This window comes from Vigna unguiculata, chromosome 7 (genome assembly GCF_004118075.2).
Source record: "Vigna unguiculata cultivar IT97K-499-35 chromosome 7, ASM411807v1, whole genome shotgun sequence".
Taxonomy (NCBI): Eukaryota; Viridiplantae; Streptophyta; class Magnoliopsida; order Fabales; family Fabaceae; genus Vigna; species Vigna unguiculata.
Window position 1 is genome coordinate 37,734,593 of NC_040285.1, and position 70,490 is coordinate 37,805,082.

At 31.6% G+C, this 70,490-nt stretch overlaps 9 protein-coding genes across 19 annotated transcripts; 7 read left to right on the forward strand and 2 right to left on the reverse strand.

Annotated features, from left to right (window-relative positions):
* The first annotated feature begins 7,580 nt into the window (after positions 1 to 7,580).
* LOC114191472 (probable ribose-5-phosphate isomerase 2) lies at positions 7,581 to 9,815 on the forward strand. The gene has a single exon (XM_028080652.1). The coding sequence runs from the start codon at positions 7,820 to 7,822 to the stop codon at positions 8,630 to 8,632; it is 813 nt and encodes a 270-aa protein (XP_027936453.1). The 5' UTR covers positions 7,581 to 7,819; the 3' UTR covers positions 8,633 to 9,815.
* A 5,435-nt stretch (positions 9,816 to 15,250) lies between these two features.
* On the forward strand, positions 15,251 to 28,040 carry LOC114191035. Of its 2 annotated transcripts, XM_028080182.1 has the most exons (10): positions 15,251 to 15,678; positions 15,971 to 16,152; positions 16,963 to 17,141; positions 17,486 to 17,770; positions 17,846 to 17,904; positions 17,997 to 18,033; positions 18,142 to 18,213; positions 18,324 to 18,523; positions 27,802 to 27,891; positions 28,009 to 28,040. In XM_028080182.1, exons 1-10 carry the CDS (start codon positions 15,567 to 15,569, stop codon positions 28,023 to 28,025), a joined length of 1,233 nt encoding a protein of 410 aa, XP_027935983.1. In that variant the 5' UTR covers positions 15,251 to 15,566; the 3' UTR covers positions 28,026 to 28,040. The 2 variants fall into 2 exon arrangements, with proteins under 2 accessions (XP_027935983.1, XP_027935982.1); XM_028080181.1 differs by lacking the exons at positions 27,802 to 27,891; positions 28,009 to 28,040 and adding an exon at positions 18,763 to 19,317 and having other exon boundaries at positions 15,252 to 15,678; positions 18,324 to 18,645.
* On the forward strand, positions 19,629 to 20,944 carry LOC114191036 (putative fasciclin-like arabinogalactan protein 20). The gene has a single exon (XM_028080183.1). The coding sequence runs from the start codon at positions 19,803 to 19,805 to the stop codon at positions 20,787 to 20,789; it is 987 nt and encodes a 328-aa protein (XP_027935984.1). The 5' UTR covers positions 19,629 to 19,802; the 3' UTR covers positions 20,790 to 20,944.
* Positions 23,146 to 26,318, forward strand: LOC114191034 (transmembrane 9 superfamily member 12-like). Of its 2 annotated transcripts, none has more exons than XM_028080180.1 (4): positions 23,146 to 23,454; positions 23,543 to 23,654; positions 23,745 to 23,863; positions 23,973 to 26,318. In XM_028080180.1, the coding sequence occupies exon 4, from the start codon at positions 24,049 to 24,051 to the stop codon at positions 26,020 to 26,022; it is 1,974 nt and encodes a 657-aa protein (XP_027935981.1). In that variant the 5' UTR covers positions 23,146 to 23,454; positions 23,543 to 23,654; positions 23,745 to 23,863; positions 23,973 to 24,048; the 3' UTR covers positions 26,023 to 26,318. The 2 variants fall into 2 exon arrangements, with proteins under 2 accessions (XP_027935981.1, XP_027935980.1); XM_028080179.1 differs by having other exon boundaries at positions 23,146 to 23,288.
* Positions 28,041 to 28,497: 457 nt separating the features above from the next.
* On the forward strand, positions 28,498 to 29,691 carry LOC114192699 (putative fasciclin-like arabinogalactan protein 20). Its single transcript, XM_028082484.1, has one exon. It carries the CDS (start codon positions 28,596 to 28,598, stop codon positions 29,580 to 29,582), a length of 987 nt encoding a protein of 328 aa, XP_027938285.1. The 5' UTR covers positions 28,498 to 28,595; the 3' UTR covers positions 29,583 to 29,691.
* Positions 29,692 to 39,830: 10,139 nt separating this feature from the next.
* LOC114190540 lies at positions 39,831 to 43,074 on the forward strand. 5 transcript variants are annotated; one of them, XM_028079469.1, is made up of 9 exons: positions 39,831 to 40,243; positions 40,880 to 41,227; positions 41,507 to 41,578; positions 41,801 to 41,868; positions 41,975 to 42,125; positions 42,218 to 42,298; positions 42,392 to 42,484; positions 42,573 to 42,659; positions 42,768 to 43,074. In XM_028079469.1, exons 2-9 carry the CDS (start codon positions 40,973 to 40,975, stop codon positions 42,834 to 42,836), a joined length of 876 nt encoding a protein of 291 aa, XP_027935270.1. In that variant the 5' UTR covers positions 39,831 to 40,243; positions 40,880 to 40,972; the 3' UTR covers positions 42,837 to 43,074. The 5 variants fall into 5 exon arrangements, with proteins under 5 accessions (XP_027935270.1, XP_027935274.1, XP_027935273.1 ...); XM_028079470.1 differs by lacking the exon at positions 39,831 to 40,243 and adding an exon at positions 40,261 to 40,368; XM_028079471.1 differs by lacking the exon at positions 39,831 to 40,243 and adding an exon at positions 40,263 to 40,405.
* Positions 43,075 to 43,751: 677 nt separating this feature from the next.
* LOC114190539 (sulfhydryl oxidase 2) lies at positions 43,752 to 50,519 on the reverse strand. Of its 4 annotated transcripts, none has more exons than XM_028079468.1 (12): positions 49,941 to 50,519; positions 48,871 to 48,895; positions 48,689 to 48,781; positions 48,394 to 48,575; positions 48,024 to 48,093; positions 47,867 to 47,935; positions 47,714 to 47,787; positions 47,485 to 47,626; positions 46,312 to 46,352; positions 44,868 to 45,014; positions 44,354 to 44,788; positions 43,752 to 44,155 (listed from the first exon to the last, which is right to left on the reverse strand). In XM_028079468.1, the coding sequence occupies exons 1-12, from the start codon at positions 50,162 to 50,164 to the stop codon at positions 44,134 to 44,136; spliced, it is 1,524 nt and encodes a 507-aa protein (XP_027935269.1). In that variant the 5' UTR covers positions 50,165 to 50,519; the 3' UTR covers positions 43,752 to 44,133. The 4 variants fall into 4 exon arrangements, 3 of the variants coding, with proteins under 3 accessions (XP_027935269.1, XP_027935268.1, XP_027935267.1); XR_003605821.1 differs by having other exon boundaries at positions 43,759 to 44,155; positions 44,250 to 44,788; XM_028079467.1 differs by having other exon boundaries at positions 43,759 to 44,155; positions 44,306 to 44,788.
* Positions 50,520 to 52,993: 2,474 nt separating this feature from the next.
* Positions 52,994 to 57,760, forward strand: LOC114191673 (repressor of RNA polymerase III transcription MAF1 homolog). Of its 2 annotated transcripts, none has more exons than XM_028081007.1 (11): positions 52,994 to 53,184; positions 53,354 to 53,496; positions 53,587 to 53,657; positions 53,736 to 53,785; positions 54,225 to 54,298; positions 54,390 to 54,452; positions 54,781 to 54,868; positions 56,857 to 56,919; positions 56,990 to 57,069; positions 57,185 to 57,256; positions 57,344 to 57,760. In XM_028081007.1, the coding sequence occupies exons 1-11, from the start codon at positions 53,092 to 53,094 to the stop codon at positions 57,423 to 57,425; spliced, it is 879 nt and encodes a 292-aa protein (XP_027936808.1). In that variant the 5' UTR covers positions 52,994 to 53,091; the 3' UTR covers positions 57,426 to 57,760. The 2 variants fall into 2 exon arrangements, with proteins under 2 accessions (XP_027936808.1, XP_027936810.1); XM_028081009.1 differs by having other exon boundaries at positions 53,000 to 53,184; positions 53,388 to 53,496.
* Positions 57,761 to 66,197: 8,437 nt separating this feature from the next.
* Positions 66,198 to 67,053, reverse strand: LOC114189945. Its single transcript, XM_028078674.1, has one exon. It carries the CDS (start codon positions 66,913 to 66,915, stop codon positions 66,394 to 66,396), a length of 522 nt encoding a protein of 173 aa, XP_027934475.1. The 5' UTR covers positions 66,916 to 67,053; the 3' UTR covers positions 66,198 to 66,393.
* Between the last annotated feature and the right edge of the window lie 3,437 nt (positions 67,054 to 70,490).

Genomic DNA, 70,490 nt, shown 5'->3' on the forward strand with positions numbered 1-70,490 from the left:
TATATATATATATATATATATTTACACATATACATGTAATATAATATAATATAATATAATATAATATACATATAATATATATACATAATAATATAATATAATATATATAATATATACGTATAAAACAAATTAATCATTTAACTAGTGAGATCTTTTATAAACAAATTTATAACATTACAAATTTATAAAAATTTAAAAGAAATATATATATATATATATATATATATAAAAGCATAAAATATCTACGCATATACATATAATATATATACATAATAATATAATATATATTATTATATTTGTATTATTATATAATATAATATAATATATACTTAAAATAAATATATATCTATAAAAAAAAATGTATATATATATATATATATAAACATAAGATATCCACACATATAATATATATACATAGTAATAATAATATAATATATAATATAATATAATATATATAAATAATTATATATATATATATATATATATAAACATAAGATATCCACACATATAATATATATACATAGTAATATAATATATAATATAATATAATATAATATAATATATATATATATATATATATATATATATATATATATATATATAACATATTTCTCATTCTCTTTGTTTTTTGTTATACACTTTGTTTACTCTCTCAGTTGTCTGGTTTGTTTTTCAAGATTTAATTTTTGAAGGTAATTTTTCTTCTTCTTATTACATAATTTTTACTCTCTGTACATGATTATGTTCAAATAGGTGTTCCTCAATTTCATTCTATGAAATAATTTTTAGGTTACACATTTGATTATCTTTATTTATTTATTTATTTTCATGAAAATGTTTGACTCTTATTTTGTAGCTCTTCTTTTTGTTACTTTGGTTATACACTTTTTTACTCTCTTTTAATTGTTTGGCTTGTTCTTTAAGGTTTAAGCAGATCTTCAAGGTACTTTTCCTTTTATCATAATCTTAATTATACATTTTTTTTCCGTTATGTTATGTTCAAATGGATATTCTCAAATTTGGGTCACACATTTAATTATCTTTACTCCTTTATGATAATTTTATTTATTATTTATTTTTTGTTTCATGATAATGTTTAATTCTCAATTTTAAGTGCTCAATTGCATAAATCCTTAATTTAATTCAAGATCAAAAGATGAAGAATCTATGTTTAAATTTGAATTATTATTAATTTAATTTTGTTATTTGTGCTATTTCGTTTAAGTGGTATAATATAAATTTTTAATAGTATAAAAAATATTTGAAATATTTTTAAACTTGATTATTGGTTTTCCTTTTATATTTTTTTAAAAAAGAAATTAACCTTTTTACTTTGTTTGATTTTTTTTTGTTACGTATGTTAGTTTCTAGAGAAAATGAGCACAGGAGATCAAGATTTGCAGGTACCAAGTCCACCACAGTGTTCACAACAACCAACTCCCTTTCAAAGTTCCAATAATGACAGTCAATCTCCATTGAATCCATCTACGCAAACACCTTCAGAAGTTCATGATGAAATACATTCAACAACACAAGTAGAGCCTGAGAAAGGGAAATTGAAAAGTGTTGTGTGGGAACACTTTGAAAAGATAAAAGTTGATGGAAAATACAAAGCTAAATGTAACTATTGCAAGAAACTGCTTGGTGGAGAAACAAAGAATGGAACAAAGCACTTGCACCATCATACAAACATATGTATTCAAAAGAAGGCTTTAGCAAAAGGAAAAGGGGGACAAAAAACACTTTTTTCTAAGATTTCAAGTGGCAAAAAGGAATTGGCTTGTGGAGCTTATAATGAAGAAAATGCCAAGAGGGAACTTGCAACAATGATTATATTGCATGAATATCCATTGTCAATAGTGGACCATATTGGTTTTATTAGATTCGTGACAACAATTCAACCATTATTTCAACTTCCTTCACGAAATACGATAAAGAAAGAGATACTCGGCATCTATGAACATGAAAAACAAGTTGTTATGAAGTTGATAGATACAAATAAAGGAAGAATAGCAATTACATCGGATATGTGGACTGCAAGCAATCAAAAGAAAGGGTATATGTCTATCACAGCTCACTATATTGATGACAATTGGACATTGCAAAATATAATTTTGAGGTACACCTTTTTTAATTTATAAATTTTCCAATAATTTTTTTTATGCACCTCTAGAAAGATTATATGTCTTACAAAATATTGCTTAATTTATAGGTTCATTTATGTTCCCGCACCTCACACAGCTGATCAACTTTGCAATGTATTAGTTGATTGTTTGTTCGATTGGAATATTGATACAAAATTGTCTACTATCACTTTAGACAACTGCAGCACAAATGATAGCATGATTGAAAAAATTAAGGATGAGTTGAAGTTGGACACACTCATTAAGAAAGGGTCTTTGCTTCATATGCGTTGTTCAGCACATATCCTTAATTTGATTGTGAAAGAAGGGTTAGTCGTCCTAAAAGAAGGGGTGGAAAAAATTCGAGAAAGTGTAGCATATTGGACAGCAACTCCTAAAAGAATGGAAAAATTTGAGGAAACAGCTAGACAATTGCGAATTTCTTTCACTAAAAAGTTAAGTTTGGATTGCCCAACTAGATGGAATTCTACTTACAAGATGCTTGATATTGCCATATGTTATAAGGATGTGTTTTTTAGGTTAAAGCAACGTGAAGCTCAATACACTTCTTTGCCAACTGATATGCAGTGGGAATTTGCAAAGGATGTTTGTCGAAGGCTAAAATTATTTAATGACATCACATAAATCATTTCTGGTTCCAAATACCCAACTGCCAACATCTTTTTCCCAAAGATTTGTGAGATCAAGATTGCAATAAATGATTGGGTTAAATCTCCTGAGATAACCATTCAAAATATGGCAATACAAATGTTAAAGAAATTTGAAAGTTACTGGAGTGTTATTCATGATATATTGGCAATTGCTTCAGTTTTAGATCCAAGGTACAAGATGGACATGTTAGAATATTATTTTTATAAATTGTATGGTAATGATTTTGATCTGAAACTTAGTAGGATTCGTCAAATGTGCTATGATTTGGTTTTGGAATATCAATCAAAAAAGAATGAAACTTCTTCTTATAGAGCTACATCATTGGAGTTGGGAAAGGATGTTGATAATGATGCGAATGAATTTTTAGAGTTTATGGCAAAAAAGAAAAAATCTAGAACTACAGTTATGAAAACAGAGTTGGATTATTACTTGGAAGAAGATAATTTGCCGGTTACACAAGAATTTGATATCCTATCATGGTAGAAAACAAATGGGTTAAAGTTTCTGAATAACAACTGTAGCTTCTGAATCTGCTTTTAGTACTGGTGGTCAGATATTAACTTCTCACCGTAGTCGACTTCATCATATTACTATAGAGGCTTTGATGTGTACAAGAAGTTGGATATGGAACTCAAACCATCTAGGTAAGTTACTCAAATTTATTAATATTTTTTGTTAGTATTTTTTGTGAATTCTCATCTAATATTCTACATTTGGTGTTTGTAGGTGTTAAAAAATTAAAAGGAAAAGATGTTCTCATGAGTGAAAATGAATCTGATGAAGAAGGTACATTATATTCTAGTAATTAAAATTTTCAATTTCAATTATTATATCATATCTAATTTTTCATTTTTTTTCTATGTGTAGGTGGATCGAATGCAAATGAAACCACTGATCATTTGTAAAATTAATAAATATTTTGGTTATTATAAAATTTTAGTAATGTGTAATTTTTTAGCTTTTATATAATTATTTGAATTTTATTTAGTTGTTATTTGATACTTTAATTTGAGATTTATACTATTATAATATTTTTCTTAATATTTGACATCATGAAAATAAAAAAGAGTATGTTATTTTAATATTGAATATTTTGATAGTATCATGATTCCGTTGGTGTGATTTTTAAATTTTTTTTATAAAAAATATTTAATTGATATATGGAACAATAAAAAAATGGGTATGGGTATGGGTATAAGAAAATACCCGTTACCCGATGGGGATGAGGATGGGTCAAAAGTTGTATACCCGTTGGGTTTGGGGATGGGGATGGGGATGAATTTTTATTATGGGGATGGGGATGGGATCATGATACCCGTACCCGCCCCGCCCCGTTGCCATCCCTAAACCTTACATTATGAAATTTAAAGGTTGTTGTGTTTTCTGCTGAAATGGTCAAATTTATGGATATATCTTAGGTTGGTTGGATAACCTTGATTTGGAATAAAAATTAGAATACCTTTGTTGCGTGAATTCAATGATTTAGAAATATTAGAATTTGAAAAGTGCATATATAAATCACTCTATGAAAATTCTTTAAGTAAAGAAAATGAAGAATTTTTTATTTAACTAAAAAATTAATTTATATATAAAAAAAATTAAATTTGACACCCCTCAAATTTTTATTCATGTTTCGTCACTGTTCCTATCTTGAAAATTGATAAAATTGAATTTTGAAAGCCGGTAACACCGGATTCTGAATTCCGGTAACACCGAATTCTGAAATCTGAAATTATTAAAAAGTTGGAGTGTAGGAAGAAAAATTGGGGGTGCTGGAAGAAAAGCCCTTTATTGTGGTATTTTGTTTGAAGCTGAGTTGGCTTGGCTTGTTTCACAGATCTTCAATTTGTTTCCTCAACCAAAGCCCGTGTTTTATATTTGAACTGGGCTTCAATTCAAAATCGAGGCCCAACATAAAAGTGACTGTGCCTTGATATAATAGAGAATTTTACCCCTCATCTCACAAGTGTTTAATTAGGATATTCAAAAAGTTATTCACAACTTTTGCATGTGACTTATTTTTTCTGAAATATATTTTTCATCAAACAATTTTATCTACAAATATTTTTTTTATTTATTCTTTTAATATGGCAAACTTTCATTTAAATCCTCCCACATGACACCGTGTATGAAAACCCTTGTCACCACTGATTTAAAGTTTAATAAATTAATGTCCAAAAGTCACTTATTAAGTTCTATTTAATTTTTTATTTTCAATTGATTTTCTTTGGATTCATTTTTTTCTTCTCACCTTCATCAAATATTAAAACTTTGAATATTACCGTAGAAAATACACAGATAAATCTTTTGTTTGCTTGTTTTTGGTAAAATAGAAATTGCAGAAAAATCAACATTTCGGATTGTCTTATCCCACCAGTGGAGTGGAGAAGATGAGATCAAAGGTGCGGACCAAAATCATTGACCAATCCGAAGAAGATGCCCTGCAAAATAAAAGAAAGAAAAAAACATTATTAAAACATGTAACTTTTAAAACACAAACCAAATTGCACACTTCAAGTTGTTATCAACCAAACATAGTGCTTTTGGTCCTCTCATAGCCACCATAGCCTAAGAATACAAAGAATCTATTCCAACCAAAAGAGAAACAGAATAATAAACCTTTTACCATGATACAATTATAACACTAACACGTCAAAACAAAATAACTCTATGCTGAAAATTTGTTAAGATTTAATTATTTTTTAGTTATTATTTTTGTTAAAAATAATTAAATTGGTCTTCTAATTTTTTTAAGTTATAATTTGATCTTGATTTTTATAAAATTGATGTAATTTGATCATTTTTATTAAATTTTTTAAAACAGATCAAATTTTTTTTATTAAAATTAAAACTTTTAATAATTATAATTTGCTTTATCGATATAATTAGTATAATTATAGTGTCTTGATAAAAAAATCATTAATTCGTTTTACAAATTTTAACAAAAAAATTAAATTGCTGTCAATTTTTTTAAAATCAGAACAATATTATAATTTAAAAAAACTAAAAGACTAATTTAATATTTATAAACACAGACCAAAAACAAAAGAATAATTTAATATTTTTAAAAATATTTATTTTAGAAGAATAGAAACAAACTACTTAGGGCGTGCATTAATAACATTGTTTGACTGGGATATGCGAAGATTCGTAAGAAAAACAATATTGACGCCTTGTTCATCACTACTAAAAGTGTAGTTTTTGGTTTCACATTGTTAAACACGGATAAGGTCAAAATTAAAAAATTAAAATTAAATAGCTTTATACGATCCCATTTAGCTAAATCTTTTTCGTGTCGCGTCAGTTTTTATTCCCAAGTTGTGGGCCATTGAAGTGCAGAAAATAGGAGAATTTAAAATTTAAGACTTGGAACATTGAACATTGAACATTGAAAATAATGGATTCCAAATAAATGACACCCTCTCACCTCTTACCCATTTTCTGTGATTGCACAGATTACAAGTCCTATTTTTTCTGTGTTTAATTACTGCTTTTAAAACACACATTAGGTAGAAGAGAACAATTGTTTATTTATTTGTTTTCTTCAGACAAACATATTTCCTATCATATGTTTAAATTTCTTAATTTCTTTTATAACTTTCGATCTTTTACTTGTTTTTTTTTAAGTTTCATTTTAAATATTCCAAAATTCTCGTCAATCACATTAATTTTATGTGGACTCTTCTGCTACACAACTATTGATATTGATTATATTATTATAAAAGAAACTAATTATGCATATTTTTATACTGAATAAACAAATTAAATAAAAATATTGAGTTAGTAAGTACCGATTTCATTAAGGAGCTTTGAGTTTCACCTATTATTAAAATTATAAGAGAGGTTTTGGGTTAAATCTCATTCCATTATCATGTTTAAAATATAAGGTGATTCGGATGGTGGTGGTAGGAGAAGTTGCAAAATAAATGTGTAAGATTTTGTAAGATCTGTTTTTAATTCTGTTTTCACAACTATTTTTATCATTTCAATAATAAAATTATTAGAAACAATCAATTATTACTAGATTATTTGCTTGTCGCTCTGTCACAAATTTTTTTTATGGATAAAATTATTCAAAATTGAAGAAAAATAAAGAAATGTTTTTATTATAAGTTAACATTTATTCACACAACCCCACGTTACTTACTCTTATTTGAAATATGTGAATATATTACAGTTTCTTTTATTATTAATATGGGTGACTTAACGTTGGTAAATCATATGATTCTCCTTTAATCTGAGAATTATGTGAATCTAATTAAATTAAAAATATATTTTATGTTCAAATGCAAAATAAGTTTTACAGTGTTATTACCTTATATTTTAAAATACCTAGTTTACTCATTATATTTTCAGGCCTTTAAAATATCTGTCCTAAATACTCTGAAGTATATTTCGGGTTAAAATATATACTTATGATTTATGAATAATTGAAACAGTTACACGTCTAATTAAAATACATACATTCAAACAGTTACACGTCTAATTAAAAATTATAAGAAACAACTCTTGAGTGTGTCCGAAAGACTCACAAATATTTTTAATTTGTATATTTATACATATAAATATAAATAAATATAGAATTTGAATTTAAAGTAATAGAAAAGAATATAGAAAATAGATAAAAGAAAAAAAAGTTTTGATTAGGTTGGTGTTGAGAAGGAAATTGAATTAGTTGTTTGGTTGGGAAGGTAAGTTGTAAATAGAGAGATGTAATAGTTAAAATTTAGGTTTTAGGTTTGTCTGATGAAAAAACCTCGGAAGCTGCATGCCTGCGTTCCTTGGTCGAATCTCTTTCTTTCTGTGTCTCTTTCCCCTAACCGCGCGAAACACGTCAATTTCTCTTCAAACCACAAAAACGCAGTGTTTGAACAAAACTGCTTTCTCTATATATACCCAAACAATCTCAACCCTCTCTAACCCTCTAACCCTATCTCTTTCTCTCTATATATATCTCATTTCTCTTCCCACCACACGTTTAAACCTCTGGGCTTGGCAAAGTTTAGGCCTTTTCACCCATTCAGATGGCCATTCCCTACCCCCATTTCATCGCCACCGAGAAGGCCGCCATGGACGCCGGCCTTCTCCTCCCCTCCTCCTCCTCCTCCTCCCGCTCCCCCTCCGTCATATTCACCCAAGATGACCTCAAGAAGATCGCCGCCTACAAGGCCGTCGAGTACGTCGAATCCGGCATGGTTCTCGGCCTTGGCACTGGCTCCACCGCCAAGCACGCCGTCGACCGAATCGGCGAGCTTCTCCGCCAGGGCAAGCTCAAAGACATCGTTGGAATACCCACCTCCAAGATAACCCACGAACAGGCACTCTCCCTCGGGATCCCCCTGTCCGATCTCGATTCCCACCCTGTTGTCGATCTGGCCATCGACGGCGCCGACGAGGTTGACCCATTTCTCAACCTCGTTAAGGGTCGCGGTGGCTCCCTCCTGAGGGAGAAGATGGTGGAGAGCGCGTGCAAGAAGTTTATTGTCATTGTTGATGAGTCCAAGCTTGTGAACTATGTTGGGGGGAGTGGATTGGCCATGCCCGTTGAGGTTATTCGGTTTTGTTGGAAGTTCACTGCGGAGAGGTTGCGCAAGCTGTTTGAGGAGGCTGGGTGTGTTGCCAAGCTTAGGACTTTTGGGGAGAACGAGGAGCCCTATGTCACCGACAATGGGAACTTCATTGTGGATTTGTATTTCGAGAGGAGTATTGGGGATTTGAAGGCTGCCAGTGAGGCAATTCTGCAGCTTGCTGGGGTGGTGGAGCATGGCATGTTTCTAGATATGGCTACCACGGTTATTGTGGCAGGGGAGCTGGGCTTGACGGTGAAGAATAAATAGTTTTTGAGGCTTTGGAAAAGAGGTGGTTAGGAGAATGAAGGTAGGTTAATTGGTCAAGGTTGAGCTTTGACATGGGGTTCTAACTAATTGTATGGTGTAGTAGTGGAGTTTTCTATTCAGGGTAATGGGGGGTTTAATGAAATCCTTTTGTTATTGAATACAAATGTTAGAGAAAGTTTCTTAATACTCGGTAGTTTTGTTTGTTTTTTTTTTTTAGGGTGGGATTAGTTTGAACAAGCAGAGAGACCATGGAGACTTGTTGGACAGCTGATCATTAGGATATTAATCTCATGCAATGGCTGTTGTGTGGTATTGAATCAATTGTCCACACAATTTGTTATTGAATTGACATGTTTAACAAATTGAATCTATCTAATTTAATTTTTCTATTTTTTTCCCTTTGCCTAGATATTATTGAATTGTACAATTATAGTGTGGTGCCTATTTGTGATGTACCATGTTTGTGTTCATTAGTATGCAGTGCCTATTTGTTTTATGGCATGCTTCGGTCGATGTGTGTTTGGTTTCATGATTCAGATGAAATTTTCAGAGGCTTATAGTTCGGGCCTCCACATTTTGAACATAATTCAATTCTTAATGGATTTTCAATTCAAGCACACCAGTCATTTGGATTTGTGTCAACCTGTAATCAAATATTGGTTGCTTCAGTGTGTATTTTGGGGAATTGTGTCGCACACTGAACCAAACACAGGGTTATAATTGCGTAGAATTAACTTTCAACTAATCTACCTTGGATGTGTGTGCAAATTAATATTAACTGCAGATTTTTATTGAAAGTAATTGCTAGCTGAAAGCCGAGGGGAGTTTTGAAGGCCATTATACTCTGTTCAAGGGAATTTTTACACCTGAGACTGTCATGTAAAAGGAGAAGTGGATATGTGTTGGAACCCAGCAATAGACCTTTTACGCTTAGAAAGAGGATATGTGTTGGATTAGTGTTATGTTGGGCGGCTCGGAAACTTGACAAAAGTACAAACACACTTAATTATTGTATTGTTGCACAATTACTTTCTCTTCTATTGTTATTGTGTATCTCAAATTCTCATTTTAGAAATTGTTTTTAGCTAGTTGCATCCATTCATTTAATAACTCATTGGACTTGAATAACCTGATTTGTAATTGACGTCTGTATCTGCAATCTGACTGGAGGTACTCTTATTAACAGGGATTCATGTTATATTTGTAGCTTTTTACTTGTGTAGCAATCAATTGTAGGGGTTAAAGTGTTGAAGAGAAATGTAGTTATCTATTCGTCTACGTTCAAAAGGATTAGTTGTTCTTTCTATATTTTGGTTCACTACTTGTGATGATTTCACCCTCCCCACATGAACAAAGAGTTGAACTGTATTCGTAACTTCTTTTGTGTAAATAACTAGCAATACTTCTACTTACAGAACCTAATTCTTCAATGATTGATTTTAATCATCAGAGAAACATCATTAGATGGAAGCTAGTTGTTTTTTTCATAGAGTGATATTTTCCTAATTGGAATCAATGTCGCTTAATTGCTTTTTCCTTCTTTTGCCTTAGGTAGATGAAGTAAAACTTATGTTATTTTTCAGAAACACATTATTGGAAGAGGCTGGTACGCCAGCCATAAAGTAATGCAATGATGTCCAACGAAAATGGAATTTAGTTAGTGCTTTGGCTTTTGGTTGCTGACATACTGAGATAAACCAGGTATTGTTTGGAAGCATTGAAAGATCCAAGCAAGCTGCAAATACTTCTATCTAAGCTGCCGTGTGGTCCTTCGTTCTGTGATTTCTTGAATTTATACACATTCTGCACCCGAAGAGAAGTTATTTTTGTGCTTATACTGCATCTTATTGATTCATGTTTATTCAATTACTAGACTGATTGAATTTAATTTTGACCTAATGGTGTTAGACAAGATACTGGCAGTTGCCACAGTTAATGTTGTGACGATTTTCCTTGCACATTGCAATTGACGCTTGAAAGTGTTGTATGCTTGCCCTTGAGAGTTAACATTACAAATATTGGTTATCATGTTACATGTTCCTCAGGGTATCCTATTTTTGGCAGGGAAAAGAACTATACAGAAGAATGTTATTATGTTGTTAATACAAGAATGATTAACCCTCTAATGTTGTTTTTCATATGCTGCTGCCGGTAATTATGTTCAGTTTTATATCCTAAATATTCTTATTTGGATGTTAGAGGTAATTATATCTTTGTTTCAGCTCTGCTTTTAATTGGTACATTGAGAAACTAGTTAAAATACCCCCATAATCAGATATTTGTGTGTTCCTGTCTATTTAATTACATCTAAACTTATGTTCTATGAAAATTATAAATTTATAATATAATAGTATGTTTTTAAGGTTAGTTGAATTATATATCTTCATATGTTTCATTGTGGTTCAAGATTGTTCTCAATTCCTTTCAAGGTTCCTTCCCCACTGAGGAGCAAGGCAATGAGTTTTTGCTTTAAAGCTGATGTTAAAGTTGAATACTAAATTGATTTGGCAGTATTCTGGGTTATGTGGAAATTTATCAGCTTCCTGATTCCCTATGTGAACCTTGTTATATGGACCCTTAATAATTACATAGTCATGTATATGGTGATCTAGTATACTTTGATCCTTAATCTCATTATATTTATATCATAAAAATTGAATTGTTTTATACTTGTTTTTGTTAATGTAAAAACTATGAATTAACGAATGCGGTTGTTGTAAAATATTTAATATTTTTAAGGAAGATCATCCTTGTTAAAAGATAAATAAAATGATTTCAACGAGTTCTTGAATAACATCTGCCTGAGATCAAAATTTCTAGAAGAGAAACAGACAAGTTATACCTTATTAGGTAGAAGATAACTTTTATTGATTGAAGAGTGTTTTTGGGAGTTATTTAAGCTAGTTCATGACTTTTTTCTATGGAAGAATAGGGTATCTCTGAGAACTTGGTTCCATTGTTAGTATCTATGGTAAAATAATTCAGTTTTTTCCCTAAATAATAGATTAAACCACGTGTTTCTTCTACTTCGCCCCTAAAATAAATTTTCATATTTTATAGATTTTTTTTTGTAAATTTGTAACAAAATTTTGCAGAAAAGCTTTTCTTTTACTGTTTTCCCTATAAATTTTTATTGATAGTTAATTTTTGAGTGAATAATTATTTTTTATAAAATTTACTGTAAAAAGTGTTGTGTGGGAAATATTTTAGGTGATGGTAAAAAAATAACATATTTTAAATTTAGGAAAAGCTAATTTTGCAAGAATTGAGTTCAAAGATTTATTTGTTCTTAAAAAAGGCAGGTAAATGTTTAGAAGAATTTGTTTTCTTTGGACAAAATATGCTACTTGAGTTAAACATATCACTCCTTCAGCCTCTAAAGTTGAACACAAATGCCAAGCCAATTGACTCAATTTCAGTTAAAGCCCAGAGAAGTTTTCTGAGGACAATGGCAATTTTCTGAGGAAGAAGAAGTTTATAACAACACTCACCGATGACTGAATGGTGTGAAAGGAAAATGAAGTTTTCTCATTTCTGTGAAGAACCGAAAAACAAGGCAATGAATTTTGGGGGAGGAAGGAAGGACAATGAAGTCATGATGAAGGCTGGTAGAAATCATAATCTCCCGGTTGAGACAAGCTCGTGTCCAAGACACAGTTCCTTCAGAAGCACATAAAAAAAAAAAAAAAAACACGACAGGATTCAGTTAATGTGTTACAAGTGTTTGTGGGACAATTTAGTCGCACATGGTCATCATGATTTCCCATGCAAACAGTGTTGTACGATTATTTTATGGTATTCTAAGTAAAGATCTAAAAGCAGCATGTGACTGGGTTTTGGCTGGGACAGAGATAAGCCAGTTATGTGGCTGAGGATGAACAGCGAAAGTGTGGTTACTGTGATTTTTGTTCTGAGTGTGAAGAATACAATATGAGTACAGAATCTCTTGCGAGTGACTACTCAATAAGATTATGTTGTAGCAGAAAAAACGAAGAAAAAGACAAATGCATGTGGACCAGTCTAAAGTGAATACTGCACTTATTTTACCTTCTTGTATAATTAAGAGTGGTTACGTTGTGGTATATATGTATATCTTCTGTTAATAAAAAATTTCTGCAGTGATTTCATACAAATTTCTCATCAATCTCATCTTTTGTTTTTATCAGTAAATTTAACAATAAGATCTTAATATAATGTATGAGTTTCTATGATTTGCGAACCTTTTTTAACTCGTATCGTTCATCAAGTGTTGTCATTAACTATCTGACAAAACATCAAATGTACTTGAATATTACATCAGTTCTTGTATTAACATGGTAGAAGCCACTTACTTTAATAGATTTTATTTCTCTGAAACAACAAATATACCTTAATAAAAAATAAGACTTATAAAGATTATTAATTTATGAAGACGACTCTAGTGATTCGTCATATGCAGGCAAAAGCACATATATTTTGACTTTGCTAATATTAAACAAACATATAAAAATATATTTAGTAGTAAGAGTTATGGAGGTTTCTAAATCTGTAGTTTTGGTATGAAAAAATATCAACTCTTGTAAATGCAAGGTATTTACCTTAAAGATGCTGGAGGTGGACTTTAATCCTGATATAAATCTATAGTTATAGTTTTCAAAAGGTGACACTGAATCATGATAGATATAGATGTATAGTTTATAAGTGTACTTAGTAAACAAGTTTGTTTTTCAGAAATAGAGTCAAATACTTATATGATGTGAGTGAGTCATGAGGAGTGAACTGAAATAGTTATGTTGTGTTATATATATATTTCATTATTGATAAGAACTGGATTGTGATAATGGTGATGGTATTATGTATAGTATGTTTCGATTTTCATTGGTTTATCCTTTGTTCATAAAATTTAATTTTCAAAACATTTTTTTGAAATATATTTAAAAGTAATTTCAATTTATTTTATTTTAAAATTAATACCGTGATTTAAAAATTTCATGATAAAAAAATCTGAATATAATTTTTTTAAAGTACAGTCCGAGACAAAAATTATTAGAAGTTATGATTTCAATCAAGACTATTGTAGTCTTTTAAAGTAAAATTCTTCATTTCAATCAATACTTTCATTGTAAATTGTTTTTGAAAAAGTAGAAGTCATGATTTCAAGCGAGATATTTTTTTCAAAAAGTATATGTAATAACAAAAAATTCAATGTTTAATCTCTCCAAATCTTAAATCTCTGAAAAGCTAGGATTGTTTCTTTTAGAAAACGATTACGCTTTTAACAATTAAAAATCTAATTACTTGTCACATGTTGAGACGACTCTTTTGTGTCTTTAATAAGTCCAATCTATTTTTAGAGGCCGAAAATAGACACTAAAAATTAATAAGAGATTAAAACTATCGATTTCTAACAAGAAATATATATATATATATATATATATATATATATATATATATAAAACAATTGAGGGATGAAAATTTATTTAATCCTTATTTAAATTATATTATCTTATTAATATTTTAAAAAAATATACATCAGTCTGGTAAAAGAAACTAATATCGAAGTTGTACCATTCATGAAGCATGCATTGTGAGAAGAAAGATTATTTATATTGGATATGGTTATGATCCCTTTCTTCTTGTTGCAAAAGTCTTAAATTAAAGCCCAATTAGTGTGGCAGGGTATGGGCCCACCGAATCCCATGTGACAAAGCATAGCGGTCCCACATGCCCTTTGCCTTTGGTCACGTGCTTCCACTCACTCACTCGCACGCAAACCCAAGCCGAAAGCAACTGGGACCCACCCTTCAACTAATCTCTCACCAAATCTAACCCTAATTTCACATAATCATGCTAATCTATACATAATGTGAACTAATCATATTAACATTTTCCTATTTAATTAATAATTAATTCTCACCCTTTAGCGTGCTACAATCTCAATCATGGAATTAGGCAGTGTTTTATTTAGTTGGTCATCGTAAAAATTATTATAACCTTTTATTAAGTTTGATTAAATAATAATAATAATAACAATTAATACAAATAATATAGCTAAAAATAACAATGATTTCATAATGGTGAATGAGAAACAATTGGTTTGATCTGCAACCACTGGTTGGATCATTTGGTGCCAGATTGACAGCAACATTGTGGCACATGTCACTCTTTTGTTATTTCCACTTCAATACCTAAATTAAACCAAACCTAAATCAACTAACTATGTTTATTACCTCTAAGAAAAACTAACAACTTTTTATTTAATGAGATTACGAAAGGGACAGAAATTAAAAAGAAAAGTGTGTCCGCGTCAAACAGACCAATCAGTGTCTAGTGCGCGCCACCAGCACCGAAACAAGTGACTTTAGTTAGTGTCGGTTAAGGAGATTCACTCCTTTTTATTTTAGGAAAACTGGATTAATTGCTTTTTTTATATGCCAGTGAAAAAAAAAGGGACTGGATCCACGAATAAATATTATTATTAAAAATTTGCGATTGAATTATACTGGCAACAATAGTTTTTAAAATTTAGATTATTTTGGGAAAATTAAAAAAAATTAGGATAAAGTGCTTTTACGCGGATTACATGGAAGTAAGCATAATTTACGGTAAATAAAATGATAAAAAGCGAACCCGCGTTTTTTGTTTTTCTTACTCACGTCAGTAGTAGAATTCATTCACACCATTCCCATGTGACTCTCTGCCCCTTCTCTCATCATCACACTTTCCCTTCTCTTCTCTTCACTTCCTTTTCTCTCCAATCCAAGCACCGTTCTTTGATTCGATGTAACCTCAGCGCCAGGGTTAACAGATTCTGACCTTCCCCATGAAGGTTGTGGTTTGTGTTCACTACTTGTTTCGATTCCACGCCGAAACTTTTCTGCTTGGTTCCTGTCGGAATCAAAAATGGCGGCGTGAGTTGTGAAGTGTGAATTCTGAAGTTATTTTAGAAAACGAAATGAAGGTCTTTCCCTTCATTGGGTTCCTGTTCCTCGTGGCACTGTTTCTCAGCTCGGTTTCAGCTTTTTCTCCAACTGGGTCGATTCGGCATCGCGTCAAGTTTATCATAGGTTCGGTTTTTTTCTCTTTCGTTTTCGCTTTTGAATACGGTAATGGGTTGGGTGTGGATCGTGGAAAGATCGGGACTTGGAATGAAAGATAAAAATTGGTGTCAGCTTTTGCTTCGTGCTGGGTTTCCTAATTTTTGTCTGTGAGGATTGGGGAAATGGAAATTTGGGATGCCTTGGAATGTTTTCATTTTGGATTATTGGGGGTTTTGGTTTAATTTCATCTGTTTTTGCTTTGCTTGCACGTGTGATTTGGCTAATTTTTATATTTTTTTTGTCTGTTTCAATTTTTCAGGGGAGGGAGAAGAGAATTTGGGTGAATGGAAGAGTGAATTCACTCAGGTAGCTCCAGCACCGGGGCCTAAAGGTGTGGATGTTCTTATTCTGGCGGCAAACAGGACCAATAGACCTGACATTCTGCGAGGATTCCAACGCTATCGAGGTGGTTGGGATATTGCAGATCAGCATTATTGGGCTGTAAGTGCCGTTTTTTCTTCCTTGATCATTGTGTTTTAAAATGGATGGATGATTTGTTCTATGATCAGTGCCAATTCCGTGTTGAGAAGTGGAGTTCTTGCATGTTGCCTAACAGTTCTCATCGAACATCCTAGAATGCTATTGTTCTCCACTTTCCATCTGTTTGGTTGTTTACATGTCTTTCTATGTTGAATGTCATTGTCATTAGAAAATGAGGAGATGCAAAACTTAATTTTTCTTTAACAAAAGTCCTAGAGAGCATTTTGTAGAGTTTTTATGAAGCTTATTTGGATTTATGACTCCTATAAACTTTTTTAGCTTAATCCAAACAAGTTTTGTGGTTAAACTTGTGAAATTTATGGCAATCTCACTTAATAGGTTGTTTGTTCAAATACACTCTTACTGTTTTTAGAACACGCTCAAAAACAGTAGGAAAAAGAGAAAAGAGAAAGAACAAGAGATTCTGAACAGAAAATTTTATTTCTCACTTCTGTATATCACGTGTACAGCGTTGCAATGTATAGTATACAATTAAAATAGTTAGTTAACAGCTCACTGTCTAACTAACATATAACCACTGACTGATTGAACTAACTGAATTATCTACTACAACTACACCCCTACATACCACTGTATAATTAACAGCTGAAGATGTGCATCTATTCCTTAACTAGTTTATATCTAGAGCTTTAATTTTGACTTTGTTTCTTTTGTTTTGTTTTTTGTCAAATTTGATGTCTGGAGCCTATTGTTCAGTTACACGGTTTGTTCTACCTTTTAATAGATTCTATTCTCCTCACTTCACTGCAGTCTGTTGGATTCACTGGTGCAGCTGGTTTTATTCTTGCTGCCCTATGGCTTATCTTGTTTGGCCTGGCGCTTATGATTCATCTATGTTGTGGATGGCCAATTACCATAAAGGGCAAAGGATCAAATCATTCACAAAGGATTTGTCTTATACTGCTCATATCATTCACTTTTGCTGCTGCGTAAGTCTCTATTTCCATGCTCCCTTTGTTAATTTCTTCATGGGATGCTGTATTTCCTCAAATTCAACTTGTTCTTTCCCCCTTTATCAATAGATATGGAAAAAGATTCTTTAGTAAGCTATTTGCATAATTGATAATCAATAATTCAAAATTACATGCTATGGATGTTTTATTTTGGTTTTCACTTTTCAATGAACAAATACCAAATGGTGATGATTATTGAGTGATACTGTCATTTTGCTCAATACATGTGAAATTTCTATATACTGCCAGCTCTAGGTTTTATTCATCACAAATTCAAATGTGGATACTAACATACATACCCTGTTCTTTTAATTACACAGGACTGGATGTATCCTCCTCTCTGTTGGGCAGGATAAATTTCATGGTCAAGCCTTGGACACCCTTCATTATTTTGTCAATCAGTCAGATTATACAGTGCAGACTCTGAGAAATGTCACAGAGTATCTCTCCCTTGCAAAAACTATCAATGTCACTAGGATTGTTCTTCCATCTGATGTCATGGATGCTATTGACAAGTTGAATGTGGATCTAAATACTGCCGCAGACACACTTTCAGAGAAGACAAATGAAAATTCAGTAAAAATTCGAAGAGTTTTCAATGATGTGTATGTATTCATAAAACTGATTCTAGAGAGTTATACCTCATCCATGTATGATGCTAAACCACGTACGTTTTGCAGGCGTCTAGCTTTGTATGTTGTAGCAGCTGTGATGCTCCTGTTGGCTCTTGTTGGGCTAGGTATTGGCATAAAATCATGAATAAATTTAGCTAACTTTATATTTATGTTCCCGAGCTCTTGGTTATAGCTGACTCTTGTTTTTTTTTTGCAGTCCTTTCTGTCCTTGGATATCAGCACGCAATCCTCATGTAAGTTATGTTTGTCTATGTCTATTGGTGTTACGTTTGTTTATCATGCTGCCTCATATACCTTAGTCCTTGTTATGTTCTTCTGTCTGAATTCTTAATATTTTGCAGATTTGTTATCACTGGATGGTTACTTGTTGCTACCACATTCATTCTTTGTGGAGTATTCATGATCCTTAATAAGTAAGTCATTATATCCAATAGATCTCAGTTTAATTTATTAACAATTATCTGTATGTTCAAAAGCTAACATTAACAACCAAACCTGATATGAGTAAGCTTTTCTTTTACAGTGCAATTTCTGATACCTGCATGGCTATGGGAGAATGGGTGGCAAATCCACACACCGAATCTGCTCTTAGTAATGTCCTTCCGTGTGTTGATCAGAGTACCACAAACCAAACACTCTTCCAGAGTAAGCAAGTTGTCACCAACATTGCAAATGTTGTGAATGAATTCATCTATAATTCTGCAAACCTGAATATAACACAAGGAAGTCCTGGCTACTACAATCAGTCTGGGCCTACAATGCCAACTTTATGCTACCCTTTTGACTCTCAGCTTCAAGAGCGTCAATGTACAGATCAGGAAGTTTCTTCCGCCAATGCCTCAATGGTAATTTTTTTCAACACTTAGTGGCTTTTGCATGAAAAGTTGTATCGTCTTCTATTATCGATTTCTGGTGATGATATACATGGAATCTCAATTAGTTCGTTGATTAAAATTTTTCAGGTTTGGAAGAACTTTGAATGTGAGGTATCTGAATCTGGCATTTGCACTACAGTTGGCAGGGTTACCCCAGAGATTTACTTGCAGATAGTGGCTGCAGTGAATGAAAGCTATGCGTTAGAACATTACACCCCACCTTTACTTAGCCTTCAGAATTGCAATTTTGTGAGAGAGACATTCACAAAAATTACTTCAAGCTACTGTCCTCCATTAAACCACTACCTGAAGATTATCAATGTAGGACTTGGCCTGGTTTCAGTTGGTGTTCTGCTCTGCCTTGTTCTTTGGATACTCTATGCAAACCGCCCCCGAAGAGGGGAAGTGTTTGAGAAGTCATCCTTGGCGGAAACCGCCACAAATTTACCCTTGACAAATGCAAATAGTGAAGTATAGATTGTAAAATAAAAGTCAGTTGATAAAGTAGAGTTTATTGTTTTACAGTTCCCTACTATGTATATCCATCGGGATGAAATGAAGGTGCTGCGAAGCTGCATCTGAGCTTGAAGAGCAACATTTTGTCTATATAAAGAAAGCAATTTTATTTTGTTTTTAGCTTTAGATTCTTAAAGTATTATCGATCAAACTTTTTTCTAAAGAAAGAATCAATTTGTTGTTGTACAATTGAAGCTCTCGAAAGATTCTAGATGGGGATTTTTATAATATTTCAAAAATATATAGATATATATTAATTCTAATTAGCTGTTGAAAAAATTCTTCCAAATTTCTCTATAATAATTTTAGTACTATTTCATTTTTTCCTATATTTTGGTATCATCTCACTTTCATGGTGTACTCCTTTGTATATATTGGAAATATTGAAAAAGAAAAAGGATAAAATTTTGACTAACCATTATTAGAAGTAAATGAACAAAAAGTAAATAGAAAAGAATAATATAAAAAGCATTTTATTTTCTTAAGTTAATAATTAACTTACATATAAAGTACTGGTAGGTGTGTTTCTGTATAAGGATCTCTGTAACTACTTGTTCGTGGGGTTGAATAGTAGAAAGTTCCAAAATCCCGCCAAATCTCGAGGTTCATCAATGGCGTCCTCGCTCGCGCTCCTCTTCTTCATCCCTTCCTTCGTCTTATCCTCCCTCTGCCACGCACTACCGCGCGAAGCCGTATTTGACGCCGCCGACGTCCTCTTGGATTCGGGGTTCGTGTCTATGGCTCTAACACTAGAAGTCGTTGCCGAAACGCTTCTAGAGCAGTCTCCTTCCGCCACCGTCTTCGCTCCCTCCGATTCCGCTTTCAAGAAATCTGGCCAGCCGTCCCTGGACCTCCTCCGCTTCCACCTCGCTCCGCTCCCGCTCACTCCGTCCAGTCTCCGCCTCCTCAGCGCCGGCACAGGGATCCCGACAATGCTCCCTGGCCAGTCTCTTACCGTCACAACCTCTTCATCCGATCGCGCAACGTCCATCAACAACATAAAACTCACGCCATCCCCAATCTACGACGATGGTTTTCTCTTAGTCTATGGCATTGACAGGTTCTTCGACCTTAACTTTCAGATTAACAGTCAAAGACCTAGTTCTGATTCCAATTCCTCCTGTTCCGCCAAGAATAGCACCACCGCTGCTTCCGATACCTTCAACTCAGCCATCCAAACCCTGCAAACTAGTGGACACTCCGCCGTGGCTTCGTTTCTCGGAATGCAGCTCTCCGGAGTCGTGGAGCCGAGTGGAATCACTGTGTTCGCTCCGGCGGACGACTCGGTGATGAGCAGCATCGGCGATTTCGATCAGTATCCTTCGTTCTTTCGCCGGCACGTTGTACCGTGCCGACTTCTGTGGAATGATCTCGTTAATTTGGGCGACGGATCGCTGTTGCCGACGTTCTTGGATGGATTCAGCATCAACGTCACCAGATTTGACGGCGTTTTGGTTTTTAACGGCGTTCCGGTGTTCTTTCCCGACTTGTTCTTCAACGAAAGGGTTGCGGTTCACGGTGTTAACGATGTTCTGGCGGCACAAGGCGAAACGTTTCCAGAAAACGCGAAAAACTTGTTCGACCCTTTTGAATTTTGAGGATGTGTGAAATTTAACCACCGCCACCTTTGGCTTAGTGGTTGCTATTGCAGAGACTCATGCTCTTTTGTTTTGCATGTGTGACGTTGAAATTCACGCTTAGATACGTGGTCAACGTCATGCTTTCATTTCTTTTATTTGACTTCTCCACTGAATATCTCACATTAACAATTTTTTTTTAATAAACTTGTAATTTGTTTTAGAAGAATAGTAGAGGACTTTTTTATTTTGTTAGCAAGTAGAACAACAAGAACTTTTTTATACAAATTTATAACTTTCTTGGAGAAATTAATTGAAATAATTTAAAATTATAACAAATAAATAATTTTTCACGGTGCGAAAGACTTGAAAGGAACAACGTCACAACAAAATAAGTTTTTAAGGTAAATTACCTGTCAACATAATTTTCCATTTCAAAAATATTTAGAAAAGAAAGCACAACTTCCATAAAATAAAATTCCATCGTCATCTTCAAATTAAAACATGTTAGTCAGTCTTTTGAATACAAGAATAACCAAAATTCTACTCGAAATAACTATTGTGTTTTTCTATGTATTTGACATTTACTTACTATTCTAATAGTTTGTTGAAGAGTTTTTTTTTTTTTTTGGAAATTTTAAAAACTGTAATATAGAAAGGAATATATTACATTTTTTTTTATTTCTACATTAGAAAAAATGTCATGCATGCATATAAATTAATTAAATATTAGGTAACCGTAAGTAATTGGTGTTATCTTGAACTTTGAAAATGTAAATTAAATAGAACAAAAATCTTTAAAGAAATGATACTTAAAATAGAACTCGTGAAAATTTTTATAAAAAGAATAAAGAAAAAGAAGAACAACAAAGAAAAAAAAAAGGCATTTGGGTTTTTAAATTATCCATCACGGAAGTGAAAGGTAGTATTGACTAAATTTACACGGTTTCAAAATTCCGAGGAATCAATGACAATGTGATGATTTTCTTCCAATTGCGTTCGTTGATTTTTCTGCTATGGTTTTACGATTAAAGATTCTGATGTAAACTAAGTGTTATATATATATATATATATATATATATATATATATATATATATATATATATATATATATATGTATGCAAAGATAGATGTAAGAATGTGTGAAAATTGATATATTAAATAATAGTTTTTAAATGAAAAATGCTCAAGATAATTATATATTTCTTACGATTCTCTCCAACACGTCTATCTATTTTTTTATCCTTTATTTGGTTGATTCACAGCATTTTCTCTCGCTTCAGCTTTACTTTAAACAGAGAATGTAAAATTCTTATATTATTATCAAAACCTAAATGACGATTTAAGAAAATAATTAAATTGGTGGTGCAATGATAATCACATAAAAATAAATGGTTGTTCAAAATATCTCTTTTGGTTTCTTCTTGCTTTCAATTATTAGTCATATTCAATTTTTACACTACACACCCATTTATACATAAATGTGTATATGTTGTTGGAATGTGTTCTACATTAACTTGTTTCTTTATCAGTTTTATTAGTTTGCAAAATTCTCACGAATAAACACATATGTTGTCTTCCTATTTAAGATACAACTAATTATTTATACTATCACAACAAACGTTTTGATACAACCAAAAACTTCATTTTTTATTTATTTGATTATTTTGTTTTTATTTAGTAAGAAGAATGAATTAGTGCACATGTTCCAACATTAACCTTTTTAATATTACATTTTGATTATTAGGTCTTATTATTGATTTAGTAGTAAATTTTGCATTCAATAATAGCGTATAAAAAGGGTCCATAACATTGACAGGTAGCTGAAAAACAATTTAAAACATATTTCCTAAATTTTAATTTTAGAACATGTTAAAGACTATCATGGGATTAAATTTGCTAAAATATGAAGTTGGGCAAAGACAATTTTTTAAAATAATACTTAAAAAAAGTGATGTAATAAAAAAATAGTATGAAATACAAAATTTCAAGTTCTGTAAGTACTTTTACACTCTCAATATAAGATTTTAATTAATTTTAAAAAAAACTTGGATTTCCACGGTCAGATAGCTTTTTCTTACCTTTTCATATATTTATTTTTTGCATTTCCGTGTAAAAATATTTCTGTTTTACCTTTTTTGAATCGTGAGGTAAAAATATTTTAGATTGTGCAATGTGAAAATTAAGAATGACTTCCAAATTATACAATTTAAAAATTTACTTTTGATTTTTAAAGTGCACAATCTAACAAGAATAAAATGAAAAATTTATTTATATGGGGTGCAGGAAGAAAATCTCTAGTGGGCCGGGCATTTGTCTTATCAAGGCCCATTATTGTTAGTTTGTTAGTTCTCTCACCTAACCTACCTACGGACAAGATTTTATTTCCCAAACATCGAGAAGGCTCGATTTCATCCCGATCTCAAATCTCAGAATCAAAATTCGAGTATTCCAATTTCAGAGCTTCCAAATACTTTCTCTATGCCAAAATTTTCAAACCCTAACATACGAATTTGGCAGGTGATATATCCAAAGCTTCGTCAAACAACAATTATCGTCTTCCCCGTTACTACCTCAGTTTTTATCTCTTTTTTTTTTCCAATCTTCGTTCAGATTTATTTCATCATAAGATGCTTTGAATTTCTAGTTTTTCACTTTGACCTGTTGTAGGGATTTCATGTTCTTGGTACCTCTCTGTTTCACACATTTCTAATGTTTCAACTGCATGAATTGTTTCTAGATGTTCGCAATTTCTTATTTCTACAACATTGCAGGGAGTGTCAAGTTCACGGGAACAAGGGTTTTCGCTTCAATTGTAATCGGTGAAATTGAAATCGAAATTATCGATCAATTCGTCGTGAAGTTCTTGGAGTGCGCTTTAGATGGGTAATTATAACTTGAAAGGAATTTGAATAAATTTGGGGGATCTTGTTGCATACGTTTGGTGTGTAATAGTTACTGTAAAACTATTTTCAGGCTTAATGATTTTTTGGATAATTTGAACATGGGAGAACGTACTATCAAAGGATGCCTTGGAGCTCATAGTTGTAAGGAGTAACAAGTGAATTCTTACTCATTTCTTGGATTTGTTTGGGGTAATAGTTAACACCTTTTGATGTATATGCTTTGAGTTTTGTTGTTTCTTTTGTGTTTCTATTATCTTTGGCATGTGATGTTGAATTTTTGTTTTACTCTTGTGTCTAGATTTGGTATTGCAACGTTGCGGTGGTGGTGGTGTTAGTGTTAGCTTGTTGTTGTATTGCATTTAAGTTTGGAGGAAATGGAGTTGCGAAAACCCTTCTTCTGCTCCTGGGCTTTCCTTTTAGTCGTCGTCTTTGCTCAAGTTACTAATGGGTTTTACCTCCCTGGAAGCTATATGCACACTTACTCAAATAAAGATGCGATATTTGCCAAAGTTAATTCGTTGACTTCGATTGAAACTGAGCTTCCCTTCAGCTACTACAGCCTTCCTTACTGCCCACCGGTGGGTGGTATAAAGAAAAGTGCTGAGAATCTTGGAGAGCTTCTGATGGGAGATCAGATCGATAACTCGCCGTACCGATTCCGAATGAATGTTAACGAGACGGTTTACCTCTGTACTGCGTCCCCGTTGAATGAGCACGAGGTGAAGCTACTTAAACAAAGGACACGGGATCTGTATCAAGTGAATATGATCCTTGACAACTTGCCTGTTATGAGGTTTACCGTGCAAAATGGTGTTAAAATCCAGTGGACAGGGTTCCCTGTTGGATACACTCCACCTGATGGTGGTGCAGATTACATCATTAACCACCTTAAATTCACGGTCTTCGTTCATGAATACGAAGGAAGTGGGGTCCAAATTGTGGGGACTGGAGAGGAGGGTTTGGGTGTTATTTCCGAGTCTGACAAGACAAAGGCTTCCGGGTATGAAATAGTTGGTTTTCAGGTTGCCCCCTGTAGTATTAAATATGATCCGGAGGTCATGGTAAAGCACAAAATGTATGATACTCTTTCTCCTATACACTGCCCGGCTGAGCTTGACAAGTATCAAGTGATAAGAGAGCAGGAAAGGATATCGTTCACATACGAGGTTGAATTCGTGAAAAGTAATATAAGGTGGCCATCACGTTGGGATGCTTATTTGAAGATGGAGGGTTCCCGTGTTCATTGGTTCTCAATCTTAAATTCTGTCATGGTTATTTCTTTCCTTGCTGGTATTGTTTTTGTCATTTTCCTAAGAACTGTGAGAAGGGACTTGACTAGGTACGAGGAACTGGACAAAGAGACTCAAGCTCAGATGAACGAGGAGCTCTCTGGATGGAAGCTTGTTGTGGGTGATGTGTTTAGGGAGCCTTATTGCTCGAAGCTTCTCTGTGTGATGGTCGGAGATGGGGTTCAAATTCTTGGAATGGGTGGTGTTACTATTGTTTTTGCGGCGCTTGGCTTTATGTCACCAGCATCCCGAGGAATGCTGCTAACTGGGATGATCCTTTTGTATCTTATCCTAGGCATTGCTGCAGGCTATGTCAGTGTACGTGTATGGAGGACAGTAAAAGGAACAACGGAAGGGTGGAGATCAGTTTCCTGGTCGGCTGCATGTTTTTTTCCTGGAATTGCTTTCATTATTCTTACAGTACTAAATTTCATTCTATGGAGCAGTAACAGTACTGGTGCCATACCCATTTCCTTGTATTTTGAGATGTTCATCCTCTGGTTCTGCATTTCAGTACCTCTTACCCTCATTGGAGGATTTATGGGGACAAAAGCTCAGCCGATTGAATATCCAGTGCGCACTAACCAGATTCCAAGGGAAATTCCTGCTCGTAAATACCCATCGTGGCTTCTTGTTCTTGGTGCTGGAACTCTTCCATTTGGAACCCTCTTCATTGAGCTTTTCTTCATCCTTTCAAGTATTTGGCTTGGGAGGTTCTATTATGTTTTTGGTTTCCTGTTGGTTGTTCTTCTATTGCTAATTATTGTGTGTGCTGAAGTGTCTGTTGTCCTCACTTATATGCATCTATGTGTGGAAGATTGGCAATGGTGGTGGAAGGCATTCTTTGCTTCAGGTTCTGTGGCTCTTTACGTCTTCCTATACTCCATCAACTACTTGGTCTTCGACCTGCAGAGTTTGAGTGGACCAGTCTCAGCCACGCTTTACCTTGGCTATTCACTGCTCATGGCCATTGCAATCATGTTGTCAACCGGCACCATCGGCTTCCTTATGTCATTCTACTTTGTGCACTACTTGTTCTCATCAGTAAAGATAGATTGAGGTTCTTGCTATCATTGTTCATTAACGATGCAAAAGGTTAATTGATATAACTTCTACCTAGTCCTTTTTGTATCTTGATCATATCGCAGAGTAGGGCAACTGATGGTGCTTCATTCTTTGTCTAAATTGTTGTCAAACGGTTTTATGTTGATGGAGTCTGCAGTTTGTTCTGCTTCTGCCTGTTTCCCAAAGTGGTGTACTCATACAAGTATTTTGGTTCGAGTTTCTTTAGAATGTTGTAATTCAAACTGTCTCATCTCATTTCAATATATGGTTTCAGAACATGTTATGATACTCACAGTGCTTCTGGGGTTCTAATTTTCTAGCTTCTTTGTGGATTGAAGGATGGAAAGTGACCTAGTATAGTATAAGGAAAGTGACTTATTATATACTATCAAAATGATTTTATTTAAACTTCATTGTTTACATTTTTTCTTTAACAATATTATTATGTCAAATTTATTTTAGCTTGTACACATGAATTAATAATTTTTGGATATGGAAAATATTGGGTAAACGTAGTAGGCTATTACTTCCTGCACCCCCATCAGATTTCTTCCAGCACCCTATCATTCGGAAATTATTTTCCTAAGCCTAATAAACAATTGTCAATTCTGGATTTTTTTTTTCTTTTCCGGAAAGCAATCTTTCCCTTCTATAAAAGCTTCTTGATCGGGTGGGTGAGAAATTTGATGGGGGCTATGAAGCAATAGGCAACGTAGTATTGCTGTAACGCGTAGCTTGTTGTCCGTTAATTGAGTTTCAGCTTTCTGGTTTATTTTCCTTAGCAACGGACTAAATGCTTTAGATGTAAAATGTTGATTCAATTTACATAAACATTGCATGAAGTTTTCTGGAAATACTGACAAATTTCTTATTGAGTTTTGCACCAACAACTTTTTTGTTTTATAAACATTATATTGTCCATTTTTTTTTATAATACATACACTTTAAATTTTATAAATATACATATGTTAGTGTTTTTAACTTTAAAAAACCTTAAGGATCTTTATATAATTGACTATCAAATCTCCTGGTTTCTAATGGGTTATTTGTCCCGTGTCATTAAAATGACAACTTATAAATGACCTTTAACACCGATAGCATAGTTGTTGACATTATTGAATTAACACTAATTTTCTAATGCAACTTCAATATTGTTGTGAGTAGCTAAGAATACCAGTCAGGACAAAACTATCAAAAGTTGTCTTCCAACAAACACAATTTATTTAAACTAAAATCAATTTTTATAAAACATATACTTAAGGGTTAGGAATATAAAACAAATAAAATTAAATAAATTGGTGCAAATAAAAATAAATAAAACAAACACTTTCAGGGAAAAAAATGAAAATTCAGTAAAAATTCGAAGAGTATTCAATGATGTGTATGTTTATCTATGTCTATTGGTGTTAAGTTTGTCTATGTCTATCGGTATTACGTTTGTTTATCATGCCTCATACACTTTAGTCCCTGTTATGTTCTTCTGTCTGAACTCTTAAAATATTTTGCAGATTTGTTATCACCGGATGGTTACTTGTTGCTACCACATTCATTCTTTGTGGAGTATTCATGATCCTTAATGAGTAAGTCATTATATCTAACATCTCAGTTTGATTTATTAACAACAAATTATCTTTATGTTATGGGAATTTCTGTATGTTCAAAAAGCTAACATTAACAACCAAACCTGATATAACATAAGGAAGTCCTGAATGTATGTTGCAAATGTTGTGAATGAGTTCATCTATAATTCTGCAAACCTGAATATAACACAAGGAAGTCCTGGCTACTACAATCAGTCTGGGCCTACAATGTCAAGAGCGTCAGTGTACAGATCAGGAAGTTTCTTCCGCCAATGCCTCAATGGTAATATTCTTCATCACTTGGTGGCTTTTGCATGAAAAGTTGTATCGTCTTCTATTATCGATTTCTGGTGATGATATACATGGAATCTCAATTAGTTCGTTGATTAAAATTTTTCAGGTTTGGAAGAACTTTGAATGTGAGGTATCTGAATCTGGCATTTGCACTGCAGTTGGCAGGGTTACCCCAGAGATTTACTTGCAGATCGTGTCTGCAGTGAATGAAAGCTATGCGTTAGAACATTACACCCTAAAGTATTATCGATCAAACTTTTTCTAAAGAAAGAATCAATCTGTAGTTGTACAATTACAGCTCTCGAAAGATTGTAGATGAGGATTTTTATAAAATTTCAAATATATATATTAATTCTAATTAGCTGCGAAAAACTTCTTCCAAATTTCTCTATAATAATTTTAGTACTATTTCCCTTTTTCGTATAATTTGGTATCATCTCACTTTCATGATGTACTCCTTTTTATATATTGGAAATATTGAAAAAAAAAAAGGAAAATAGGATAAAATTTTGACTAACCATTATTAAAAGTAAATGAACAAAAAGTAAATAGAAAAGAATAATATAAAAGGCTTTTTATTTTCATAAGTTAATACTGGTAGGTGTGTTTCTGTATAAGGATCTCTGTAACTACTTGTTCGTAGGGTTGAATAGTAGAAAGTTCCAAAATCCCGCCAAATCTCGAGATTCATCAATGGCGTCCTCGCTCGCGCTCCTCTTCTTCATCCCTTCCTTCGTCTTATCCTCTCTCTGCCACGCACTACCGCGCGAAGCCGTATTTGACGCCGCCGACGTCCTCTTGGACTCAGGGTTCGTGTCTATGGCTCTAACACTAGAAGTCGTTGCCGAGACGCTTCTAGAGCAGTCTCCTTCCGCCACCGTCTTTGCTCCGTCCGATTCCGCGTTCAAGAAATCTGGCCAGCCGTCCCTTGACCTCCTCCGCTTCCACCTCGCTCCGCTCCCGCTCACTCCGTCCAGTCTCCGCCTCCTCAGCGCCGGCGCAAGGATCCCGACAATGCTCCCTGGCCAGTCTCTTACCGTCACAACCTCTTCATCCGATCGCGCAACCTCCATCAACAACATTAAACTCACGCCATCCCCAATCTACGACGATGGTTTTCTCTTAGTATATGGCATTGACAGGTTCTTCGACCTTAACTTTCAGTTTAACAGTCAAAGACCTAGTTCTGATTCCAACTCCTCCTGTTCCGCCAAGAACCGCACCGCCGTTGCTTCCGATACCTTCAACCCAGCCATCCAAACCCTACAAACTAGTGGATACTCCGCCGTGGCTTCGTTTCTCGGAATGCAGCTCTCTGGTGTCGTGGAGCCTAGCGGAATCACTGTGTTTGCTCCGGCGGATGACTCGGTGATGAGCAGCATCGGCGATTTCGATCAATATCCTTCGTTCTTTCGCCGGCACGTTGTACCGTGCCGACTTCTGTGGAATGATCTCGTTAATTTGGGCGACGGATCGCTGTTGCCGACGTTCTTGGATGGATTCAGCATCAACGCCACCAGATTTGACGGCGTTTTGGTTTTTAACGGCGTTCCAGTGTTCTTTCCCGACCTGTTCTTCAACGAAAGGATTGCGGTTCACGGTGTTAGCAATGTTTTGGCGGCACAAGGCGAAACGTTTCAAGAAAACGCGAAAACCCTGTTTGACCCTTTTGAATTTTGAAGATGTGTAAATTTTAACCACTGCTACCTCTTGCTTAGTGGTTGCTATCGCAGAGACTCCTTCTTTTTTGTTTTGCATGTGCGATTTTGAAATTCACGCTTAGATATGCCGTCAACGTCGTGTTTTCATTTCTGTTAGGGGAATAATATTTTAACAAAATTTTAACAAACTTTGAAATTTATTTGATTTTTTTCAATTAAAGCGAAAAACTTAAAAACAAATTAAAAATTAAAATTAAAACTGCATATATAGTTTGAGAAAATTATTTTTGACAAATTTGATAAAGTTTAATTTTTATTATAAGATAATACAATTTTAATTTTAATTTTTTAATTTTTTTTTAGTTTCTCGCTACTTGAAAATGTCAAATGATTGTTAAAATCTTAAATTTTGTTCGTTAAAATATTATTTTCTTTTTTTTATTTGACTTCTTCGTTGAATATCTCACATTAACAATTTTTTTAATAAACTTTAATTAGTTTTAGAAGAATGAGTAGAGGACTTTTTTATTTTGTTAGTAAGAATAACTAACAAAAACTTTTTTATACATAAATTTATAACTTTCTTGGAAAAATTAATTGAAGTGATTTAAATTATAAAAAATAACTAATTTATGTGAGTAATAATAATTATTAGTGGTATTTATTAATAACAATACTTTTGTGAGTTAGATATTTAAAATTTTAGTTTTTTCACGTAAGTTAAATTAAATATATGAATATTGAATTAATATTAATGTTGCTAGTTAAGATAAAGTTAATTTGTATGAGTAAAGAAGAGTATTAGTTTTAGCAGATATTGAAACATGTTAAAAACTTGAGTAATTTATGAATAATGTTGAATTTACTTTGAAAAATAGAATTATAGTAAATGAAGGAGATGTAAATATGTAGTTGTTTGATTTGAATAGAGACTATTAATTCAAGGTGTGTTATATTATTTGTTGTTAGTATGATTGTTATGAGACTATAATTGTTGTTGTAACGAATTTATATATTGATGTATTAGCTTTTGTATAGTATGAGTGTGATAGGATCAATATATATTGGTTGGATCAATTCAGATATAAGAAAATCAAACTAATCCAATGGAACAATGAAACAACCTTTGTGTGATTATGAGCATCATTATTAACACAAATCAACTTTGTAAAAGTACATCGCACCAAACGATACCGATCCAATAGAAACACCTTTGGTAAATATATTTACTATTATTTTGTGCTTTCTTTTGTATGTCATAATAATAATTGTGGTAATACTAAAAATATATTTGGATTGTGAATTCAAAGTGTTACTCAACACTAAATTAAGACGAAAGCATATTAGAAGATAAATGTATTTGAAGTTGATAATATTTGAAATTAAAGCATATAAAAAAGGTTATTGTTCTACCTTTTGTTAAGAACATTCACGTTATTTAATTCCTTAGGGTTTGTAACATCTCATTCTTAACAAGTCATTCCATGTTGTTTACTTATGATCTTTTATTTCGAAACTCACGCTACTCAATTGTGTTTAGGGTCGTACAAACAAGATTTATTCTGGCCTTTTATTTCGAGAACACTCATGCACAGATACCTTCTTTTCGTGAATATATATATATATATATATATATATATATATATATATATATATATATATATATTTGATGAAAACTGAATGACAAGTATCATTTATTTCCTTCGTTTCTTTCATGTTAAAATACAAGCATATATCTTTCGTTAATTTTTCGTATAAATAATATCATTAGTTACCAAAATCTTAACTAATTAAAATAAAAATTAAAGATAATATAATTAAATTTACTTACACTAGTCCACCAAACTCTTTGTTATAATTGACTGATGATGGAGTATTTGTTATACAATCGGTTGAGAATTTTATTACTGTACAAAGCATGTGGATAATTTACAAAAATTTGGGCTTATATGAATTTACTCTTTGGGCTTACCAATTTCGGCTTACATGAATTGGTAGCTTCGGTCCAATTTACGTGAATAAGATAGGATTTCTTCGTACACCCCTATGTTTACTAACTCCACTTCACAAGAAGAAAAAGATTAAAATATTATCTTTTGTCGTGAACAACACCTCCATTCTCCATTTTTCGTTGCACTCTTGAGCGGGAGAAGAATAAGAGAAAAGTAAAACATAAGTTTGGTGGGAAGCTTGTTTATTCTAAAAACATTTATGGGTTACATAAAATAGTGCCTTCACCATACACGAAAAAACGTTAGTGATTATTTTGTTGTACTTGTACATAAAGTTTCATTTACCAGGTATCATAATAAGGTAAAAGGTCAGTGTCCGAGTAACAAGAAATAAGAAGCATGATATTCATAATTATATCCAAATATCGACATCTCTTGTTGATGAACGAGTTAAAGTTTATAGAATAGGTCTAAATTAACCAGGCATTTTTAGTTTCCTTTTTCCTTGAATGATGGCGACACAAAAGTTTGAATCTACAAACCTAATTAACAAATCTACTAACTTATGACTCCACAATAATTGATTAAACAAACACGTATAGTTTATGGCCATGTTGGCTTTTGGTGTTTTGACTAAAAAGTTTCTAAATAGGTGAAAATGAGTTGCATGAAGCACCATGTTTGATATTCTTCCGTGCACTTATAAACTCCTAAATTAGTTTTGGTCGTTCACCTACACAATAATAATTGGAATCTGATTATAATGGAGCAGGAAGAAGAAGAAGCACGTTGAATAATAAAAATATAAAGAGAGGGTCACTTCATGTATTAAATGGGATACATTGACATTATTCATCTATAAAGTCCATACCTTAGACTTTGCTCAACCTAATCAGTCAAACATCATAATTGCCGTGGGTTAACCTAATGCTTAATTATGTTCTAATCATCATTATAATTCTCACGTTCTTCAATTTTAGACTCAATGTCGTTAACTGTCACTTTGTTTCAACTACCAGATTAATTGTATTTATTGGTTTGCATGCAATGCTCGAACTTCGAATTAGGACTTCATAATAGTGGTCTTTTCTCAAGAGGGTTCGTTTTCTTTTAAGGGAAAGGAACCAAAACATCAATAAAATAATATTTTTAATAAATAAAAAATGGATAAATAAAAAATTAAAATAAAGTGTTTCAGGTACAGGGACTTAATACCTATCTAAAACATTCAACTTGTCTTATTTCTCTTTTTTTGCTGTAGTTTTTTTCGCGTGATCTCTTTTTTTCTTTTCCGTTCGACTATCCAGACGATTGGAGATACCTATCCGTTTGGGTGAATGCAATTAATACTATAATAAATGCAAAATAAAAAAGTTCTTATTAACTTACCTTGAATTCTTATTTATAGTATTTAATATGAGTTCCTAATTAAGATTTTCTTAATCATGATCCATTTATTTTTTAAACTTGATTACTGATATATTTTACTTTAGTTTACCGTGTTGAAAACTAGAAATGAGAACATAAGAAAAAATTATTCATATTTTTACTCAATGGGGTTGGTTACAGAGGAAAATGATATGCAAATGGAAAATGTCGGAAGTCAAAAAGGAAATTAATTTCCTGCGTCGTAGGTATCAACAAGTGTCTGGTTTCTTTTCGATCGTTTTGCAACAAATCTATTCAGTTTTTGTCTCTGTGTCGAATATTTGTATATAATTGAGTTTCAAATTTATTATTGCATGAGCAATGATTCTTAATAGTTTCTAAAAATAAATAAGGGACAATTATAGGACTCGTTTTATGTTTTTAAATATATTATACTATTGGGAAATTTTTGTTGATGTCATTAAATACTGTTTAACTGACTCAACAAAAATGAGTTTAACAACTTTATTAGAGTGCATCGTTGAAGATGTATATTAATTTTATTTTGTATTTTAAAACATGACAACTGTTTTGGTCACAGTTGTCTTTTTAATTTGAATTATTTGACGATGATTTTTTTAATATAATGATAAGAAACACTTTTTAAAACTTTTACAATTTTATATCAACGAAAGATCGTGTATTTTACAATATTTAATAATTGTACGTGGCTGTTAAAAGTTGCAATGGGATAATACAAACGATAAAATAATTGTTAGGTAAAATTTGCTCATAGCATCGTCATGTCTGTAAAAAAAATGTGGTTCACACGTAATATAAATGTATAATGAAAGTTTATGCAATTTCTGTTAAATGTTATTTGTTAACTTCTTTTACCTAATATTAAGATGTATTTATGTGAAGCAGTAAAGAAACAGTTGCATTAAAAAAGAATTTTTGATCATAAGTTGAAAAATAATTCAAATATCTGTTCAAAGGAAAGCTAAATAAGTTATAAATAAGATAAACAACTCAAACTCTAATTTAATATTTTTTTTACTTTAAAAAATATTTAGAAATGTATAAATTTAGTTATTTTAAATAAATTTTGTTATTTATTTTAAATTTTAAATGTGTGTATTAATTAACATTGAAATATGAAGATGTCAAATGATATAAAGAACTCAAATATAATCCAAAAATCACGAAATACGTTTGAAATATCAAATAAATTTAAATATAAATTAGGACGACTAATATACAAGACTATTTTGAAATAACTAAATTAATATAAAATTAAAAAAAAAACTAATTTAAATTTTACTTAATTTAATTAAAGGACAAAAATAGATATAATAATTTTTAATTATGTTGAAGTTTGAAATGAATTGGTTCGACTTGGATGATTTAATTTGTTAACGAAGAGAGATCACCTTATGTTATTGCAACCCATATTAAATATTATATTCATATATAAATTTTGTTATTAAACTGTAAAATCGTAATTTTGTTATCACAGTGATTATTCAAGTCAAATTTTAAAACAAATTAAATCATAATAATAAAATAATAAAAACTTTTCTGTTTTAAAACAATTTGAAAAATATATATACATCGATTTATATAAAGAAAGTAATAAATAATATTTTATCAGTATAAAAATGTTAAAGGAGGGATAAAATTACAAGAAAAAAAGTATATAATTGCATGAACAAAGCTTTTACTTCACCATAATCTAAAAGATTGTAATAGATGATGAAGAAAAAATGGTTAATTGGTTGTTTGTTTATGCTGAAAGTGAAAGAAAGAACTCGTTCCTACGAAACCCAGAGAGTGAAAGCGAAGGCTCCAAACATGCATTAAACGTCGTCCACAAAATTTTTTCTTTTTAATTGCATGCCATCTAAAATAATTAGACTTATAAAGTAAATATAATTCCACTAATTTAAAAATTTGAGTATAATTTAAAATTAAGTTTTTTAATATTTTTTCACAAATCAATCAATATAAATATTCAAAAAAATCAAAGTTGATATTCCATCTTATATTTATTTTTTTAAATTGTAATTTAATTATATATTAATATGTTAATTTTTGACTTAAATACCTTTTTGGTACTCATTTTCGTAGTGTTTGTTGCGAATGGTCCTCATTTTCACATAATGTTTAAAATGGTCCTTATCTTTACGAATGTTTAGAATGGTCCTCACTTTTGCAATTTGTGTTTTATTTGATCCTTTTCTGTAACGCCGTATAAATCATTAACGGAGCATTATACATGTGGCACGATTTGTATTAGGGTGTATTACGTAGTGGCTTAATCAGATATTTGGGGATAAATAAGTGAGCTAGGATTTTGGTAGAGAATGTTTGGGCAATTGGTGAGTTTTGACAATCTTGTTGCTCAATTCCCAATTGGTATTGCCGCAATCTTCTTCTTCCTGCAATCTCATTATATAGGTATGTTACGGTCCCAACATCGGAAATCGACAAACAAACCAACTAAAATAATATCCCACTGAACCCCACCTACAGACATAACTACACAAAATCATGGAAGTAATTTAGAAACCATGCAGAACATCACAACAATTGAAAGATAAACAAACCCAAAAATAGAATTACGAAAATCCTAACCCACGACCAGAAAACCCTGAACCCACTTACCTCGTTGATGATGATTAACTAGAAAATTGAAATGAAGAGTGCAACTGCAATCCAATGATGAAATGGCAAGTATTAGCCGTTTCCTCTGCAAAGAAAGACGAAGATAAAGAAATTTCCCTAATTACAAAATTTCCCCTAAATTACAGAATTAATGTTAATTAGCCACTTGTACAGTACACGTAACACACCCTAATACAAACCGTGACACCTGTACAATGTTCCGTTAATGATCTAAACGGCGTTACAGAAAAGAACCAAATAAAACACGAATTGCGAAAATGAGGACCATTTTAAACATTCAGTAAAAATGAGGACCATTTTAAACATTCTGTGAAAATGAGGATCATCCGTAACAAACACTACGAAAATGAGGACCAAAAAGGTATTTAAGCCTTAATTTTTTAATAAATATATGTAATAATTATTAAAAATCAAACATACTTAATTATATTAATCAATTATAAGTTCAAAGGAAATTATGATTACTAAAATTAAAAAAATTAAAAAAATTCGTTACATCAACAATAGAAAATTTATTTATTATATTACTCTATTGTTTTTCGACTTTTTAATTTATGTTAAATTAAAACCGATCTATATTAACAGAAAGCACATTCCTATTCTGTATTATACGAGGAACCATTTTTCTTCCGACATCATTGACTCATTTTATTTTCCATCGAATTATTTTCAAAAGTGAGAAATATATTTTAGCAGGTGAGAGCTAATTCTTAATTGAGACATATGTGAAGGAAATTATATTATAATAAATATTAATACTAATACTAAATACATATACAAATATAACCATTTAAATAATAACTAAATATACTAAATATAACCATTTAAAAACTGATTAAATATTTTTTTTTATAAATAATCATGTGCGGGTTGTGTGAGTTATTGGATTGAAAGGTGTAGTTCAATTATCGAGATGAGCCACAATTTCTGGATGTGAGACCCCTTTCTCTATTTTAAACTCTGTCCTAAAGAGGGGTTGGGCCTAGCCATTTAAGGGTCCAAGTTCAGCCCACTTTAGACCCCCAAGACCCCCTCACAGTCACTTACCCTTCATTTTGCCACTTTTACAGAAAATAGTCTTCTTTGTGTCTATGGTGCTGAAGCAGAAAGCTCTGCTAGGACTTAAACAAGTTCCTTGATTTCCATAACTAAAACATCTTTCTACCACATAAGTTGATTCCTTCCCTTGCTTCTTTTTGTTTTCAGCTCCTAAGTTCTGGTCCTACCTTAATCTCTATCAAATCTAAGTTATTTTCGTGCTCGTGCGTTTGTTTTCAGCTCATTAAGCTGTTCTTGGTCCTGGTTCTCTTCCACCAAGAGTCCTTTAAGAACGTTTAGCTCCACTCGAGGTAAGAGAAGCTAGAGTTTATGTTTTTTTAAAGTTATTATGCTTTCTATATAGGCATCAGATTTATGTGACAGAAAGCACCTTGTAATTTAACTGTTGCTGGACAAGGTGTATCATTTCTGTACTTTTATTGGTATAGTATCTGACTGTATTTAATATTTATCCTTTTAAGGGTATGTTGTTTTCTGTACATAGTTTCCTTGGTTGAAATTTTAGATGTTGATTGTTGCCCGCATTGAATCATTGACATTAGATACTTTTATTTATTTGTTGAGATTTTATTCATGAAAATAGTTTGCCTTTGGTCTCAATCTCTAAAGACTTGGGTTTATGTTGAAGTATGAACTAAGTAAAATTGTTTTTTTTTTAAAACATTTGTGGATTGATATCTTGTTTAAATTATTCTTTTATTGAAAATTTCCCATGTGCAGGATTTGTAGAAAATAATTTAAGGTGTTAATGCTTACATTAAAAATGGCATGTCCCTTGACAATTTTCATATTGCATCGAGTACATTTTATGTTTTGTAAAAATTAAAAATCTAGATAAAAGTATAAATGTGAGGAGTATTCCCTTCTGGGTAAATTATATTTTGGTTAAAAAAATTTTAAATTATTATATATGTAACTATTTTCATCAGAGTAAACTAGTTTGATGAGAACAGAATACATTGTTGTAAAAGACATTATTTTGTTGCAAGTGTTATCATGAATCCATACATGTATTGATTTTCAGACCTGTTACTTTTTTCTTCATCTCATAATTAGTAATGTCTTTCCTCTTCTAGTAAAGGTCAATATATATATATATATATATATATATATATATATATATATATATATATAATAAATATTCTTTTAGTTTTCTGATAAAATTTTAATCATTTTGTTACATTTTAGAATACCAATATCTTTGATCCTTGTATAAGAATAAATGACAATAATTTTTATTCTCATTATTATAAAAGAAAAATGTTTATTTTTAAATGCATTAATTACCAATTACCAATTTAACATAATTTGTTCAAAGTCTTTCACATGCAAGTTTAATAATGGGTTTTAATTTTATATGCTACTGTCAAATATTATTAAAACTATTTATATATTTGTAAGTTTAAAACAAATGTCAGATTTTCAATGATAATACATGTTTTTTTTAAGTCATTCTTATGAAACTCAGGTAGGAGACGCTGTGTTGACTGTTGTTTGTTTCATGATGGTTTTCTTTAATTTTCCCTTACTCAATATAGATGATCATGCCTGTTTGTATGCTTTAATGAGATTGATAATGAAAATGTTGATATGGAAAGCATGACTTGTTTTGTGGTTGGTGGTGGAATGGCATGAAAATTGAATTCTTGAGATGGCATGTGAAAATTTGTTGGTAAAAGAGTTTCAAGGGAAACTCTTGGTAATGGTAGTTAGTGTATACCTTGATATAGGAGATGTCTAGATAAAGGAAGGTATCTTGAACTCTAATTATCGTTCACGCTCACATTGATCTATGTGGTGAGAGTGGCAGGAGGTCCTAGTCTTGGGACATATTGGGCCTAAGACATTAGAGGATTAACCCTGTGTGTGGTTGGGTGATAACCCCTTGCGTCTAAACTCTGCAGAGTTTAGAAACCAACACAGGTGCATACTTCCTTTAGAATTCTACATCAAGAGTATGATCCGGATACTGAGTTGTAGAGTCTTGCAATTGTTTGCTTTCACATGATTTGGGTGCCTACTGTTTTGTTTGATTATAACCTGTTTTATCATTTGGTTGCTTGATAACATGTTAAAATATTTTACTCTAGCTTACCCTTTCACTTTTGTCTGTTCCTTGCTTTGCTTTCTCTTTTGCAATGATCACCAATTTATTGGTGTGAGCATATGTGGAAACCCTTAGTAGAACTCAGGATGGTAAAGATGCTGCTGTGTAGAGTGGTCCCCTTAGTTTGGGTTATGGCTCCCTGTTGACCCACTTTTTGAAGAACTCTTGTTTATTTAGATTCCTTGCTCTATGAGCAATCTTTTGTAAAACAATAGTACCCTTGTGTCCTTTTTATGACAATTGTGATGTGCCTAAACTTTTATTATGGATAACTGTAATAATCAATACATGTATGCTTCATGATATGTGCTCTTTTACATTATAATTATGTGATGTTTAATTTTTAGTAGACTACTCTATTTAAAATGAGATGTCACACTGGATACAAAATATAACTGTGAAAAAAAAAACCTATCGCAAAAAACTAAACAATTTTATTTTACTTTTATAAAACAATAGTCGCGATTACAGTTTTGACATAACAAAGGTAACTGTAAACATGTTCTTTATTTATACTTATATATCGGAGAATATATATTTTTTGTGTATCCAAATTTTATTCTCATATGATATTTTATAAGATAATTATTAACATTTAAAAAAATATATAATGTTAATTGATTTTCAGAAGTAATTACTCTCTCAAAAATATCTTGTATAAGATTGTTACATGTTTTATTATTATTATTATATTTATAATTTCTATTCAAACTTTCGGCTATTTTTTATCACTTCATTATTTTTCTCTAATATATTAATTTAATTAATTAAATGTATTACTAACTTATAATAAAACGCCTATGTTTACTTAATTAATATAATAAAAAAAGTTTTTTGTGTACAACTTAAAGCGAATTGTATAATTTAATTTTGAATTATTTAACTAAAAATACTAATTTAGATTAAAATTTTAACAAATTATTTAACTATATTGTTATTATAATTCAGTTGGGACACGATATTTAGCACAAAATATCTAAGTAAAATTTTTTATTTTTTTTTTACTTTTTTTATCTGAAAAAACACAATAATTTTTGTTATTATAATTCAGTTGGGACACGTTGGTGGCACACTAAGCCCATGGGTGAGGTAGTTAGTTAGAGAAAGGAGTAAGGAGAGAGAAAATTTGGGATAAAAAAGGAGAGGAAGAAGCACAACAAAAAATCACATTCACAACAACGGTGGTGAAATAAGGAAGCAAGAGTATAATCATATTCATGGCGGTCACAACCTCTTCTCTCGCAATCAACATTCATTCTTATAAATATAAGAGCAACCTTCACACAACATAACAAAGGAAACTACCAAAATTCGCATCTGTCATTGTATTTGCCTTACACATCAGCCACACTCAATCTCTTGCTTCATTCCCAAACCTCTTCTTTCCCTCAACTTCGTAGAAGGAGAACTTTTCCCCCTCTTTTTTTATCGCCACTTCTCTCTGCAAAGAATGCAAAAAGGTTTCAAAAAGCTTTCTTAGCTTCAACAAAATGCGATCCCCTTCTTGTAAGATTCCCACTTCCTTTCCACCCTTCTTTTTCAATTCCGCCGATGCTTCTTTCCCCTTTTTAAGTCATTCTCTGCGTAAAGGTGCTCGCTTTTTGTTCTCTTGTTTCGTTTTTTTCATCTGGGTATGTCTCCTCTTCCCCCCTTAACTTTTTTTTGAAGGTACTTTTCTTTTCTATCTAATGTTTTTGCTCTCACTTGGACTTAATGGGTTCAGGGGGTGCACCCTTTTTCTAAGTTGCTGTGTTTCTCACTGTAAATGCAAATTCCTTGATTTCTGACACAGAATTTGAAATTAATGATTCCGTTTAATTTATCACTTTTGTTGATGTTTGTAACAGTTTGTTAGATTCGATTAGCTTTGTTTTTTTTTTTCTTTTCAAAAAAGAAATATATTTGTTGTTGTGGAGGGGGTGTGTATGTTTCGCTTTTGGACCTTTGTGTTTATGATATTGACCCCCTGTTTCAACAAGCATTATGTGGGGTCCAGCTAACTGGGAATATGGGCATGAAGATAAAATTCCCCAATTTTATGAGCACCCAAACGGAAAATTTGACCTTTTCTAGATATGCTTCTCGATGTTGCTGATATGCATTTTTTTTGTTTCTTTACTTGCATGTGGGTTTCATTTCCAGAATTTCTGAAGGAAAGTTACATGGTCTGGAGTTTGGTTTGGACAACCAATCTAGAATTTCCTTGGAGTGTAGCAGTTAGTTGTGGTATTAAAGATGGGGGATCACTTTGAGTTACTGGTCGATCGATTGCTTACTGAATCCACATTAGAAGCTGCAATTGAAAGCAGGAATAAGTCTATGTTGGCTGCATCCTCAGCAGTGAATGACGCGAAAATTGATCTCAATTTGATGAAGGTGGGTATGGATGATATAAAATTTCCCGGGAAGCTGGTCGAATGCAGGATATGTCATGATGACGATGAAGATACAAATATGGAGACACCATGCTCTTGTTGTGGTAGTTTGAAGGTTAGTTAATTTCCTAGTATATTCATAATCATTTGCTTTGATAGTTGAAGTGATTGAGTATATTCATAATCTGTTGTGATGAACACTAAATTTAGTGATTTTAACTGGTTTGTTATTTATAAATGCTAAAAGTTATTTGTGTGCTTGTAATTCAGTCACACGGGTTGCTTTTATAGAGGCATTATTTGGTATGAAAATAAGGAGTAATTTCTGGATTTAGTGATGAAATTTTCATTTAGCTCATACGAACATTTATGCTTCCATTGATTTTTTTTGCAGTACGCTCACCGTAGATGTATACAACGATGGTGTAATGAGAAGGGTGACACCACCTGTGAGATATGCCACCAGGTAAACTTAAATATGTTCTCATCCCTAATTCTCATACTCTTTCTGCATACTTGGCATCGTCTCAATTATTTGGGTTTCACGTGTTGTTAGATGTGATATCTTTCACCTAATTTTGGTTGATTGGTTATTTTGACTATGTTGTAAATTTCAGCAATTCAAGCCTGACAAATGATTAACATGTTTTTTTTTTTAATTGGGGATTTCACTATATTGTGAATTCAGCAATTCAGGCCTGGTTATACTGCTCCTCCACCACTATTTCAGTTTGGACGTATTCCAATGAGTTTCAGGTAGCGTTCATGTAAAAAAATTCTTACTCTTCTCTCCACAAGTTAATCTGCGAACCTTGTTTTTGTATTTGCATTTTCCAATGTGCTCCCACGATGTTTATGTCAGGGGGAATTGGGAGATTTCAAGAAGAGACTTGAATAGTACACATTTGGTTAGCATGGTCCCCACTGATCAAAACATTACTACTTCTAACTATGATCAGTATTCAGCCTCTGCTGCAGGAAGTTTGATTTGCTGTCGTTCAATTGCTGTCATTGTAACATCTCTTGTCTCTTTTATGCATGTTTCATGCCACTATGCCCTTACTCCTACTGATTGTGACATTTCCAATCTCTGTTTCTCGTGCAGTTCATGGTTCTTCTGATTTTAAGACACACACTTCCCCTTGTAATTAGTGGAAATAAGGAGTATTCTTTCCCACTCTTTTTGGTACGTTTTGCATAACTCCACTTGTAACTTTAACAAGCGCATAGATAGTGCTCGTACTTACCAGGTTTTGTTCATTTTACTGGAGTTTAATAGCTGTTGTTGTTTCGGACTGTGGGAGTTGTTCTTCCAATATACTTCATGGTTAGAGCAGTGGCATTAATTCAGCGCCATCGGAGACAGCATCGAGTAAGTCTCTGCCATGGATCAACCTCTTGTCTCTTTCCCATGTTTTACTATATCACATGAATCTGATATTTTTACTTGTTGTAATAAGGAGCATCTTAATGCCTTGGCCATTTCATCTGACGATGAAAGCGAGCAAGCAGATTTGCAGCCTCAGCCTCAGCCTCATATCATACATGTACTGTAAAATACTGTAGCTGGTAACCACTTGAAGTAATTGGAGGATGAAAAGCTCTTGGTTTAAGATGCTGCACTTTGTCTTCTAATTTTTTTTCATGTAAATTAGACGGAGACAAGTTTCTTGAGAACCTGGAGTTTGCTTAGGATGGGGACACTGAAATTCAGATGTTCGTAGAAGGAGGCATGGCATGCCACTCGTGTTACCTACTCCCTCTGCTATAGTTACTCTTCGGAAAGTCTTGGGAACAACAAGTTATACATTTACATTACTGCTTTTTTACTGATTGGAATTGTTCAGATGTACAGATAGAAATTTATAATTATACAGAAAATATATGTTTAGATTTAACAAACGCATGGCATGTATATATTGCAATCAATGATTGGTATGTACTTTTGGGGCATTAATTTCATTATAGGGTGCTAGTTTTGTCTATCATGATTTTCATGTTACTTGTAGATTATTAATTCAGGAAAAGCCATAGAAAATGACATTGTATATGTAGTAATATTCCCATGGCATCCTTGTTAGTCACTAGTTGAAACTCATGATCCAGGGTCTTGATATGTGCGTCGCACTCCTTTTCAATTCTCGAATAGTCGATAGACCCTTGTTCTATTGATTTCTTAGTATTGTCACATTCAAGTCCTAATCGGTCATTGTAACCTTGGTCTGCTTTCATTTTTCCTTCAGTCCTTCGTAACCAAACAATACTTACCAAGTTCAAAACGGTGTTTATTGTCAGTCAGTTCTTGTATTTCTATTATTTTTCTCCCAGTAGGATTATACTTACAAAACGGGCTTTACTAAAATTTCTAATTATTTTTTAAAATTTTTTATTCGATAGCATTTTGAATTGAATGGATATTTGCAATGGGGGAAGTAAGATAAAAACCATGTAACGTAAATTTTATTACACGAATTATTGAATGAACTAAAAGCCTAGAGAACGAAACTTAAAATCTTAATAATGACAATCATTCACAGACAATTAGTTACCTGTTTGGAGATTTCTATAACTAGCATGGATTTAGTTAAAAATAATTTAACTGCAGGAAACTGTTAAAAATAAAAACTCAACCGAACCATGAAGACCTTTAAATGATAATCTATTTTAGACTTTGATGATTTCATTCAAACGTGAAACCAAACTACGTAAGCCAGGTCTTTTAGCTTATACAGTTACTTTGATATTGAAAAAATAACACCAAATTACAAAGCAAAAATGTTGTTACATGTCACGTGCTCCTTTCCCCCCAAAATCCTAGGTTGTATTGTAGATGTGACTCGAGGTAAAAAAAAAAAGTGAAAGAAAATAACACATATCAGTAATGGTGTCCAGAGCAAGAATTGTATTCTGTACATTCTATTAATGAAGCATTCAAAAAGGAAGTTGGCAAGACTCTTTGGAGTAAGACCATGAAGGCTGCTACGCACCTCACATGCCTTGAAGTGTACTTGTCTACAAATCCTACTTCCACGTTCTCCTAGGCCTGAAACATTATGCAAACAAAAAGAAGTAACATATAAGAATCTCAATAACTCCAACAACACAATCTCTCACTCTATCTCTCTCCATATACCCACCCCCTTTTAATTCTTCAGGACCCAGTCATTGGTTAATTTTTGAAAGAGTTCATTACCCTCCTAATTATCAAATGTTCTTTAAAGAGTGTAGGTGGTGAAAATACTTCCGACTCTTTTGCTGCGAACGCCAGTAGCAAGCAAGTGCTCCAAAAGCACAGCTAGCAACAGCAATAGCCAATGCAGCTCCCACAGGCACCACAATTGCATTAGTTGCGACTATTAAATCTTCACCAGCTCCTTCAGCTCCTTCATTTCCGTCCATATTCCTGTTCTTGTACAGAGACGCTAGTGTTTTACCGTAATAATCAGTCAAAAACTTAAAGACCTCGTCTTGGTTCCATTCAATTTTGTTGCTCTTCTGATCCAGGACTGAGTAACAGGAAGCGCAAAGTTGATTTGATGGCCAAATAGTCTTTGGAAAATTGGGGTCAGCGGTGCCTAATGATGCTTCTTCTTTCATCAATCTTTCGTTCACTTTGTTGTGGGAACTCCACAACCAGAGTGCAAACTCACGGGCCGTGTTGAATGGACTAGTAACACTGAAAATTTATTTCGAATTACAGGAGTAGAAAGAAACTGAATTTGATCAACAACTTCAGTGAAACTCAATTCCCTTACCTTGAACACATCTTGTAAAAATGTTGTCGGCATTCCTCACAGATGAAGAAGTTGTGAACAAAATCACATATTGCGTTGAATGTAAACTGACTCTCTCCATCCTCTATCCTCACAGATAGTGAATGCAGAAGAACCCATAAACCACAGCTGGAACAACAGAGATAAGAGGGGGTAACGATTAGTTGTATATAAGGTTTGCAGAAGACATCTTATAAATGGGATCAGTCATTGAATCAATAAACAAATATTTTAAATATTCATCGTAACAAACAAAAACGAAACCATAAGAAATAAACTTAGGCAAAATTTTAAATTAGCATAAAATAACCATAAGTGAACCTCATATACAGTTCAACAAAGTTTTTATCCAATAAGGTAACAAAATGGATAAAGGATACCAACCCATAAGTAAATATTATCTACATAACTTTGTAATGTGGAATTTTATTTGACTAAGATAGTTTTGGTTGAATAAAAAATACAGTTCAAACAAGTTTTTGACCAGTCAAATTAACAAGTTTAGATTAAATGAACAAAACATCTGACACATTGAATAGGTTTTCTGTCAAACCAACTGGTGCAGTTAAAGATGTCAAAATGGGTTAAAACCCTTGAGTCAACTTGCCTCATTACGGGTCTGAGCGAGATTAGATTGGAAAAGATTAGGTTTTTTCAAATGTGGATTAAATTAAACCCTATTCACTTAATCCACAAGTTAAACAGATTATAACAAAGTTGAATGTTAACCCAACAACAATCCTTTATAATATTTTACCATTTTTTCGTAAGTTTTTTATCATAATTATTTACTACTTCTAATTATGTAGGTTAACAATTTGATTTTTAAAGCCTAGAATGTTGTTCAATAATATCTGAATAGTTTGGATGTTCAACTTATTTGTTTTGTCAAATTATGTAGGTTGACACTTTAATTTTCAACTATTATCTTTATAATAAAATAAGTGAGTACTTTGATTGTACAACTATAAAGAGAATTAATCAAGTCAATCCACTTTGATTGTACTATAATAAATATATAAAGTAAATTGGAAAAAACAAAGTATCCTGAAGTAAGTCAACCCATCTAACACACCAATCCATGGTTGATGGAACTGGGTTATAAAATTTTGGCTCACCAAAAAGTAAGTTGGGTTGAGCTTACTCATTTTTAGCTCAACCCATGATGAGTCAAGGCGGATTAGCTGACAGCCCTTGGTGCACTCTGCTTTGTAATCAATGGTTTGCAGTCAACGCATGATGTAAAGTTTCTTACATGGGTCTCAATCTTTGGTATACACATTTCTTGTCATACAAAAATAGTTATAGACTAAAAATAAGGGTAACTAACTTATTTTTGAATGAAAATAGGGTAGTCGATAAGAAAAAGTTTAATATATTTAATTGAATACAAAGAACAAGACAAAATATGGTGGTAAAGTATTACCTGAAGCCTCTGGTTTCATTCTTACTGCCACGGCAGAACATCTGTAAAAGAAAAGTCAAAATAAAAGAAAATACTCAAGAATGTTTCAAACTGAGAATTCAAAATTTAATGAACGAAGGCAATATTATGAATTATAATAAAATACAGATAAAAAACATACTATGCATGTATCCTCATCTTCAAATCCCACGGAACATACAATTTGAGAGAAAATACAACTTCACCAAATAAGTAAAATCATTATACAGATATATGATTTTTGTAGGGTTGACATTATAACTAGCCATAGGAACTTCCATATGGGAAGTTTGACACAGATGCGGATGCATCCATTGTACAGTTACTTAGTGTAACATAGATGACTGCCTACATTTTCCAGGGTTTCCCCTTACATTTGTTATACAAAAAAAAGGTGAAAGTGTTCCACACAACCAAAATAAGCATCCTCTATATCTAATAGTGTAATAGGGGACAGGTACACCTTTCTCCATATTGGTCCCTTACATCTGTTGCATATCAAAATGTTTTGGCCTTAGCATTGTTTCTCAAAGTAAACTTTACTATTGATATGCAAAGACATTGGACACTTTGGATGTAATTTTTTTACCTATTTTGGCTCACTGGTTTCCTTTTCTTTTTAGAAGTCTCTCCCTAGACATACCTTCTCTCTTCCTCTCTGTGTGGTGACCAGGACTGGATGATGATAGGAACAGAATTTTCTGTATATTAACGGAGGAAATATTGAGAACAGTGCTCTGCTGATTACAGGGTAATATGAAAAGCATATAGCTAATCAGAGAAGGATTGCCTAACTCTCATCCCCCGTCGCACCCCTCCCACCCACCCCAATCTTCTTCCACACTTGCCAACAAAAATTCCACTTTGACCCTTTACCCATGTAGGATTGGTTAAGAAATAGTGAAAGCAATGCTTATCAAGCCAAATCTTTGTATAGGAAAGCCCTGAGGACAAAGCATGTGACAGACAGACAAGTATACCAAACAGAACCGCTCATTGAGATTAAAAGACATTCTTTTCTCAAATAATGAGATCCAACAACCAGTATTAATTCAATTACAATTAACATAATATGGTAACTTTTATAAAAAGGATTAAAATATTCATCAATTGCAGAAATGTGTAAAAGGTGTAATACAAGTATTGAGATCCTACCCAGTATCCGCGAGGCACATCTTTCCCACAAATCTTGAGGTTCCTAATTGAACTATTATCATCTTCCTGCTTAGTTGACCAAAAATCTGTTGGGTACAAGTCATCGAAGCTCACAAGAAATTCAGCAGTACCCTTCCGGCATCTGAAAAGAAATCCAGAACATGAAAATTTTGACACTAAATACTGGGCAAAGAAAGGATCATGCATATCAGTAAAAGCTTTGTCTTACCTCCTAGAAGGATGATGAGCTGCCAAAAGCTGAAGGAACTTAATGAGTGAAGCGCGAGTTTCTGGTTTTATCATCTGCCAAACATAAAGCAATTGTAGTATCACCCAAATCAATAAGCACAAAAAGACCAATAAAGGAAAATAGATAATCTACCTTGTGCTCTAAGATGATGTCAAAAGCTGTAGAAGTTGCCTCTTCTACATCATAGATAGCTCTGGCAATCTTTCCAAGTCATGAATACCATAAACATCAATATCTTCAAATATAAAACGGAAGGAAATCAAACATGTGGGTGTGTGAAGAAATGGACCTGTCCAGGATCTGAGACATTGGATGAAAGAAGCTCATTTTGGAATTTCTGATCATCCAGACCAAACGAACTGCAACATTATGAACATTGCACATACAACTTCCATCAGATTAAAGCAAATTATATTATGAAAAATTTCAGCATCCATAAGATTTAACCTCATAAATTTAGACTGCAGCAGTTAGAACTCCGATTTTTCCATACTGCCTAATGCCTAGTTTGTAATCATTATATGTCTACAGAGTTGATATTCCAAATTCAATTACAGCATCTGGCTTTAATAAAATATTCCCCTATCATTATCTAGCTAGATAAAATATTGACCTACCATAATATAATTATCAACAATGAGTTAATTTATGCCTCATACCTGCCTAATTGCTTGTTGATCCAACTAAGTAACCGATCAGCAGTGCGTGCATCATCAATCACACGTATATCACTTTTATCTTGTTTAGGATCCCAACCACCGCCAACAAATTTAGAAGGAGAGCTCCAAAAAAGCATAGGATAATGACCAACAGAAAACTTATCGCATAGCTTAGTATTTATCTGTGCTGCCAAAAAATTGAAAATAGAGGTACCAATTGCATGGGCATGTTCAGTATAAGGTATAAGCATTATCACCTTTCCCTTATTAAGAATGCGAGATAAGGTGCACGCACCTTTGATGCACAATCTACCCTTGTCATTAATATGATTCCTGGATGCACTGCGTCAGGTCCATTAAATAATCTGGCGACCTTTTCGTAGTGTGGCTGCATTCAAATTTCAGTTGATAGCATGATGCGTTAAATTATAATAGAAAACTAACAAAAAGCTAATTATACTTTTTAGCAAACAATACCTTATAATTTCTACATGCAGGGCACCTGACAAAGAAAGGGACAGAACAGAAAATGAGAATTTCTTGTACTCATATTTCATTCTTAAAGATGCAAGAGAGGGAATATATAAAATGGTAAAAACTGATCCGAATATTTAAAATAATCCAATTATCTGACAATAAGAATAGATATTAAAACTATAACTAAAATTGACTTTATTCTCAAACATTTCTTGAATGTGAACGCCAATATCACTTCAGAAGTTTGCTGCAATAATATAAGTAATTAAGCAAATATAAGTAAACAAGAATTGATCACTTAAAAAGAATATTGAGCTCGTTTTGTAGAGCATCTATATGTCATATGTTACACTTGGCATCTACTTCATCATAACTAGCTGCGCTTGCTGCACGACAACCCTACCATTAATATTTTCCCATAGAGAAGTTAAACCAAAAAGATGCTGAAAAAGTTGAGGTGCATATTTTTCACAGATTTCAAGGAGAGATTTTGAAAAATATGGTATATTTCCCAGAAATAATGTTTGACCAGACTTGAACCAGATTAATTATAATTTTTTAGACCATGTGATTCATCTTATTTTCTTCTCCTATAAGTTTTTGTTGAGGAAATTACTCAAGGAGGTCTGCCAGGACGGAACAGAGTGAAGTGAACAAAAGATAACGACAATTTTCAAGTGAAGCCCTGATAATATAGCACACTGTATTGTGCTTCTTTTAACCCTTTACTACCCATGGCATCAACTACCTTAACTAGACCAATCAATTAAAATTTACTGTAAAAAGCAAACTCAACAGACCAATCAATTAAAATTTCAAAAACCCTTCCATTAATTTGTCATGAATCCATCCCCTCACCTCGTAACTGTTACTACAGATCCACTTTTCAGATCAAACCATAGAGTCTATCATCCAAAACAAAAACTAAAAAATAAAAATAAAGAAACTCCCACCCTCGAAGTAATATCCATAAAAGCCCAAACTTTTTAACACCCAAAAGAGATTTCACACAATTCCACGACTAGAAACACATAAAACACAACGACTTAATACAAACTGTAAAGACTAACCAATGGGCAAAGAATTCTACAATGGCAAAAGTAGCAGGGGTATTCTTGAGAACGGCATCGAAATTCGTGCCGTTCAGTTCAATGGCATAATCGGGATGATTAACAGCGTTCTTGACCTCTCGAAGGATTGAACGGTGCGACGCGAAGGAAGAAGACGAAGTCGCTGAACAGCACACGAAAAGCACGCACAGAAACAGACCCAAATGTAAATACATCCCAGACATGGGAAACGGTGTGGATCAGAGGGCAAAGAGGATTAGGGTTTTGAGAGAATTGAAGAAAAGGCGAGCTTGTAGAAGGTGGGGAGGAGAGCGAAATGGATCTGTTATTACTGGAACAGCTTTCTTTCTTGTTACTGTTTATTGTGTGAGAGAGAAGGGTTTAGCTGTGAGTGGTTGTGTATGTTAGATTGAATTTGATGGGTGTTGTTGGGAAGGGAAAGATGAACCAGAAAAGGGTGAGAATTACGTTTCCATAACCTTTTCTTTGCTTCGGATCAGAGATGGCGGAAGCACTTCTCTCAGACACCAAACCTTGAATCACTCTGTTTCCTCTGTTACCTCTGTTATCAAGTTTGTTTGTTACCAAACATTAAATATTTTGTAAGAAAATCCGTACTTATGATCTTAATTATTAATATTTAAGACTTAAATTCATCTTTTATAAAATATTTTATATTTTAATTTTTGAAAAGTTAAATATGTTTTTGTTATTCACGTTTTAGTAAAATTTAAGATTAATACTTTTTTAAATTTTTAACTAATTTAGTTATTTGTATTAATTCAAATATTTTATTTTCAATGTTAACTCAAATATTATCATAACCGTTCTTGAAATGTCAAATAAACTTAACAAATATCTCTAAAATTGATGACTAATTTGGTCAAAAGTTTCGAAAAAAGACTAATTCTAAATTTTATTAAAATTTGAAGGACCAAAAACATATTTAACCCATTTTTAAATTAAATTAAAAGTTAAATATGTTTTTTGTCTTTCAGCTTTCGGTGAATTTTGGAATTAGTCATTTTTGAAACTTTAGACCAATTTAGTCATTCATCTTTACAAATACGTGAATTTAGTCATTTTAATCAAATTTTTGGTTAAGTTTATTTGATGTTTCAAGCGAGTTTCGCAATAGTATTTGACTTAACATTAAAACAAAAATGTGTCAAAAAGTATAAAATAATATTGTGAAACGCGCTTGAAATGTCAAATAAACTTAACAATATTTGATTAAAATGACTAAATCTACGTATTTCAGAATATGAATGACTAAATTAGTCTAAAATTTTGAAATGAACTAATTTCAAAACTCACTAAAAGTTAAAAGACTAAGGTACTAAACCCACAAATTAATTCATCATTAACATATTATTTAATTATTCCGCTATTAATTAAAAATATTAATCATACTAATATACATTAAAACTAATTATCAAATCTATTATTAACACACACATATATATATATATATAATGATGAATTGATATTATTATAACTTGTAGTTTTTTAAGAAAGTAGATCACCAATTAATATTAAATAAAATTTAATAGGTATTAAAATGGTTACATGGACCAAAATTAGATTAATCATTAATATAAATTCAATTTGAATAAAAAATTGTTTCCATCAATAATTTTCATTTTTCTTAATCTTGGAATAGTAAAATTATTGTAATATCATAATTATTTTTCAGTCTTAAATCCCTTATTTGAATTGAAAAATACCATATTATTTCTTAAGTATCTCAATCTGATGAAAGCACAATGTGCTTTCACATTTTTAAATATCCTTTGACTCTAAGACGTTATTTTTAACCTAATTGTAATGTCAATATTAATCCACTTCTAAAATATCCATAGATAAACAATCAAATAAGATAATTCTATCAAATTTTATTAGATATAAAATGTTAGCTATAATTAATTCAGTTAAAAAATTAGTTGAAAGGATAATAGTTTCGGATGGATTATAATAATCTCAACGACAAAAGCATGACACGTATTTTTCTTATAATTTCAATTATTGGTATTTCTCAATTGTAATTTTGGAGTAAACCTTCTTTGTCATCACAATATCAATGCTATTTTAAAGTTTAAATTTATTGTTCTTCAGTAACTGCTAGTAATTTGATTTGATTGACTTTATCACAATTTTAATGACAATGTGATGATTTTCTTCCAATTGCGGCCTTCTGTTGATTTTTTCTGCTATGGTTTTACGATATATATATATATATATATATATATAAAAGTCATATGAATTTGGTGAAATCCATGTTTCAATGAAACATTTATATATTTGTTCTATCAAATAACTAATATGTAATATATGAAATGTAATGGCATAGTGGTCCAAAAAGAAACTTAAAAATAAAATATTTTATCATAGTTTTATTTATTATTTTTTTTAATCTTTTTGAGAATTTTGTTTTTCTTGAACATGTTAAAGACTATCGTGAGATTAATTTTTCTAAAATATGAAGTTGGGCAAAGAAATTTTTTTAGAATAATTCTTAAAAAATTATGTAATAAAAAAACACAGTATGAAATACAAAATTTCAATTTCTGTGAGTACTTCTACACTGTTAGCTAACTAGAGTTACAGAGATAAATAATCTCAATATAAAATATTTTAATTAAATTAAAACAAAATCGTGGATAGTTACCATATAAAATGGTCCAGCCCAAAGGCTCATCTGTTCCACCTATGGTCCAGATAGCATAGCTTCTTCTTACCTTCTCATATATTTATTTCTTGCATTTCCGTATAAAAATATTTCTGTTTTACCTTTTTTGAATTGTGAGTTAAAAATATTTTTAGATTATGCTGTGAAAAAAAAAAACTACTTACAAATTATACAATCTAAAAATTAAATAATTTAAAAAATTACTTTTGATTTTCAAAGTGTTCAATCTAACAAGAATAAAATGAAAAAATTATTTGGATGGGGTGCATGAAGAAAATATATAGTGGGCCGGGCATTTGTCTTATGATGGCCCATTATTGTTAGTTTGTTAGTTCTCTCACCTACCGTACCTACCACAAGATTTTATTTCCCAACACCGAGAAGGCTCGTTCTCATCCACATCTCAAATCTCAAAATCAAAATCCGAATATTCCAATTTCACCGCTTCCAAATACTTTCCCTATGCCAAAATTTTCAAACCCTAACATACGAATTTGGCAGGTGATACATCCAAAGCGTCGTCAAACCAAACAATTATCGTCTTCCTCGTCTCCGGTACCTCAGTTTTTGTCTTTATTGTTTTCAATCTTCGTTCAGATATATTTCATCCTAAGATGCTTTGAATTTATAATTATTGACTTTGACCTGTTGTACGAATTTCATGTTTTTGGTACCATTCTGTTTCACACATTTCTAATGCTTCAACGGCATGAATTGTTTCTAGATGTTCGCAATTTCTTATTTCTACAACATTGCAGGGAGCGTCAAGTTTTCGGAAACAAGTTTTTTCGCTTCAATTATAATAGGTGAATTTGGAATTATCTATCAATTCGTCATGAAGTTCTTGGAGTGCGCCGCTTTAGATAGGTAATTATAACTTGAAACGAATTTGAATAAAATTGAGGGATCTTGTTGCATACTTTTGGTGTGTAATAGTTATCGTAAAAACATTTTCAGGCTTAATGATTTTTTGGATAATTTGAACATGGGAGAACGTACTATCAAAGGATGCCTTGAAGCTTATAGTTGTAAGGAGTAACAAGTGAATTCTTACTCGTTGTTTGGATTTGGTTGGGGTAATAGTTAACACCTTTTTTTCTTCGTAGGCAAACATGCCGGAACGGATAAAAAACTCTCCATCAGTTTGGAGACCGAGGTAGATCGACGCCATAAATATTGCATCTCTCACTTCACTGGATCTTTTTTTTCTATAAGGTGTTTTGAGTATGTTAAAAGTAGATGTATGATGTAATTAATTCAGTGCTCTAAACTTTATTTTGTGCTAATAGCATGTTTTCCTATCTGAGCGAATTGTGCTCACATTGAATAATTGCTAGAAAATATCACTTGCATTATGCGAAAAGTAAAATATAAAAAAATAATATGCATAAAACCCGACTTAATGTTTTTTTTGTTGTATATATACATATATTAACTTATTATATTATAGATATAGAAGTAATGTAATAGAATATAAATCAGTTTTTTTTCTTGCGTTGGGAAGAATAGAACTTTTGAAGTTAAAATGTCTTGGATGTTGAGACATGGAATGGGCCCTCAATGGACTATTATCATTTGAACCTTTTCAATTTCAGATACTTGATTATCTTGGGAAATCATCTGACACTGATTCATCCTCACCGGATCAAACCTTATTAACCAGAACCAGGTGGCCTTTATTATCTAGATAGGTTCAGGAAAGTGAAAATCAGCTCTGAAGTCTCTTTTAAATGTTTTCATTTTTTGTTCTTTTATTCCAGCCGAAAGACATTGGTTTACCTGGTTCTTACTCTGTACCACATATATCCCGATTATGATTTCAGGTACCTCAGTATCTTATGATGCATAGATATTTCTGTTATTTATCTATAGGATAAAAAGGAGGATTATGGGTAATGCTATTGTCAGCTTTGTTGGCGACATGGCAACCCACTATATAATCCTTTTTTTTTTTTTTAAATGGGAGTGTTGTCAAAAGGCTTGACAGACAGTTCAGAAAACTGTTGCTCTAGAAGCTGAGAGTTCAATTCTCTCCATTTCCCAAGTCTTTTGATAATTTAAGTGTTTGAAAACTTTTGGTTTAACTTTGCGATTATGTTGGATCATGCTTTTGTTTTTCCTATAATACCATACACGTATAATGGTTTTTAGTGCAGTCAAAGCTCACCAGTTTTTCGCAGAGGAATCATGGGACAGTTTTAAGCAGATTTTTGATACCTACATGTGTGAAGCTTCAAAGGTGCTCCTATTAATAGTTGTCTATATCTTGTTTTGAGATGTCTTTTATTATTTGTATTGCCCCTTTGATGTTTGATATACAGAAAATCTTATATGCATCTCTGATGTTTTGACATAAGATTATAGGGTATATAATTTGTCGGTATTTATAACTACTTTGGATTGGATTCCTATGTTTGGTATGATTCCCAGGCATGATTGGCCTTGTTTAGTTGGACCTAGTAGCCTTATGCGCTTACAAATTCTAAAATTACTTCTAGGGTTTAGGTAGGAAAGAAGAAGGGGAGAGAATCTGAATAATATGATATTAAGGTGAAACAGAATATCGAGAACTAACTCACCCTATTATGAAACAATGTCAAAATCCAGAGAAGAGACCATTTATACCAATTTTTAAATCTAAGATTAATGAATGACCCGTAAGGCAAGGGTCGCTGTCCAGACCAGTGAGTCATTAGTTGATCAGTATGAAGGGGTTAACAATATGTCTAATATCACCATATGGTATATATTCTATTTGTCTATTATATAACAATCAGACAAGTTGGCATAGTGGAGAAGCTTGCTTTATGTCTACTTGGAGGTGCTGGTTTTGAGTCTTGGTGTTTTTAAAGTGTTTGCTTTTGTGGAATTGTTGACTCTGCAGCTTTAGAGTGTGAAAGGCAAGATGTGAGAGACTACACAGGGAACACAGACATGACAGACTGCTCCCACACAGAGTCTTCTCACGTGACTGACTGTTTCCACCCACTGAGCATTCTGTAGTTTCGACTGGTTTGATGATGCCATTATTGGGTGACAAACATGTCCGACCTTAGTTATCAACTCTGAGATCAACTCAGACCGGCTGCATGACCGGTTCCTGTTCTGAACTGAGTTTCAGAACATTGATTCAATCCACACTATGGGTACCAAAATGATGCACAATTGAGGTGTAGTGGGAAGAATTCACACCAAAGTGCCAGTGGAAGAGCATAAACGCTTGGAAAAAGTCACATGGCACAAACTAAACTATAGGTCGCCACCACAAAGAATGACAACTGGCAAATACAACTGGAAGTAACTTATACCTTATTAAAGTAGGAAGTACTAAAGTTTTCAACATAGCAGAACTCTGCCCATGCCAGTCAATCAGTTACTGGAATGCGGCACATAGCAGCAAGACGGGTTGGACTTGACTGGAGAAGACTGGGGAAGATGATTGGATGTGGTAGTAGTGGATGCCAGAAAATGAATAGAAAATACCACGATGGGTTTAAGGTGAGAATGTGTAGAATCTAGCATGTGTTGCTTCCTTGCTTCACCTGTTGTGAGACAATGGGAACTAGCTTGAGTTCAGAGGACAAAAATACAACGGTTAGTTCGATGACAATATATTGAACACCCGAGTGTAGGTCAGGGATAGAAATTGTGGAAGTAGAGAAAATGGCAAACATAAAGTTTAGGTAGGGATGGTGAAAATAGAGAATAAAGTTTTTCATAGTATAATTCTTAGTAGGGCATAATTTGTTAAACACAGACACTATTTCTACATTCCTAATGCTAATCAATAACTGGAAACAAATGGTGAATATGAAACCAGTTTCAAGAGACCATTCTTAGGAGATTTTCAAACATACTCTCAAAGTAATACACTGGACAGTTTTTAAATTATATATATTATATGGGTTATGTTTTTACGCGTGTTTTGTTCTTACCTGAGTCAGACTTGACTGTCTATACTATAATTAGAACTTCTCCATCATTAGGCACTTAAGATTCTCAGATTGAAAACAAGGCATAACCTAATCCTTCATAATGAAAACACATCTTTACCTGGATTGAGAGCATTTGAGATATTTGAGATTGACAATAACGCAAAGTGATATTCTACATATCTCATTCTGACTAAGACTCTTTGCAAGATTTATTATATGTTACTTTATAATAATGATTAGTTTTCCTGCAGCGGTTTTCTTAACTAATGTTTTGGTTGACTTGTCCATGAAGGAATGGGCTGAAACTGTTGGTGGTACTCCTTTGCTGGACACCTTGTTCAAGGCCCTTGATGAGGTATGGTTTCCTTAAAAAGTGAATCGAAGTGGTATCCATATATGCACTTATGTGATACCTTGTGATGCAGGTGGTGATGTTAGCGGATTGTGAAATTTATGGCTACGTCCCTGATTCTGAGGCAGACCCATTACAAGAGAGTCGAGCAATGTAAATTTAAGTTTGCCACATATTGCCACATTGCATAACAAATTAAAATTGTTATTACCATAATTTTTTTTTATTATAAGTTATTCCAATAATTATCATTTTCCATTTTCCACAGATGGTCCTTCAATTTCTTGTTTTACAATAGAAAACTTAAGCGGATAGTAACATTTCGATTCAATTGTTTTAGGTGAGTTGGAAATTTCACAATCCCTGTTTCTTAATCTACTTTTGGTTGCATCTACATTCATTCCCAACGCAATCCTTTTTTTGGCAGTAACCTGATTGCTGACGGATTTCTTGTTGATGAAATACACAACGAGTACGATGAAGAAATATTTACTGACATGGATATATGAGTCACTTCTACCTTGTATCAGTTAGTATATGAAGACCTATGATCCTCCCATGTTTAGTTCTGTAATATATGATGGTTTCAGATGTGTAGTTCTGTAAATCGAAAATTGTATCTGTGGGGCTTGAGTCGTAGATATAACATATGTATCTTGTCGTATGCATATAGTAGATTTAGCATCTGTATCTTCCTCCAGTGCACATTGTAGGTTCAGATCTGTATCATCCTCCACTGTTAGGACACACCCCTGGTGTAATATTAGCAAAAACACACTTATTTGAAATTGGATCAAACTGTCTTTGACATTAGTTTTTCCTCTAAATGATGCTTCTTCTCTTCCCCAATTTGTTTTCGGTGGGTTAAGGCACACGGGTGCTTGAGCGATGCAGATTAATTTGTTGGTCAATAGTTCCGTGTGGTTATATTAACTATTTTCATCTATTTTTGCATTGATATGATGAAAATTTTTGTATTAATAGAATCTTTACCAACTAAATGGTCAGGGACTCATTCTTAGATTATCAACTACTAGTATCTTGACCCGTGAAAGGTACAAAGTGGGGAGGAAAGAATTGTTGAAGTGAATTTTTCCTTGTTTTTCCATTTAGTTTATTTATGGGTTAGTTGCGTAATGCATTTAAAACCCGGGTATATTTTGAGAAGTTGTAGCATTATAAAATAGTGACATGATGTGAGGGATGAAAAAGAAATGATGACATGATCTGTGAATTATATATTTTCTAGTGATGTTTTTAACATTGGAATATGTACAGATTTGTTGTCCCATATAAGGGTTCAGGGTTTAATCTATTTCTGAATTTTGATCAATAATAAGAAATTCCATCATGAGGAAGGATAAATTGTTGCTTTAAGAAGAACAGTATTCTTTTATGCGAATTTAGATGCATATAATGCTAACTAGCGAAACACCACTTCGATATAGTCAAGTGAGAAATAAAATAACCAGCACTAGAAATCTTGTATTAATAACTCAGTTTATGAAACTATTATCCCACAAAATAATCATAAAGTTCTATATTCTGTGTATTTTAATATTGATTTACTTGCTTAGTTACATTAGTTTATGAGAGAGACAAAAAGGTCCATTAATGGAGGTATACGTGTCCATCAGACTAATTAGCTTAAGTGGAGGGGGAAAAAGCAAAGAATATTTAAAAAAGATACATTTTTTCTGTCACCTTTTACATAATCATTTGAAAATAAGAAGGGAGCTTTTAAGATCATTCTCCTTTTGCTCCCATTCTTTTGAAGTCCCCACCACTTTGATACTTAAAGAATAAGAGAGGATTGTGAATTTGTAAAGGAATCTGATGGAGAGGGACGTTGTTGAGTGTTCTTGTGCCAACTAATCAGACATAAACCGAATCTTATTGGAGGATTGTGCCTTCCTCTAAATGGAATTCGCATGGTTAGTGGTTAGTGTGACTGTTGCAATTTTTTCCCAATTTTATTGGAAAATTTTCTCAATTAATTGCCACCATTGCTGGCACCGATTACATGGGACCCACCTACGCTTTTTAAATGGCTTCCAGTTAGCCATCATTTTGATGGAAATTAAAAGTTTCTTTGATAACAAACCTGTGATAAGCTCTTTTGTGGATTTTGAACTCTAAACAATAACATAATCATCGAGCCATTTAATAGATAATAGAGTGTTAAGAGATTATAAACATGATTGTTACTATTATATTTATTAAACTCGAGTAAGTATGTGAACTTGGAATGTACTTAATTCTTTCCTGTACATAATTATTTTAGTTCATTTGTAACTTATCTTAAAATAACTGATATTTTTAATTTACAATATGTTATAATTTTTTTCTATTTTTTTCCTTACATAAATTAATTACCTCGGTCTTAGTAAATTTTTAGTATAATGTATCTGTTAATTTGATAACCACCACAAATATTATCGAGAGAGGGAGACTATTTTAGTAAAATAAAAAAACATAGAAAAAGAGAATAAATAAGAAAGAGAAATCTAAAATTGTATAATATCTCATAAAAAAGATAGATAATTTATTTTATACTTTATATTAAGGATAAGAGAGAATGAGTGATATATACTTTTTTCTTCTAAACATGGAAACGAGATTGAAGCTTGTAATAAAATATTCAAGGATATGTAATTGATACTACTAATGCATTGTTAAATACAAGTAATGATTAAATAAAGAACATATAAAAAAATGGTTATTGGTTTGTGTCTACGTGTATCTTCTTCATTGTATGAGTGAAACTAGGGTTATATTTAATATTATTACATCTTTCTTTTTGAAAATAGATGGCAAAAGTGGAACACTAGGACTAAAAATAACCACATTCTTTCGATAAAATATTCACTTTTACTATTACACGCCATCATGTTCTTTTTGGTTGCAATGAAACTTTCACTCATGCCATGTTGGCCCACAAATCTATGGCCACAAGGTAATCTATATGCCAAAGAGGAAAAAAAAGAAAGGGGAAAGGACTAGTAATTTTTGTTGTGAAATTTGGTGGATTGTTTAACATTGTGCATATAAATTATAATATATATATATATATATATATATATATATATATATATATATATATATTTTAAAATTTGGGTTAATTATGTGTTTATTTTCTAAATTTGAATTGTAAAATAGAATTCGTTATTGTTTCAAATTTTGATATATTTTAGTTTTCAATTTTTTTGAATTGAATGAATATAGTCATTTTAATTCAATTTCATTAATTTTTTTTGACATTTCAAACACGTTTGAGATGTCATTTAACAAGCTTAAAAATATTAATATCGTCGAGTTAAGGACTATATCCATTATTTTTAAACTTAAGAGATCGAAATGTACGAAAGTTTAGAATAGAGATGAATTTATAATTCATAATCAAGTTTAAAGACTAAAAATATATTTAAAAGATTCCACACAAATAAATTATTTTCTGGTTGAAACTTGTTACGAGGTCGCAGTGTTAATCTATTGAGATAAGCAAAAGTAGTTACACCAAAGAAAAAAATAGTAAGTAATATTATTATTATTATTATTATTAACGGACAATATTATTATTATTATGGAGATAAACAAACAATATTATTATTATTATTATTATTATTATTGACGAACAATTAATACATAAGTAGTAATACTAATATTTGATTATAGTAGTGAAGTCAACTGGTTATATTATAATTATATAGTTTGAACTTATATAATTAGGAGTAGTAAATAATTATTAAAAAAATTGTAAAAAAATATTAGTGGGTTAAGTCAACCCACTTTCAACCGGTTCGAACCTGTTTAAGCTGTAGATTATTTTGATTTTTTTCCTGATAGTGTGATGTGATAATCTAAGGGTGATTGAAGTGGTGGATTAAAAATCAGTCAAAAAAGTGAGTCAAAATATCATTATCCTTCGGCCATACAACACGTTTCTCTTGCATCATATCTCTAATAACAAGAAAGTTCGCTAGGATAAGCTCGAACTTGACTCTGATACTATATCAGAAGTGTGTTTTAAACCTAACTCAACCCCCACAAAATCAGTTTGTAAGATGAAGATTGCACCCACTTATATATTGTGAATTGACATTATCTCTAGTCAACGTGAGACTTCCAACAAAGGACAAAATTAAACACTTGTAAGAAAAATCTTAACACATCCTTTTGTTATGCTGACATTTGTGATTCATATATATTTTCAAGAGAAAGGGAAACCTGCGACAATTAATTAGATACTAAATTACTAATGAATCAAAGTTTCAAACAAACAATGAAATAAAATATTTGAGCCCCAGACACATGTTCTTAATTTATTATTACCTAAACTAAAGCGACATTGACATGTAGCACGCATCAAACACACGAGTAATCATGTGATGCTGCATATATATATATATATATATATATATAAACATATATAATATATATGAGATCTCATCTGAGTGATCTGTTTCTGTGCAGGATCTTAGCCTATATAATGCAAAACATTGATGAACATGTTGCCAAGTGTAAGTCCTCTAAGCAACACACATGTCCTGCTACTTTCATCTTTTCTTTCTTAATTTCTTATTTTAATATTTAATCAAAGGCAACTCATGCTGGTAGCTGAAAGAGAATCATACATATTCAAATAATTTGTTATAAATCACAAGAATGAAAACAAAAACTCAGCTCAACCTCATGACTCACTCTCTGTCATCTTTCTGCACCTTAAACCATGTTTTTACCTGCCATAAACCCATCAAACACCCCAAAATAAGATGTCAAAGGTTTAGTGACAATGGTAATACAGATTAACAACATTATTCAGTGTCCAAGATCATGTATATACTGCAGTTGTTTTGATTAATTTTGTGGTATATATTGTTGTTTTTGTTGGCAGAGAATCGAGCAAACATTGTTGATGCAAACCTGAGAATCCTAAGGGAAAGAATTGAACAAGTGCAAAAGAGAGAGAGAGTGATAAACACAGTTGGGTGGAATTACAAGCATGGTTATGACCAAAACTACAAGAAAGATTGTATGATAACACAATCTGCAGAGGTTATAGGTTTGGCATGTGGTGCAATTGCTCTTGTCTTTCTCCTTGGTTCTCTTACCATCTTCCTTCTCTCCCTCCTTCTTTATATGTGCATATGATATCTCTCATTAAGAAACCATTATGAATAGATTATAGCTACTTCTTTGGATTTAGGGGTAAAATCACATATAATAATGTGTTCATATTAAACCTGTATTTGATGCACTATATATATGTGGTTTAGGTTTTCTGCTGATGGATTTGTAAAATAGTTTGAAGTATTCTATATATAAATTGTGTTTGTTATTGGTTAGGTCTAAGAAACCTTTTTCTATTTATGGAGATAGCAAGATTGAGATTTTCTTTTGAATAGTAGATGACTTTTGTTTGAGACTTTGATCAATTATTTTTAGCTAAATTTTTTTCATATATATATATATATATATATATATATATATATATATATATATATATATTACCTAATAACTTGTTGAAGGTATAAGATTTTTTTGGGTGCGAATGAGAAAAGGATTTGAGATTTGAGAAGAGTATAAACGGAGTTAAAAATAAAAGCTACACATTTGGAATTTAAATTTAGATTCTTAAGAAAGTATAATGAGTACTTCTAAAGTACTAAATTCAAAATTGTGGTTTTTTTAACTATAACGTTATGCTGATAATATAAAATATATTAATTTAAAATTCATATTAAAAGAAGTACTTATTTATTTAAAACTGATTAGGTGAGTTATTCATACACTTTTAAGCTGTTAAGTCTATAAAGAAGTTGAACTTAATTATCATATAAAAAAATCTAAAACTCTTGAACTTAAATAAAAATAAAAATTGGTTGAATATCTAATGAACCAATTGTAAAATAATACACAGTTAACACAAATTATGAAACAAACTATTAAATTTTCTCAATTTTTCCATATTTGTTTCGAATAACTATATACCAAATATTCCTCTCCTTTTTTAAAAAAAAAAAAGGTGAAATAAATAAAAACCAATGAGGTGCTAAATAGGTGCTGTCTGTGAAAGTAGCAGTCTGCATAATCATGACAGGATTAGAAAGTGCGAAATTTTAGTTCATGAATTCTTACCAAACTGTGATTTGGTTTCTGAAGTGTGCATGTTAAATTTTTAAAAATAAAATAAAAATACATGAACTTACTTACACATCTTATTTAACTTCTTTAACAATTTGCAATTATTCAATATGCCAATTTCTAAATATTATTGTTAATTTATCAGGTAAAGTTTTTGGAATTTAAAGTACTGTATATAAAGATGAATAGAGATAAGTTTTAAGTGTATTTTATTTATTAGAACTAATTAAAGCTTGTTGAAGTGAGTAATTTAACTTTTGTATATATAAAATTATGGTATGGTATGTATTTGGCATGATGGGATTGGGTGTGGCATATCTGCCAGCAAAGGTGGGTACATGTCATTTTTGGCTTATGAGTTTTCGACACTTTGCGAAAAATGATTCCTTCATTTTTCACTTAATTACATCTTAATCACCTTATTTATATTTAATTATACCTAAAAAATAAATTTAAAACTATTGTGTGCTAATACTAAGATAAAATCATGATTAGTCTTTGATTTTGCTTCCTTCAATAATTGCGATTATTTGTAAGTTGATCGATGAGGCAGCCATGTAAGGAAAAGTGACTCAAATGCCACATGTCATGTCATCTTCTCCACTAAACAAAACTTATCCTAACAACTGGAATTTTCAAATTCTTAGGAGTCAACTGAAAAAAATATTAAAAAAAAAATGAATGCATCTAAATATATCTGCATAATAGACAAGCCATTCACAAATGTTAATATTTTTATATAATAATAAAATCAAAATAATTACAGCATCATTTAAAAAATTGACTTCGTCAATGTAATAATGCATTTTTCAGTGCAAATAAAGTTTTTTTTTTCAGCACAAGGATATGTAAACAGAGCACACTGAAACTAAATATTATTGGTAAAATGACAATTACAATTTTTTGGATTAAATATGATTTTAGTTACTCAAGTTTCAGTGAGTTTTGGAATTAGTCACTCTTCGAAATTCTATATCAATTTAGTCATTCATCTTTAGAAATGCGTGAATTTAGTCATTCTTACCAAATTTTGTTAAGTTTATTTGACATTTTAAACGCATTTTATGATAATATTTCAGTTAACATTAAAGTAAAAATGTATCAAACGGTGTAAACAATTCAAATACTATCATGATTAAATATATATTAGTTTATTATGTTTTCCTTCTCAGACTTTTTTTTTTAGATTTCCATGAAGAAATTAATGAATATAATATGTGTTTTTAATTTTAATAGAATATTAATTTATTAGATTTCAAATCTAAATTGTCATACAAAATAAGGATATCGACATTTCCATTAATAAAGATGGAGACCTTTTGGCGGTGGTTATTTGACAACTTGTCACTAAAACTTATGGCAATGGTTGTTAGTATAATTAGTAACAGTTATATGTATAATTGTGTACCATCCTAATTCATGTTCATATTGATTCCTTGTGTTATATTTTCTTCATTTTCTTTTCAAAGATGATATAAGCTTTTTCTTTTTCTTTCGAAGCATTCATCGTTACTAAGCTTCTCTTCATCTTCTTTGTATATTGCTGTCTTATCTTCTTCCAAGTAGGTTCATGTTCTTTTCTATCTTTTTTTTTAATCTTTTCTCTCGCTTCTTTCTGCTTTAGTTAGTTTGCTCTTATTTTTTTTTCTTTAATTTGTCATAAAACTAAAGTTTACAAAAACAAATTGTCTTAAAATGTTCGTTTCAATTCTAATATTTGTCAAATTAATGTAATTAGATTGTTCTTAAATGAGTATTTATCCAAGTCTCTTAAGAATTTGAATTTAAGAATTATTATTGTAATTTAATAAGTCTTTTAGATGTATAGAGAAGTAATTGTGTGGCCTAAGAATGTTTGTAGTTTTATCTTATGATATGCTTTGCGATTTTATTATTTACTTAAAAGTTGTAGAAAGTTTTTGTAATTTTAATTTTATTTTATAAACAATATTTTGGGAAGGTTCACAATTTTTTTTTCTTGTAAAAGTTTTATGTGAGTAATAAAATATATTTTGTTAAGTATTTTTGTCGATATTGACTTGACAAGCACAACTATGTTAAATTTGATTGTGTGATGTATTTTCGTTAAAAGAAATTATTTCTGATCGTAAGATTTTTAACATATTATTTCATTAAACTGTTGAAACTATAGTATGTTAATGGAATGTAAAAAAAAAAAAAAGGGAAAGAGAAGAAATTTGTATTTCAAGTACTACAGTCTCTCGATTTTATATAATCTTAAATTTATGTTAAAAAAAATAATATTGTGGGTATATTTATAATTCTATTAGGTTTTGAATTTTGTTTTAAATCAAACAAGTTGAAGCAATGTCACTTGTTAGCATAAAACTGAATTGATAAAGTGGAAGTTTTTTTTTTTTTTTTTTATCAGCAGGTGGTGGTGGAAGTTACATCTCCAGAGGAACATTCGAGAGCAATCCTCGAGCATACTTCAGTGGTCTGCATGGAGGATCAAACCCAAACAAGTAGTTTTATTTTATCAAATGCTTAAGCTGTTGCCATAAACATATGTGTTAAAAAATCTATTAATAAATTTTTGATCAAGTATACGTGACAATGTTAGAAATGAATTTTAAACTTAACTTAAACTCACAAAATCGATTTAACAGAATGTTTAAGAGTTGGTTAGGATAAGCTCTAGTACATGTTAGAAGTAGACTTTAAACCTAACTTAATCGTACAAAATCAATTTTTAAAGTGAATTTTGTACCTCACTTATATATTAAGAATTGATCTTATTTTTAGTCGACGTGAGACTTCTAACAATAAAAAATTGATATGATTTGAAAAGAAAAACAAATGTTTGGTGTCTGTTTAAGAAAAAACTTCGATAAACTTTATTAAAAGTTATTAAAAGAAAGTGTATCGAAGAATCATAGGCCAAGAAAATTATTCGGAAAGGGACAAAGGTATTTCCAGAAGGTAGAAACCGTAGACGTTTTGAATTTGGCCTTTGTATTGCTTTGCCCAATTCATTACATTCACAGACCTATACCAGCTAGTCCACGCGTTTCTCACAAATCGACAAATGGTGGAACTTTTCACAGTTCAAACACTATTTTTCACTCGCTTGAATATTTTATAATAAAAAAAAAATACTGAAATCAGATACAAAGTCACTAAATATCAGTCCCCATTAAATTAATCTGAATTTATTCATTGTAACAAAAAAATAAATGAATAGTCAATTCATCACATGTAAATTCGTTTGTACAAACTTGATCCTATGGCTGCTCCACCTCAGCTAGTTTTTCTTTTCGAGTGTTGAATAATCTAAAAATTCTGATGCATAACATAACCACGTTTCACCAATCACCTTAACCTAGCTGGTTCCTCGGTTATAGTTTCCAAAACAGGTTTTCTTGATCTGCAATAATTTAACCTATACTGAAACCCTGAATCCACTCCTTCCAAACTCAATCTTGGAATCTCAACATCTCTTTCTGCATCTGAGTTTTTTTCCACTTCACCACCGGCGTTGTGCGGAAGAACGCGCCTCTTTCCGCCGGAAAGTTTTTTGGCGGCGGAGTTAGCCGCCAAGAAAAGCACCGCCATGTCAGCGGCGGTGACAACCGAGTTGAGTCTCCTCATGGGGAAGAAGATGTAGATGTTCCCAAACTCCAATTCTTCGTCAGCGGCGAGCGCAGAAAACCTTCGACCGATATGAAGAGAGCGAGAATTGACGAGAAAGTAAGTGGGGTGTTCAAGCATGAGTTCCGCCGCCTTGATAATCTCCCTGAATTGTTTGACTTCGCCGGTGGGAATGATGACTCTGGTGGCTCTGGAGTTCTTCATCAAAGGAGGCGCCAAGGTGCATGAAACGTGGTTGCCCATGACGTGGAGTTGAAGAAGAGAAGGTTTTTTGTTTAACGTTGGAGAGAATCGAAGAATGATGTTTGATATGGAGGTTTTGTTTTGTGGGTGGGTTTGAAGTGTGTTGTGGTATATATAGAGAGGGAGAAAAGTCAAAGAAGGAATAAAAGTAGTAGTATGACATATTCACGTGGTTGTTGCTGTGAATTATATGGTGTGTTGACGAGTGTGGCGTTGGCTGGATGAGACTTCAGAATGCGCGTTGGTTTCAAAGAAAGCAGTGAGAAGGAACATTTTGCAGTGTTTGTTTGGTGTTCACCAAATTGGGAGATATAATACTTTAATTCAATGGCTGAGATTTTCACAAACGCCTGGGGGATCCACCTTTGTCTTCTTTTCCAAAACTATCAATTTTTTTTAGTATCACGTACGTTTTAATAATAGGATGATATCTTCTTTTATTTACATATATTAGTTTAATATTTGTTTATAAACTTTTAAAAATATGTTTCAATTAGGTTTTTTTTAACAAAAAAAAATATTAATATTGTTAACGGTATTTATATTTAAAATAACTTATAAAATTAAATATTTATATTTATATTAAAATTTAATGGTAAAAATCATGAATTAAGTTATCGACTTTAGTAATTTTTGTCTGAAAGTGACATGATTTAGACACTTTTTCAAAAGTTGAGACTAGATTGACACATTTTTAAGAGTGGTACCAAACTGACACATCTGAACAATAATAAGTACTATCTAACTAATTAAACCTATTATGTATTTAAATATTATTCTATTAGAATTCTTTTCGAAATTTTATATATATCAGTCTTTAAACTTTAAAAATATATTTAAAAAATAAATGAATATATTCTTTTAGTTTGATGGTGTTGATTATTTTTACATATTAAATAATATTTTTTGTTAACATTTAAACTGGTTAAAAAATTTTGATTTAATTTTATTAAAAAATTATATCTATTTATTTTTAAATATAAATGAATTTCATCTATGTGTATAATTAATTAAAATGATATTTACAATAATTGATTATATATATATATATATATATATATATATATATAAATAGAGATACTGAAAATGGTAGGAATATGCCGACATTTTTCTATAAAGATGTGACGACATGAGTAAATGAGGTAAACAAGTGTGAAACAATTTCATAAAGTGCGGAATTCACACTCCTTTGTTTTTTCTTCACTTAGTCTTTAATATTGTACGCGTCATAACTAATATTTTAATATTAAGAGTGTAGATTTTATCTAATAATTTTATTTTGTTTTTCAAATTTAACGTGAGAATTGATTTTTTCTTTTAGTTGAAATTTTTACTCGTTAGATTTGATTTAAATCTTGTTTTTTTATGAGGGTTGGATGGAACAAAAGAGATTTGAAGTTACATAAAACATTTGTTTTTGTAATGAAGGAGTTAGTTAAAAGACGTCAATCAACAAACTAGGTTTCGTTATTGTTAGTTTGTCATCAACTCATTCCCTTCAAAAACAAACAACACATCACATCACCTTCAAATAACTTAAACTTTTGTTTAAAATGGAAATTTTCTAATTTTCATAAAAATTATGTATATTAAACTTAATTTTATATTTTAAACTATTTATTTTTTAAATATTCTGGTTAGATTTAACAATCTTTTTAATTTCAACTTTAATTATTACTATATACAAAAATACCACTGAAAAGACAAGAGATATCTCTAAACATCAATAAAAAATAATTATTATAATCTTTAATATAAAGAAGTTTAATTCTCATCCATCTAAGAATAACTTTACCAACATTAATAAATAAAACTTTTATATTGAGAAACGGTTTTGTGTTAACAATAAAACAATAATGTTGTCAATAAAAAAATAATTTTGAAGTAAAAATCTTGAGTTATATTTTGAAAAGAAAACACTCGTTTGTACGGATAAAAGATTCTAAATGACATTAATAAAAAAATAATCTTATTAATGTTAATTAATAAAATCTTTATTAATGTTAATAAATATTTAAAGTTTCACGTCGATTCAAAATAAAGATTTAAAATAAAGATAAGATAATTTTATAATATATAATATATAAGTGATATGTTCACTTTTAATATGATATCAAAGTTAGGATAGAGTCTATCTTACGAACTAATTTTTTTGATATTTCATTTCTATGACTTACTTGAAAAAATTATCTTAATTAAAAATAATTGCATTTGCATCTTTGTACTTAAAAGCATTTTACATAAAAAAAGAAATTAATTATTTTTTATTCTGACTCTTAAAAACAACACGATACTATTTGACTTATGGAAAGACTTACTATCACTATCTAATAAAAACATTAACATGAATCAATACGAATATGACCTCAATGATGATGATAAAAAGAATAACAAAATCCAACTTTAACTTGAAATTGTTCATTTTAACAACCACCTTGTGTTAGCAATGACAATTGAGCCACGTCCAAATCAAAGTAAAATTTTCAATATCATCCCTAATCATGTTCAGGTTCAATTGAAGAAAAATTAGATTTAAAAGGGGAACTGGAAAATTTTAAATTTCTTTTTATTTAAAATTTAAAATTCTATAGTTTTAAATAATTAGGTTACTCTCATGAAATTTTTATATTTTAATGTATTTTAAAACTATATATTCAAATAATATATCTTATCATAACCCCTTTTAAATTTTCTATACAAATAAATAAATGACCCTTAAAAGTGATCCATACAAACTTTTAGTTTTGATGCGAGAATTAGAGGAAAATAAAATATAAAATAAATAAAAGAAAAAAATTAAATGGTGAGTAGTTTGATAAAGTTAAAATTAACTTAAATAACCTACTAGCTACATACTTTTAATATGGGACTATCGTTATGTATGGTTCAGAGGTAGTGACCGTAACCTATTACAAATTACACTAGATTGGTCCATAAATGAATGCAGAATAAAAATGCCTTAAAGTGTAAAAAAATAAAAAATAAAAAATACAGCCTTCAAATATACATATTAATGAAATTTAAATTTAATTTAATCTCACAAAATCAATTTATAAAATAAAATTTATAAATAATGAGTGTGAGTTTTATTTTTTTACTCGGTTTGGTTTACAAATCTTTGATTTAATGATGTATAGAAAAGAAAGAATAAGATGCATGAGTAAGTTGGTTAGTGTTGTCACATGGTTACCATAGTTTGTGTTGTCCTGTCATAGTAACTTGCATAGTCATAATCAAAGAGAATCCATGATCTGTATTGTTTCCATGATGCTTTTATCCACTGTTTTTTTTTTCTTTTTCTGCATAAATGAGTGCTTTTATACACTTCTGTGTTCCTGGTTATTTAATTTTTGAAAAGATGGAAACAAGAGTTTTGAGGTGCATGGTGTAAATGGAAGATAAGGTTTGTGGTTCCAGTGTGTGTCAGCTGTATTTGTCTCACTTTGATAAGTCCCACACTGAACAATCACTCACCAAACATATTTGCTAAAGCCAACAATAAAGATAAATCATGTTTGCCATCGTTAACTCCCAGCCACTTGAACCACAAAATCGTTGAGTAAATCTTAATCCAC

Excerpts from the sequence above, each read along its gene's own strand:
- LOC114191472 (XM_028080652.1), top strand. The coding sequence starts at position 7,820 with ATGGCCATTCCCTACCCCCATTTCATCGCCACCGAGAAGGCCGCCATG.
- LOC114191035 (XM_028080181.1), top strand. The coding sequence starts at position 15,567 with ATGAAGGTCTTTCCCTTCATTGGGTTCCTGTTCCTCGTGGCACTGTTT. Across the intron at positions 18,214-18,323 it reads GTATTCATGATCCTTAATAA|TGCAATTTCTGATACCTGCA; the intron begins GTAAGTCATTAT and ends TTTCTTTTACAG. Across the intron at positions 18,646-18,762 it reads CTTCCGCCAATGCCTCAATG|GTTTGGAAGAACTTTGAATG; the intron begins GTAATTTTTTTC and ends AAAATTTTTCAG.
- LOC114191036 (XM_028080183.1), top strand. The coding sequence starts at position 19,803 with ATGGCGTCCTCGCTCGCGCTCCTCTTCTTCATCCCTTCCTTCGTCTTA.
- LOC114191034 (XM_028080180.1), top strand. The coding sequence starts at position 24,049 with ATGGAGTTGCGAAAACCCTTCTTCTGCTCCTGGGCTTTCCTTTTAGTC.
- LOC114192699 (XM_028082484.1), top strand. The coding sequence starts at position 28,596 with ATGGCGTCCTCGCTCGCGCTCCTCTTCTTCATCCCTTCCTTCGTCTTA.
- LOC114190540 (XM_028079469.1), top strand. The coding sequence starts at position 40,973 with ATGGGGGATCACTTTGAGTTACTGGTCGATCGATTGCTTACTGAATCC. Across the intron at positions 41,869-41,974 it reads CGTATTCCAATGAGTTTCAG|GGGGAATTGGGAGATTTCAA; the intron begins GTAGCGTTCATG and ends TGTTTATGTCAG. Across the intron at positions 42,485-42,572 it reads GCCATCGGAGACAGCATCGA|GAGCATCTTAATGCCTTGGC; the intron begins GTAAGTCTCTGC and ends TGTTGTAATAAG.
- LOC114190539 (XM_028079467.1), bottom strand. The coding sequence starts at position 50,164 with ATGTCTGGGATGTATTTACATTTGGGTCTGTTTCTGTGCGTGCTTTTC. Across the intron at positions 48,576-48,688 it reads GGGTAGATTGTGCATCAAAG|ATAAATACTAAGCTATGCGA; the intron begins GTGCGTGCACCT and ends TTGGCAGCACAG. Across the intron at positions 48,094-48,393 it reads ATCAACAAGCAATTAGGCAG|TTCGTTTGGTCTGGATGATC; the intron begins GTATGAGGCATA and ends ATAATGTTGCAG.
- LOC114191673 (XM_028081007.1), top strand. The coding sequence starts at position 53,092 with ATGCCAAAATTTTCAAACCCTAACATACGAATTTGGCAGGTGATACAT. Across the intron at positions 53,658-53,735 it reads ATGCCTTGAAGCTTATAGTT|GCAAACATGCCGGAACGGAT; the intron begins GTAAGGAGTAAC and ends TTTTCTTCGTAG. Across the intron at positions 57,257-57,343 it reads TTTCGATTCAATTGTTTTAG|TAACCTGATTGCTGACGGAT; the intron begins GTGAGTTGGAAA and ends TTTTTTTGGCAG.
- LOC114189945 (XM_028078674.1), bottom strand. The coding sequence starts at position 66,915 with ATGGGCAACCACGTTTCATGCACCTTGGCGCCTCCTTTGATGAAGAAC.